Genomic DNA, 58,897 nt, shown 5'->3' with positions numbered 1-58,897 from the left:
ATTTGATCTCTGGTTCCTCTGCCTTTTCTAAAACCAGCTTGAACATCAGGAAGTTCACGGTTCACGTATTGCTGAAGCCTGGCTTGGAGAATTTTGAGCACTATTTTACTAGCATGTGAGATGAGTGCAATTGTGCAGTAGTTTGAGCATTCTTTGGCATTGCCTTTCTTTGGGATTGGAATGAAAACTGACCTTTTCCAGTCCTGTGGCCACTGCTGAGTTTTCCAAATTTGCTGGTATATTGAGTGCAGCACTTCCACAGCATCATCTTTCAGGATTTGAAATAGCTCCACTGGAATTTCATCACCTCCACTAGCTTTGTTCGTAATGATGCTTCCTAAGGCCCACTTGACTTCACATTCCAGGATGCCTGGCTCTAGGTCAGTGATCACACCATCGTGATTATCTGGGTCGTGAAGATCTTTTTTTGTACAGTTCTTCTGTGTATTCTTGCCACCTCTTCTTAATATCTTCTGCTTCTGTTAGGTCCATACCATTTCTGTCCTTTATTGAGCCCATCTTTGCATGAAATGTTCCCTTGGTATCTCTAATTTTCTTGAAGAGATCTCTAGTCTTTCCCATTCTGTTGTTTTCCTCTATTTCTTTGCATTGATCGCTGAAGAAGGCTTTCTTACCTCTTCTTGCTATTCTTTGGAACTCTGCATTCAGATGTTTTATATCTTTCCTTTGCTCCTTTGCTTTTCGCTTCTCTTCTTTTCACAGCTATTTGTAAGGCCTCCCCAGACAGCCATTTTGCTTTTTTGCATTTCTTTTCCATGGGGCTGGTCTTGATCCCTGTCTCCTGTACAATGTCATGAACCTCATTCCACAGTTCATCAGGCACTCTATCTATCAGCTCTAGGCCCTTAAATCTATTTCTCACTTCCACTGTATAATCATAAGGGATTTGATTTAGGTCATACCTGAATGGTCTAGTGGTTTTCTCTACTTTCTTCAATTTAAGTCTGAATTTGGCAATAAGGAGTTCATGGTCTGAGCCACAGTCAGCTCCTGGTCTTGTTTTTGCTGACTGTATAGAGCTTCTCCATCTTTGGCTGCAAAGAATATAATCAATCTGATTTCGGTGTTGACCATTTGTCTTGGCTTTAATAGAAAAGACCTGGCTCAAAAAAGCAAATAGAGGTTTTAAAAGTAGCATGAATCAGATATTAGACGACGAAGGGTATTATAAAGCCTCTACTACCAGAGAAAACCCTTACAGCTTTCAAGTGCTCTTTTAAGTGTTTTCATAAAACCAGAACAATATAAAAGCTGGCCTCTTAGGTTACGGGGTATTGTTTTATTGTTTCCTAAACTGTAGTTTTAGAGACATTTGTATCGTCTTAGAATTCCCAGTTCTCGAGCCTTACATCTGACAATTCGGAAGAACCATGCGCAGATTGAGGTCCGGTTCAAGTGCAAACACTAGGAAGCGGGAAGAAGTGGGAGGAGGCATAGGTGGGAGGGATCTGCGTTTGGGGCGGTGCTAAAGCGCGGGGCGGTGCAGGCTGGCGGAACCCGCGCGAGCGAGGTCGGTTTTGCTAGGGGCCTAGTCCGGTGTAGAACGCGGAGCTTTTGCATCCCAGCTGGTTCCGGCTCGGGAAAATGGCGGTGGCTGGGGCGGCGTCCCGCGAGCAGCTGGTGGGCTGGTGCACCGAGCAGTTGCGGAAAAGTTTCGGCCTGGATGTCAGTGAGGAGATCATACAGTAAGACCGGTTCGGGTCCGAGGCGGGAAGGAGCTCTGGGATGTATACTGACTAAGCAAACGGGGAATCGGAAAAAGGACTAAAAAGTTGAGAATGAAGAAATTTAATAAAAGGGCTGCTGTCTATCTCCGAGCGCCGAATTTTGACCTCCGGCTTTATAGTTTAGCTTCTGGAATAGGGTGTCATGCTCCACAATCGGCTGGTGGGGCCTTCTTTTCCCAGGAAAACGCCAAATCCCTAATAATTAGACCTATAAGTCTAATTATCCTTCCTTATACATTTTGGAGAGAAGGGGCAAGCCAAGTTGTCTTTTCAGAAATTCCTTGCTCTGAACATTTTATCAGTAGTTTACCCAGTCCTGCTTGTGTCAAATAGGGCCTGAAATTTAAATAAGGGTGGCGTGGTGCTGTGCAAAGATACCTCCTGACTTGGGAATCCCTGGTTCTATTTTCTATGGTCATTCACCAGTTTTGGAACCTTAGGCAACTTAGCTTCCAATTTTGTACCTTAGTTTCCTCATCTGTAAAATGAATAATTAGCACTGATTATCTTTAACAATTTATGATTCTTGTGAAGTGGAAGTAGTGATTTGATTTAATATCTGCTTGCAATTGATTTCTTTTTTTTCGTTACTGCATACCAAGTGCTGGGACAGCAAAGATGGTTGATGAGTTATGAGGTGAAGGAAGTGCAGGGTATTGGGGAGCATTGGAAAAAGGAGTCTGATTAAGGTTTGAGAAACTCGTAAGATTAATTGCAAGCGATGAATTGAGAACTAAAAGATAGGTAGGTGTCAGTGTAGAGTTCAAGAGTAGGGAAAAATTTCTACAAAAAGTGGACTTAAGAACCTAGAAGTGTTTCTTGATTTGGCTCCTTGCTCATTGATGCTGAAACTTAAATTGCAGCTGTAGGCCTGTTGTAGAAAGTTAGGTGAATTTCTGAGTTTGGGAGAAAATAGGCTTGTTGGCAATGAGCGAGTTAAGAGAGCCTATTTTAAAGGATAATTTTGAACATGGTAATAGATTATCAAAAAATCCCAGTTAAGTGAATATTGTATCTCTTATATGTGGAATTCTAAAAAGGAACATCAATGACTTTTATTTACAAAACAGAAACAGACTCCCAGACATAGAAGACTAAACTTATGGTTACCAGAGGGAAAGGGGGAGGGGATAAATCAGGAGTGTGGAATTAACAAATACATATCACTATATATGAAATAGTTGAACAACAATTTACTACATAGCACAGAGAACTACATTAAATATCTTGTAATAACTTAGAAAAGAATCTGAAAAAAATGTACATATCTAAATCACTTTGCTGTACATCTGAAACTAATACAAAATTGTAAATCAACTATATGTCAGTTTTTTAAAATTTTAAATATTTAAAGATATTTTTTAAGATTAAAAAAAAGAAAACCAATCCAGCCAAATTGTATGGCTTGGCTTTACCCTTCTTTGAAGGCAAGATCAAGCTAAGTCATTTTCAGACATTTTTTCAAGCAGTAGAATGCTGTCAAATGAAATAATGGAGCTTTGTAATATATCAAACAGAAAAAAGTATCAGTTAAAAGAAAAAAAGATTGAGGCTATTTTTGATGAATCAGCAATGGAGTTTGGATAGTTGTAGGCTTCTCAGTCTCAGAATCCAGTTGTATTGTGTTGCTTATACAGTATTAGGAAAATTCTAATTCTCATAGATTGTGGTTTAATAGCTCATTTTGCAGCCTTAGATTTTCCTCAGTTAAACTTATCCACACAGTTGAAAGAGGAGTAATCAGAAATTTCTGTTTTAAAGTTGCAGCACTAACTATGGCTGTATACTTGCTTGTAGTTTAAAATATTTATAAATATAAGTTAGATAAGAATTGACCAAAACATAAAACAAGCACTAAAACTACCTGTAATTTAGCACTATTGGAACCACTTCTAGGTTTTCACTAGCTATAGCACAACAAGCTATGATGCCATGATGAAAGCATTTCCTGTATAGATGTGCGGTGCCTTGTCTTGCCTGATATTTAATTTAGAATTACCCAGATATACTATAATAGTGTGCTAACTTGAACAGTTTGACACAAGTGGCCTGAATTTTTTAAAAAGACAGCATAAAGCTGTTACCTTCCTAATCAGTGATTCATATATGGAACATTAAGGTCTATACACAGAATTAGCAAAATAAACCTTGTTCCACAGTCTGCTTTAGTTTTGGTTGGATCTGTTTTGTTAAGATTTGATGTTTAATACATTTGGATGTATGTTGGTCTTTATTATTCTTTGTTAAATATTTAAAATGACATTTATTCAATTGTTTCTAAAACTCTTTAAATAATTCCCTAATGCCTTGCATATTCCAGAGTTAAATGATACTTTGAGGTTCTTTGCAGCTATCTGAATTCTTGATACCAATTAATCTTTTAATGGGGCCTAGTAAGTTTGGGGATCAAGTTGATTAAACCTTAAAATTCATTAAAAACAGTTGTCTATTTTGTAAAAATTTGTATTTGATTAGAAGATGCTCTTAAGGATGCCCAAAGGCACAAGTTTGTTCTCTTATAGATTCTGACTCTGCAAATCAACCACCACATTAGGTAAATAACCTAGTACATTTATTACCAAGGATGGGACAATTACATGATTTTTATTTTAAATTCAAAGAATATAGCATTATTGTAATAATTTTCTTGTATCTCATACCAGTATGTCTGTATTACAGTTTCTTCAGATCATGCAATGCTGTCATGGTTTGATACCTGAATTTTTTCACTTCTCTAATGATGTAATATAGTCACTGTAGAAAACTAAAAAAAATCAGCAAAGGGTAAAGGAGGTAACCAAGATTACCATAATACCATAACCCAGAGGTAACTCTATTTCTCTCTTAGTGTTTTTTCCTATGCATATTGTAATACATTTCTAAAATATATTCATTGTAAAGGAATAAAGAAAATAAAAACAAACCCAACTGTTTTTAATCATCTCTCTTAGTGGTAATCATTTTAATGTGTAACCTTAGAAGGGTTTCTACAAAAAAGAAGCCTTTTTTCTGCACACAAGTGTATGGATATATACATTTCCTTTTATAGCAATTGAGATCATATACCATATGGGTTGTCCTACTATTTCACTTTATATGAGAGCATTTTTTTCTCAGGTAATAGTAATTATTCAGGGAATTCCCTGGGGATCCAGTAGTTCAGACTCCCAAGATTTCACTGCTGAGGGCACAGTTTAATCCCTGGTTAGGGAATTAAGATCCCCCAAGCCTGGTGGCATGGTAAAAAAAAAAAAAAAGTAAACAAGTTAATAATTAAAAAAATAATAATTATTCAAACATTTCACTTTTAGTGACCGCATATTAGATTTTGTAAAGTCCAAAAACCTGAATTCATTTGCCCCTTCCATTAATGAAGGCTTAAATAGCCTCCAGTTTTTTGCTAACTCAAATAATGATATAGTTAACATTTTTGCATAAATTCCTCGTATTTCTTTTTTTTTTTTCCTCATTTCTTAGAGAGTTCTGTAAATGGAATTACTGGATTGTTTTTAAGGCACTTTCAGTATATTGTCTGATTGGTTTATAGAAAAGTACTGACTTGTACTCCTACCCCTTTTAGATTTCACTTTTAGAAACCCTTCATCCTATTTTCTTAAAGTAGATCTGCTCATTCTGATATGATGCTAATCTCTCGGGGTTTTTTTTGCTAATCTTAATTTATAATTTTTAAGAATGTTAAATCAGTAACTGGTTAGCTTGTAGTATATATTCATATTTTTAGCAAAAAAAAGAGATTTTAGGTTTTACAGTATAAAAATTAAGTACTTTGTGTTGTTCCTAGGAAAATACAATGACTGCAGATGTGTAGTTATGGAAAGTATTCTTACGTTTTTTAAAAAATAGCAGTGGTTTTTAACAGTTTATTGAGATGTAATTTTTGTTTAATAGAGTCACTTGTTCAAATGTAAAATTTGATCAGTTTTACAAGTATATGTAGCTTTGTAACCATTCCTCAATCAAGATATAGGTAGTTCTTGCTTTGTGCGGTAGTATGGAACCATAAAAATGACCATGCAGGCTTAGACCCTGCAAAGTGATCTTAATAAAAATAAAAAAAAAAAGGACAATATTTTTGTTATTCTATGACCTTCAAAAATGTTTGTCAAAATGTTAAAAATTCTGCTGCTATCAGAGTAATTTAAAAAATAATAAATACTTATTTCATACACTTAATTTTATGTTGGAGTCTGGTTGATTAACAATGCTATGTTAGTTTCAGGTATATAGCAAAGTAATTTAGTTATATATATATGTGTGTGTGTGTGTGTGTATCCTTTTTCAAGTTATTTTCCCAGTTAAGTTAGAAAGTATTTCTGTGTTTAGGAAAGTCCCACAAGCATAGCTTCAAAACACTGATTTGATTCTAGAAATAAAATTTGTTAGTTTCAGGTGTACAGCAAGTGATTCAGTTACACCTGTATATTCTTTTTCAAGTTATTTTCCCATTTAGATTAAAAAGTATTTCTATGTTAAGGACAGCCCCACTAGCCTATTTTCAAAATACTGATTTGATTCTAGAAATATAAGAAGATAACATGAAAGTTAGACTATGAACTAGTTGGCATCAGTCTTTGTCCTAATCAAATTTATATCCCTAGCATCTAACCTTGAACTTGGCTCAAAATAAACACTCTAATGGATTAATAAATGTTTTTTACTACCTTGATCTCTGTTATGATTATTGAAAAACATAGTATAAACTAACTTTGTTTTAACAACTTATTTCTTTGCTTTTTGAGGTATGTTTTGTCAATTGAGAGTGCTGAAGAGATACGAGAATATGTTACTGACCTCCTTCAGGGAAATGAGGGCAAAAAAGGTCAATTTATAGAAGAGCTTGTAACCAAATGGCAAAAGAATGATCAGGAGTTGACTTCTGATGCTCTGCAGCAGTCCTTCAAGAAAGATGGTAGGTTAAGTTGATGTGATTAACTTAAAGGTTGAAATATTGGTAAATTGGCTGGTTTATAGGACCGCATATGTTCTATCACCCTATATTCCCTCACAGCTAACTTAAGCAGAATCATGCTACATGTTTTTAGTTCAGTTCTCTTGTTGTGTAGTTGCTAAGTCATGTCCAACTCTTTGGCAACCCCATGGACTATAGCCCTCCAGGCTTCTCTGTCCATGGAATTCTCCATGCAAGGATACTGGAATGGGTTGTCATTTTCTCTTCCAAGGGGTCTTTCTCACCCAGGGATCACACCCGAGTCTCCTGCATTATTAGCAGGTTGATTCTTTACCACTGAGCCACCTGGGAAGCCCAAGTTCAGTTCTACTTGATCTGTAATGAATATTGTTTTAGTTCAGACTTTTTCAACTTAGAAAATATCACAAAAACACTTGTTTGTAGAAACAGTTGTAGCTTCAGAATAACTTGAAAAATTTAAAACATGGATTAAAGAAAACCTTAGTACAATAATGTAAGTAAATGTTGACCGGTTTCAGTATGAGTAGCATTTACAAGTAACTAATAAGTTAAACAGTACTAAAGATGAGCACCAAACTAAATAAGTCATTATTATTATACAGTCTAAAATGTCAGATTTTAATTTAACTTCTGTGTTTTTGGCTGTACTACATGACTTGCGGTGCCTTGGTCCCCCCACCAGGGCTTGAGCCCTGGCCCTTGGCAGTGAAAACTTGGGAGTCTAACCCCTGGGAAACCAGGGAATTCTATTTAATTTAACTTCTTTTTAAAAAAATTTTTATACTCTTTTTTTTTTAATTGGAAGATGATTGCTTTACAATGTTGTGTTGGTTTCTGCCATGCAATGTAAATCAGCCATAAGTATAATTTATCTTCTTAATGTTACCCATGATAAAGACTACTGTCTTTATCATTGACTGTAATCTTGAAAAATGATAGTTTGAATTTAATTTAATTGTGATTTGAGAGGAAGAGATAATTTAAAAACCTGCCTGACTTCTTGACTCTAAATATTAAGCATTGCCTTCCCTTTATTAGCTGTTAACTTACCAATGAATCCTACTATTTCCAGTCTATCTATGTACATATATATATACACATACACACATATATGTTTTTTTCTTCTTCTTTAAATAAATGTTAGATGGCCAGAGATCAGGAGACCAGCTGAAGAGGAGTAGGCGGAAAGGGAGAAACAAACAGGAAGCGCCTGCATTTACTGAACCTGATACAACCACAGAGGTCAAAACACCTTTTGATTTGGCCAAGGTGAGTGCTCAGAAAATGAGGCTTTTTCTGGCTCTATGGAAAAGATGAAACACCTGATACATTTCAGAAAGCAAGGGATATACATTGGTCTAGAATGGCAACTTGCAACAAGTGCATGAATTTTAAAGAGTGATGATGATAGCATATTCCTTTCTATATGGTAGTTTGGTGTTTTTTTTTGCAGCTTGATTAAATTAGTATTATAAGGACATCTTTTAGAGAGTATAAATAGATAGCTTTGATAGAAAATATTTAAGGAAATGCACCAGGGCTTCAATTTCAACATTTTTTGTGGGTTTGTACTGAAAGGATTTGAACTCTGGCTGTTTTAAGATGTTCCTATTTTAGAACATTCACTTCTACCACCACTGTCATTGTTATTTAGCATTTAGAGCTCTTTCATAGTCTCTCTTGGCTCCCAAAGTAGCCCCATGAGGTAAGCAGAAATACTTATATTCAGGGTAGTTAGTTATGCTAAGATGGAAGAGTGCAAGTGAAGTCGCTCAGTCGTGTCCGACTCTTTGCGACCCCATGGACTGTAGCCTACCATGCTCCTCCATCCATGGAATTTTCCAGGCAAGAGTACTGGAGTAGGTTGCCATTTCCTTCTCCAGAGGATCTTCCCAACCCAGGGATCTAACCTGCGTTTTCTGCATTGTAGTCAGACGCTTTACCATCTGAGCCCCCAGGGAAGTAAAAGTAGTGATCAAAAAATTCATTTGTGGTGACTGTGCAACAACATGTGGAGACAGGTTTCCAAAATAATGTGAACTTAAAAAAAAAAATTGTCTTAAGCCTTTTGTTAATTGAAATAAAATGAGCAAAGACTGTCATAAGCAAAAGAAAAAATATAAATGACCAATAAACATGAAAAATGTTTATCCTTACCAGCAATTAAGTGACCAGTTTGTCCCCTTAGTGGCCTGGACTCTGCTGGTTTTAGCACTGAAAAGTCCTGTAGTCTGAGATTTCCCCTGAGTCCTGGGCCAACAAGGATGGTTGGTTATGCTACTAGTAATCAAATAAATACACGTTAAATCCCCTGAGATACTACCTATCAAATTGTCAAAGTTTTTGTTTTTGACCACACCACTCAGGTGTGAGATCTTAGCTCCCCAACCAGGAATTGAACCCATGCCCCCTGTGTGGGAGCTTGGAGTCTTCACTACTAGGCCGCCAGGGAAGTCCCTATAAGTTATTATTGAATAGAACTGAAGTTTTTCTCTCCTGACTGCTTTCATTGTCATTAATTATTTGATGTTATTTGTGATGTCTTTGTACCCTTAGGCACAAGACAACAGCAGCTCCTTGAAGAAGAAGACAAAGTTTGTCAGTTTATATACGAAAGAGGGACAGGACAAGCTTGCAGTCCTGATTCCAGGTCGCCACCCTTGTGATTGTCTGGGCCAGAAGCACAAACTGATCAACAACTGTCTGGTCTGTGGGCGGATTGTCTGTGAGCAAGAGGGTTCTGGCCCCTGCTTATTTTGTGGTTCTCTGGTAAATTGTTTCTCTCCTGTTTTACTATGCTTTGGTTTTGGTTTTTTACTATGCTTTTGACTTTATTACACCCCTGGTAAGTTCTCTTTTTCTTAGTAAATTTCTTCCCTAAGGTGTCCAGTAAATTAAAAAAAATTTTTTTTTAATTGAAGTACAGTTAATTTACATTGCTGTGCTACCAGTAAATTCTTATAACACGAACTTTAGTCAAAACTCAAGGTGATACGCTAGAATAAGGCCTATTTGTGAGAAGGACTTTGATCGCATACATTGTGAGGAATCCAAGTCTTGTGTCAGGTTAAATTCAATTCAAGAAAACTTTAGGGCCTGAAACATTAAAAATTTTTGTCAGGTCTCAGATGTGGCTCATATTTCTAGAGATGCAGAGTCACTGTGACATAATCCTCAGGTCTTTATAGCTTGTTTTTCCAGAACACCTTCTTTTTATAATGCTTCATTATCTGAGTGAGTCATCTCAAAAGTGTAGCCGTAATTACAGACACCTGAGTGAGTTGTCTAGAAGGCTTGTTCTACCACTTGAGCTGACTGGCAGAAACAGTGGCATTGCTATTAGTGAAAGCATATTTTGTGTTGCTTTGTTTTCCCTTGTCTTGTGGGGCCTTTAACTTTTCAATATACTCAGATAATAAGTTGATTGACAGTGGATGACCTGAAAAATGTAGTATCTAATATCAAAAATGTTCAGAAAACAACAGCAAATATCCTCCCATGTGGGGCTTCTTTTCGCTAGAGAAATACCCGACAGCTGCTGGCCGGAACTCCATGTGCCTCTCAGGCAACTGCTAGCAAGTACAGTGCTTTCTGTTAGGTCCCGTGGATCCTTCTGTTCAAGAAACAAAGTAACGTAAAGCAGATTGGCCTTGAAGTCTTGCAGTTTTATTAATTAAGCTTAGTATGAAATTGTTTTTAAGTAAACTCCTTTTTTGAAGTAAAATACTTTCTTGTAGTGATTTTATAATATAATTTTTTCTTTGCTTAATATGTTTATTACTTTACAAGTAGGTAATGTTTGAAAGCAAAGAAACAAAATACATGCAAAAGCTAGACTAGTTTTCACTGTGGGCACTGTATTTTGCTGCTTCTTTTGACTCTCTTTTTAATAAGACGCTTGCGGGGCTTCCCTGGTGGTCCTGTGGTTAAGACTCTGTGCTTCCATTGCCACATGGCGCAACTAAAAATAAATAAATAAGAAACTTGCTTATAATTTCACTCGTAAGACTTGAATTTTATGATTAGAAATGAAAGACTTTTTAAAAAATGTATTTTTCTGTATTCTTGGTGGCAAATTTTTGTCTTTTGAAAGTAGGTTAGCCTTTTTTCTTTAAATAGTCATTTAGGGACACTTGCAGTGAGATCAGTTTTTTGTATGGTTCATAAAAGAAGGAAGAAATGGAAAGAGACTAGGGTGAAACTCATTTGGATATATATTTTTTGGCATATTTGTCTTGATTAAAAAACACTGACAGTCTTATTTTATTGCTGTATCTAACGTGTAATTTGAGGTTACTTTTTAAGTATATCAAGCACACAGTATCTTTTAACTATTGGATCATGTGTTTTGTCTCTTTATCAGGTATGTACTCATGAAGAACGAGATATTTTACAGCGTGACTCAAACAAGAGCCAGAAACTACTGAAGAAGCTCATGTCAGGTAGGCAGTAATCTTTCAATTGGATCACTGTGGTGATGGACCTGCGATTATTGTGTCTGTGATTATTTCTCTTACTTGTATCCTGGTATGTAAGATAGCAGTTTATTTACTCATTTATTCTCTAAGCATTTTTTAAAAAATATTCTTATTAAAACCACCTAACATTGAGCAGGAGAAGGCAATGGCACCCCACTCCAGTACTCTTGCCTGGAAAATCCCATGGACAGAGGAGCCTGGTGGGCTGCAGTCCATGGGGTCACACAGAGTTGGACACGACTGAGCGACTTCACTTGCCCTTTTCACTTTCATGCATTGGAGAAGGAAATGGCAACCCACTCCAGTGTTCTTGCATGGAGAATCCCAGGGACAGGGGAGCCTGGTGGGCTGCTGTCTATGGGGTTGCACAGAGTTGGACACGACTGAAGCGACTTAGCAGCAACATTGAGCAAAAAATATATATATAATAGTAATAATAATACTATTGGCTTATAACCCAAAGAATATACTAAGAATTAACTGAATAAATTAATAAATGGGAGAGAAGGGACTGCTCTTACAGAATTCCAATTAATAAAATGAAGGAATTATGGGAACTGAAAATCGTCATTTCTACATCACAATAGTAATAATTGCTACAAGCAGGATCCACTAATGGATGCTGAAATTATTGGATGAAAGTTTAAGAATTGGAGATGTACATGATCGTGAAAGAAAAGGAAAGACTGAAAAACCGTCACAATTTGAAAAGAGACTAAGGAGAAAGGACAACTAATTGCAGTGTAGGATCTTGAATTGGATCCCTAAACAGAAAAATAATATCAGTGGAAAAGATACTAAAATCCAAGTAAAGTCTGTAATTCAGTTAATGATACTGTACCAAAGTTAATTTCTTACTTTTGATAATTGTACTATGATTATGTAAGATAAGGTACTAACATTAAAGGAAGTTGAGTTAAAGTTATACAGGAATTCTCCATTTTTTGCAACTCTTCACAGTTTTTTATAATTGAACAAAGCATAACAAAAATAGTTAAAGGGAAAACAATCTACTCAGCCCTTTCCATTTGCGCAGATATTTCGTTCCTGCTTTGTTTCATAGTTGTTTTTTAAATATAGGTAGATTAGTTGGTATTGCTGCTACTAAGTTGCTTCAGTCGTGTCCAACTCTGTGTGACCCATAGACGGCAGCCCATCAGGCTCCCCCGTCCCTTGGATTATCCAGGCAAGAACACTGGAGTGGGTTGCCATTTTCTTCTCCAATGCATGAAAGTGAAAAGTGAAAGTGAAGTCGCTCAGTCATGTCTGACTCTTAGCCACCCCATGGACGGCAGCCCACCAGGCTCCTCCATCCATGGGATTTTCCAGGCAAGAGTACTGGAGTGGGGTGCCATTGCCTTCTTCGTGGTTGGTATTATGGAGTAGTAATCATAGTGTATACAGAATTTTATGTTTTCCTTTTTTAACTAATATTTTGTAATTGTTTATGTTGCCATTCATACTTGTAATTTGTAGTGCCTAAAAATAGTCACTAAATGTATTTATTATAATTTGATTATTTATTTTTCCATTACTGGATACTCTTTCCAAATTATAAATGATAACACAAATGGTCCACTTTATTAATACTGTGTCTTTTGATTTATTTTCTTGGGATAAATTCCTAGGAATGGGATTACTGAGTCAAAGAATATGATCATTTTTGACACTTAAGACATATTTGCCATATTCTTTTATCAAAATACTGTGCTGCTGCTGCTAAGTCACCAGGCTCTGCCATCCCTGGGATTCTCCAGGCAAGAACACTGGAGTGGATTGCCATTTCCTTCTCCAATGCATGAAAGTGAAAAGTGAAAGTGAAGTCACTCAGTTGGGTCCGACTCTTCGAGACCCCATGGATGGCAGCCTACCAAGCTCCTCCGTCCATGGGATTTTCCAGGCAAGAGTACTGGAGTGGGGTGCCATTGCCTTTTCCAATACTGTGCTGCTGCTGCTTCTGCTAAGTCACTTCAGTCGTGTCCGACTCTGCGACCCCACAGACGGCAGCCCACCAGCCTCCCCCGTCCCTGGGATTCTCCAGGCAAAAACACTGGAGTGGGTTGCCATTTCCTTCTCCAGTGCATGAAAGTGAAAAGTGAAAGTGACGTTGCTCAGTTGGGTCCGACTCTTAGCGACCCCATGGACTGTAGCCCACCAGGCCCCTCTGTCCATGGGATTTGCCAGGCAAGAGTGCTAGTCTGCAACAATTAGTATTTTACCCCCAAACCTATCACTATTGGGTTTTGACATTTCATATTATTTTACTTTTATTGTCATCATTTTTAAAATTATTATTAATGAGGTTGAACATGTCTCCATACTTTTTTCATTAGCATTTCTCTAGGGTCATTATTGGAGAAGGCAATGGCACCCCACTCAAGTGTTCTTGCCTGGAGAATCCCAGGGACAGGGGAGCCTGGTGGGCTGCCGTCTATGGGGTTGCACAGAGTCAGACACGACTGAAGCAACTTAGCAGCAGCAGCAGGGTCATTATTACGAAACAAGTGGTTCTCAGTGCCTTTTTTCTTTGGCTGCTTTGAGTCTTCATTGCAGCATGGGCTTTCTCTAGTTGTGGTGGGTGGGGGCTACTCTCTAGTTCTGGTGCTTGGGCTTCTAATTGTGGTGGCTTCTCTTGTTGCAGAGTGTGGGCTTCAATAGTTATGGCACATGGGCTTAGTTGCCCCATGGCATGTAGGATCTTCCTGGACCAGGGATCAAACCCTTATCCCCTGTATTACGAGGTGGATTCCCAACCACTGGGCCATCAGGGAAGCCCCAGTTCTTTTCTGATATTCAGAACACAAGAATCAATCTCTCTCTCTTTTTTTTTTTTTTTAATTTTAAAAGAAGATTTGACAGGACTTTAAATAGGCCTAGAGTTTTAGGTAAAGAGAAAGCCTTCATTATAGCCTAGTTGCTTTCCTAACACATTTTAGATCTTGATTCTATCATAATTTATGGCTATCCTTTCTGATATATAGATTTATGGTTTGTTGTCACCAGGGAGATAACACATGGACCAAGGAATGGATGGTGGGCTTTAGAGTTAGACCTAAGGTTAAATCTTGTTTCCACCTTTTAATTTTAACTTAACCGAACTTGGTGAATTTATTAATGTTTCTGAACTTCAGTTTCTTTGTCCATAAAATAAAAATAATAAAAACTGTCTTACAAGGCTATTGTGAGAATTAAGTAATATAATATGTAATTTTATAGTCATCATCATTGCTTTAACATCTGATAAGTTCTCATTATTGATTGCTGTTCCTTTCCTGAAATTTCTTCTCTTTTTTCCCTTTGTTATTTAGTTTTTAACTTTGATATATAGAAGTAGTTTAAAGATGATATTCAGCCCTACTCAATGAAGTTTTTCATTAGTAAGGCATTTTTATGTTGTTTGATTAAACAGTCTGTTACCTTTAGTAATCCACATTCCCATAAGGAAAGGAAAGAAGTGGATCCTTAACATTGATTGAGAACTTTCTGTGTTTCAAGTGCTGCTTGATGCCTGAGGAAGTAAAGCCTGGCCTGTGGTACCTGTTTGTTTTCCATTAAAATGAAGGCTATCATTAGAGACACAGCCATACCTTCTGATATTTTTTTCTTTGCTGCACATGATACAGCTAATTTGTATGATACGCTGACACCATTTGATTTCCTTATTGAACTTCAGGGACAGAGAATTCTGGGAAAGTGGACATCTCTACCAAGGACCTTCTTCCTCATCAAGAATTGCGATTTAAATCTGGTCTGGAGAAGGCTATCAAGCATAAAGACAAGCTGCTAGAGTTTGACAGAACTAGGTATGATGTGATTAGAATTAAAAAGGCTAAGAAATAAGAGTAGTCCATTATTTTGGCACTTTACCTACAGCAAAAGAAGAACAAACACTCTGTGTAGGAGGTCAAATGCTTGTTTTTGAATCATGTTTAACTAAGATAGGCTCACACCAAGAGGACCTAACCTGCAACATGTTTTGTTTCTTGTCAAATGCTAGTGTACCCCCTGGAAAGTTGATTTGGATGGAATTCCACACTTGTTTCACTTGAAGCCATTCATTAATTCAGTCAACATATGCTGGATACTCCATAAGAAGCTGTCTCTGGGAGAGTTAATACCATGTCATGGGGACACATGTCTTACTCTCCCTTTTTCCTTTGACACTAAATTTATTTTGTGGTTTAATAATGTCCCTAAATTGAGCTTTATACTCCTGTGCTTTTATCATTTAGCCCTCTCACCTTTCTTTAGGAGACAGGTTTATGGATTAGTTCGTTCTAATTTTTTTTCTTCTTTTGAGCAAAATATGTGTTGAAACCCAATTAATGGTAAAAAAAAAAAAAAATGTTTGAAGAGAACGTGAACGCTCACTTCTCAAGTAGCCATGTGGGAATCCTTAGAAAGACCCTGAATCTCTTAATGTGGCAACTGAATATGTCTGTTCCTGGCATTATAATCCTTTGGTTATATGCACCTACTACTTTGAAATCATTCGCTAGGAATATATGAGACATACTTTGAAAGCTATTCCCTAAGTAAGCCCATCACAAGATTTTTAAATATCACTTTTACCCTTACTCAGTGAAATTTATCATTAGAAATAGAGCACATCTTTGATAAACAGAAACTGGAAAAGAGTCTCTCCCTATTGATGCCAGTGTGTTTCCAAGGGCACCAATTTCATTATGTAAGTTTGTGTATAGGACCACTCTCAGTCTGTTTTAAAACTTTTATAATTCCAGCCAAGTCCTGGAAAATTGAAATCAGAATCTGATTTTCAGTATTTCCCTATGCCTGTGTATATCACTAATTAGTAATTATTCCTTTGAGACTGATTTTGTGATTTGGGAGTAGTCACTTCTTTGAGGCCCAGGTTTATTATCTATAGAAGGAGAGAGTTGGGTCACCAGGATTCCCTCTAGTTCTTAATTTCTTTGTTGGTATGATCTTAGAAATAAGCCTGATTGTCTTATCTTGGAACTTGGTCCTTGTATATTAAGTGAGGGACTGGGGATGAGGTTGTGGAGGAGGTGGTGGAAACTGATGTGTCGTAGTAATGCAGTCATAAGATATCCTAAGAATAAGCTCCAGGACTGAGAGTCCAGGATAGAAGTCCAGTTTCTAAGCGAAGTGGCAGCAACTGGGTCTAGCAGGAATAGTCTAGGTCCAGATTGTAGAAAGACGAGGTTATTGAGTAAGCTGCCAAGACATGAACTCAGAGGCAGCAAAATGACCCATAGGCCCAGTTATAAGGTGAGGGCTGGACTAACAGGAAAATAGGAGGACAGTGGATATGGTGCTGTGTCTTTTTCTGCCCGAGGGTGAGATTCGTTCTAAGAGCTGAGCCTGCAGTGGGAATAAGGTATGTACAGAAGCTGGAAATCAGAGCTTGACCTGGTTTGGGAACATTCTGGAGCATCTACATTTGAAATAATAACCTTCAGGACAGCATTTCAGAGTGAGCTACTTGTAACAGCTTCCCAATAGTCAAATCCCTGTTTGTTAACAGGTGACCTAATTGCCATGTGTTCTTTTTCTTTCCTTAGCATTCGAAGGACCCAAGTCATTGATGATGAGTCAGATTACTTTGCTAGTGATTCTAACCAGTGGTTGTCCAAAATTGAGCGGGAGGCCATACAGAAGCGAGAGGAGGAGCTGAGAGAATTTCGACATGCCTCTCGGCTCTCTAAGAAGATCACCATTGATTTTGCAGGCAGGAAAATTGTGGAAGACGAAGATCCTTTAGCTGAATATCACAGCAAGTAAGTGGGCAAAACCAGAAAGGTCTGAGAGAATTGGGGGGTTTTAACTGTAAAGAATTTGCCCTCCCCCCAGCCCTGCCCTTTAACGGGTTTGTTATTTTTGTTAATTTTTAAAGTAATATATTCATTTGGAGTAGAAACATGGACGAGGAACTAAGAAAATTTTGAAAATGGGCAGTGAGGGTAACTTTTCCTATTAGATAACTACTGTGGTTTTATAAAAAGTTGTTTTTAAAGCAATGAGGTGCAGTTTGGGCACAGGAATAGATAAATGAGATGTAATAGAATCCAGAAAACACACTGTATGTCTGCATTGTGTGTGTATGGGTGTATGTTTATAGTTACATAAAACTTTTCTGAACAGTAAGAAAAGGATTAAATAAATGAAGGGCCACCAGCTTTGAAAAAAAATCTGCATTAGATCTCTTACCTCAAAAAAAAAGTCTCTACTTCAAAGTATGCTGTGATAATAAGTTTGACTAAAGAGTTAAATGCAAGAGAATTCCCTAGTGGTCTAGTGGTTAGGACTCTAAGCTTTTACTGCTGGGAGTCCCAGTTTGACTCCTGGTCAGGGAACTAAGATCACATAAGCCCTATAGTGTCACCTCCCCCCACACCAAAAAAAAGTTGAATACAAAAGAAATAAAAAGGATCAGAAGGAAATAAAATAGTAGAAATTTATAATATAGTTAATGTCTTGGTATAATAAAGCTCTTTCTAAGCAAGATACAAAACCCAAAAGTCAAAAAGACTAAGATATTTTAAATAATGTAAATAAGTACAAGACTGAGAGAAAGCATTTTAAAGTTTTAACAGTTCAAAAAAGCAATACTCATACTATATAAAGACCTGCAAATTAAAAAGATACATCCGATGGAAAAATGGGCAAAGGCTAAGAACAGATAATTTACAGGTGAGGAAATGAAAATAACCAATAAACATTTGAAAAGATGCTCAGCTTCTTATTAGGGAAATGCAAGCTTTGAAACATAATGTATCATTAAGTTGCCTGAAATTTAAAATTTATCATATTGTATAATCTGTGACCAATAATATAAATATGTTCTCTTACTGTGGAGGGGAATAGTAAAATATTCAAGTCTCATCACCAAGCATGGACCCTAATAGAAACTCTAGGTTTTGGAGATAATGATGTATCAGTGTAGGTTGATCAGTTGTGACAAATGTATTACTCCAGTGAGGGATAGTTGCTAATGGGAGAGGCTGTGTGTGTGTGTGGGGGGGGGGGGGGGGGGGGGGGGAGGGCGGGCGGGTAGGGGGCGGTGGGGGATCAGAAGGTAAATGGGAAATCTCTGAATCTTCCGATCAGCTTTGCTTTCATCCTAAAGCTGCTGTAAAAAGTAAAGTTTATTAAATAAAACCTGCATCATGGTCAGTTTCAGGTTATCAATATGAAGGCACTGAATATAGAGTTGAGAAAAGATGAATGTTAACTCTAGCGTAGCACTGAAAAGAAAGTGTGGATATCTCATTCCACATGTTTTGGAAATGGCGTACATATCTCTGTCTCTCCTCTCTCTCTCTTACACACACGTGTGCACACACACAGAAAACTGGATACAGGCGAACACAGTAATGCTCTGCTTGACCCAGTCCTTGACCTTTCTCTTAGATTTGTGGCAGATCCATCACAGATTTTTCCTAAACAGAGGTTATTCTCTCCTTAAGGCAAATTCTACCACTAACTTCAGTAAATTTGTTTTCAACTATTGCATGTATGATACACAGATATAAGGAAAAAATTATTTCTGGGTGATGGGTATAGGAGTTTTTCATTTTATATTAATTTGTGTTTTCTTGTTTTCCATAATATGCATGGATTGCTTTTATAACAAAAATCATTTTTATGTTCAATAAAAAGTGATACAGCCTTTTAGAAGTAAAATTGGACACTATCTCAAAATTCAAATTGTGCATAGCTTTTGACTTTTTGACACTAGATACCAAGATGCTAGTTTCTTCGTCTGTTTATTAACAACAACAAAAAATAGTTGCCATTCTGATACATAAAAAATGGTAGTTCATCATAATTTTTATTCACTTTTCCCCCCGTTTGGTCGTATTGTAGTAAGTGTGAGCATTCTAAAATGTATTGAGTAGCAATTTGTATTTTTTCTTCAATAGATTCTGGAGTTCTAGATGTCCTTAACCAGTGTACTGTGTCTTAAATCTGTTTCCCTCCTTTAGATTTCACCATCCCTGTCCTATTTTAGACTCACTTCTTACCTCAAATTCTTGTACTTTTTGTTTTGTTTTATCTTAGCTTCATGTCTTTGTTTCTGCTCTTTCCTTGCTTTGGAAATCCTTCCTCCCAACTTTGCCTTTCAAATATCTGCCTCCCCTTTGAACCTGCTTGGTACAACACATGGGATGATAAGTAGCAACTACCAGATGGATTGTATCTGTCTCATAGTAATAATTACATCCTCTCATGTTTAGTTTATCATTATTTTAGTTGTCTTAAACCTGCCACTTAGAGTCAAAGCTTCCTGAAGGCAGGAAAGCCCTGATCTCTTCCTCTTTTAAGGTGCCTTGTGTGTAAGAAGTTCCTAACAAATACCTCTTTAATTGTATTCAAGGTCAGGTTCAGCCTTCCCTGCTAGTAGAACCTTTTCATTATGTTGTCCTTTAGAATTACCATCATCCACAAAGGTTTGTCAAGCAGGGACATGGTAGTACAGCAGCAAGTAATGAGGAGCTGTAGAGCAGAGTAAGATACAGTTCCTGCAGGACCTGTGATCATTTACTAACCAGCAGGACTAGTTCCATAATCTTTAACTGAAATCATCACATTCTTTTATAGGTTGAGAGCCAAATATTCATAGAAAACACCATAGACAAAGGATAACATGGGGTATATTTGGTGACTATTTAAATAGTAAGTGCTGCAGGACTTCAGAGAAAGGAATAAGTACTTTTGTGCTGGGTGGGTGGAGGGACTGCTTAGAAATTCTGAGCCATGAAGCCATGAGGCAAGCATGGAGGAATGGGAAGGGACTGTTGAGCAGGCAGAAGAAAAATTGAAGGTGTTGAGAAATAGTCTTCCCTAGAATACTCTTCTGTGGGTCAGACTGTTTCCAGGCAAGTTTTCTAATCTTGGCGTTTTTAATAATGTTGTTAAAAAGATGAGTGATTATAATGTGTGCTACCTGTTTTCTTAGTGTTCTGAAACTTTTACTAATTCCTCTTCCTTAGGGTTCTTGGAGTGAAGAGAAAAGAAGGGGAAATTAGTAGGGGGATCAGGGAAGGTCATCCATGGATCCCTCTTTGAATTTCAAATTCTGTTACTAGTGAAGAGTCGTGTGTGTGCCAACTAAGCATATTCTGAGCATAGGACATTGCCAATTATTGCATCCTTTGGTTTGTTATCACAGACTAGATGAGGCAATACATGCCATTGCCAATGGAACCTTGAACCAACCACTGACCAAATTGGATAGATCTTCTGAAGAGCCTTTGGGACTTCTGGTGAATCCCAACCTGTACCAGCCCCCTCCCCAGGTTAGTGGACCTTTGCTCTAACTGATGGTGAGAAAAGTTTGGGCCAGATATTTCTTCTTTCAAGTGTGCCTGTTTCATAGGCTGTAGACACCAATCTGCTCTCTTAATACTCCTACACATCTTATTCTCTGACCCAGTTTGTCCAATTTTTTTTTGCAGCACTTGTGACAAGTTACCATTTGAGTATTACCCAAGAGAAGGTTTTGTTAAGGGCTTGAAGTTTAAGGGCTTCTCAGGCGGCACTAGTGGTGAAGAGCCTGCCTATGGCCTCAGTGCAGAGACCATGCGAGACATGTGGGTTGGAAAGATTCCCTGGAAGAGGGCATGGCAATCCACTCCAGGATTCTTGCCTAGAAAATCCCATGAACAGAGAAGCCTGACAGGCTACAGACCGTGGGGTTGCAAAGAGTCGGACACGATTATAGCAACTTAGCACACACACACGCATAGAGATTTAAAGAATACTCCCATGGTCCTTTTGTTAATGCTCTTTGTTTGTCTTTTATAGAATGTGGGTAGTCCCCTAGTGTTGTATTGTAAATTAATACATTAATTCACTTACTCATTGTTGTCATACATTTTGACATTAAGTACATTGAGCATCTAAAGTGTATAATCCCAGAAGTACGTGATCAACCAGACAACTGCTTTTGTCCTCAAAGAACTCATGGGCTAGTAGTGGAAAAGATTACATAGGCAGTTTTAATATTGATAAAGATATAAATAAGTACAGTGGAAACCCAGAGGAGGGAAAGACAGTTGAGAGGAATAAAAGAGGCTTTTATGGGGAAGCTGGCATTCATTAAAAGTAAGTGTCCAAGTAAATGGTGCTTGGGGATGGTGGGGAAAAAACAGTCCAGTCAGAATTAACCGTAGGAGCAAGGCATGGGAAACACACACACACACACAGTTGAACAGTGTAGGGGAGGACTGGGAGTGGTGGCCCTCTGCACAGTCAAAAATGTGTGTTTAAGTTATAGTTGGTCCTCCATAAAGTAGTTCCACATCCACAGTAGGTTCCACATCTACAACCAACTACGGGTCATGTAGTTCTGTAGTATTTATTATTGGAAAAAAAACCCCACACATAAGTGGACCCACATAGTTCAAACCTGTATCATTCAAGTATCAACTATATAGGGAATAGTGAATTTAGACTACAAATGTAGTATTCATAAAAGGAATTTTCATAGAAATAGAGTGCGGTTAAGTAGAGTCAGATCACTAGAGAGTTAAATGTTCAGCCAGAAAGTTTTCACATTTTTATTTCATAAATGTGAATCATAGAATGTTCTTAAGCAGAGAGATGCAATCAGAGCAGTGCTTTAGACAGTTTAGCTGGAGATCCTCATGCAGCACTGTACTCACCCAGGTTCTTTGCTTAATGCCCACATGCGTGCTCAGTTGTGTCTGGCTTTTTGCAACCCCGTGGACTGTAGCATGCCAGGCTCCTCTGTCCTTGGGATTTTCCAGGCAAAAAATACTGGAGCAGGTTGCCATTTCCTACTCCAGGGGATCTTCTCGACCTAGGGATCAAACCTGAGTCTCTTGCTACTGCTGCATTGCAGGTGGATTCTTTACCACTGTGCCACATGGGAAGCCCTTTTTGCTAAGTGCTGTGAAATTAAAAGGTAAAAACCCTTGAGGTTTTTAAGGACTTCAAGTTTAATGGGAAGACGTATTTGAATACAGAGAAGTTCAGTTCCTTAAGATAATTGCTAAAATAGACACATGTCATTAGGAAAGAGATCATAAACTCACAGGAGTCACAAAAGAAATGGTTTTGAGAAGAGACTTAAGGGATGAATAAGCAGACAGATTTGGGGAGGGACTTCTAGGTAGATGGTATAACATGTACAAAGGCTCTCAGCAGCTTGAAAGCACTGTAGGTTGGGAGAACCACAAGTAATTAAGTATTCTTAGAGATTAAACTGTACTATTAAGTGTGTTAGTTTCCCAGGGCAGCTGTAACAAAAGACCACAACTGGTTGGCTTAAGACAACAGAACTTCATTCTCTCACAGTTCTCAACACTGAAATCAAAGTGTTGGCAGGGCCCCACTTCCTCCACATGTTCTGTGGGAGAATGCTTCGTTGCTTCTTTGAGGTTCTGGTGGCCTTAGGCATCCCTTAGTTTATAGCTGCATCATTCTACTCTCTGCCTCTGCCTTTATGTGGACTTCTTCCCTGTATGTCTTTGTCTCCAGGTATTCTATCCTTTTTTTCCTCTCTCCTTTTGTAAGAGTATCAGTCACTGGATTTGGGGTTCACCCTAATCCAGTATGACTCTATCTTATCTTGATTACATCTGTTTGCAAATAAGGTCAATTTCACAAGTTCTGGGAGGACATAAATTTGAGAGGGATGCTACTCATTCCAGTATAGTCAGTCAGTTCAGTCGCTCAGTCGTGTCCAACTCTTTGTGACCCCATGCATCACAGCACTGTAGGCCTCCCTGTCCATCACCAACTCCCGGAGTTCACTGAGACTCACGTCCATCGAGTCAGTGATGCCATCCAGCCATCTCATCCTCTGTCGTCCCCTTCTCCTCCTGCCCCCAATCCCTCCCAGCATCAGAGACTTTTCCAATGAGTCAACTCTTTGCATGAGGTGGCCAAAGTACTGGAGTTTCAGCTTTAGCATCATTCCTTCCAAAGAAATCCCAGGGCTGATCTCCTTCAGAATGGACTGGTTGGATCTCCTTGCAGTCCAAGGGACTCTCAAGAGTCTTCTCCAACACCACAGTTCAAAAGCATCAATTCTTCGGCACTCAGCTTTCTTCACAGTCCAACTCTCACATCCATATATGACCACTGGAAAAACCATAGTAGGTAACATCATATCATGAAAGCCCTTATGTCTCAAGAGTTTGGTTTTATTCTGAAGTAGACAGGGAAGACAGTGGGCTTCCCTGGTGGCTCAGATGATAAAGAATCCTCCTGCCATGTGGGAGACCTGGGTTCAATTGGGAAGCTCCCCTGAAGGGAGGGTAAGGCAACCCACTCCAGTATTCTTGCCTGGAGAATCCCCATGGACCAAGGAGCCTGGCCGGCTGCAATCAATGGGGTCGCAAAGAGTTGAACACGACTGAGTGACTAAGCACACACACACAGACAGGGAAGAGTCTTTGAAGAATTTTAGCAGAAGACTGGCATGATGTGCATGCCTGTGTAGAGAGTGGACTGGAGGGAAAAGTCAGACAGAAGCAGGGAAATTGCTAGGACAGTTATTGAGCTAGTATAGTGTGAAGACGATGAGGGCCCAGGTTAGTGTTACTCAGGCAGTAGAGAGTTATTTAGAAGTTAAAAATGGAGATGAGATGAGTTAGCAGACTCTAAAATAGTATTATTAAAAGACAAGAAAGATTAATTTAGAACAGTAGCTGTGGGGTAGAAAAACAGGTAATATGAATTAGAACTGTAATAGAGATAGAAGCAGAGAATTTGGGCCTCAGGATTGTTCAAATACCAACATTTGTATGAAATCACTTATTTCCCCTGTAATGGATCAGTTGTGCTTCTGTGTTCCCACTTACGGACTTAAATCCCTGTGTAGTCATTACTCATATCTGCCCTGTGTTTTGGACAGTTATTTAAGTGTCTGTCTTCTACTAGGATTTTAAGTTCCTTGAAAGCAAGAACCTTATCTTTTTTTGTATTTTATATGTCTTCCTACTTTATATGTTTTCACATATACTTCATTAAGTACTCAATAAATGTTTGTGGTTTTTTGTTTTTTTTTTAGTTATGACACAATTAATTACAGTCATTTTACTGCAGAAAGATTCTTAGAGATTCATTTAATCCAACTCCATCATTTACAGTTGAGAAAACTGAAATCTTAGGGGTTAAATGATTGCCTTGAGCCTCTACCCTCCTAACATTTTTGTGTTCCCTATAAATTATTAAATGAAAGATTAATAAATTAATACAACTAACTGAGAACCTCATCATCCCAACAGAGCCCCTTTTTTTGTAAATAAATTTCAGAGCACTCAGTCTTCTTGCTCAGGAAGAAGTGTTAACCTTTGTCATTCTCTGACTGAACTACTGCCAAGACTCTTTAGCCTCCTATAATTATCCGTATCCTGTAATTTGGTATTCTTTTTACATGATGGGAGCCTTGTTTCAGTGTGCTCCATCCTCTCTTTTAGGGGACAAGTTGTTCATTGCAGTATAAGAGTATTAATAACTTCATACATCCAACAGTCAGAACCTCTGCCTCCTGAAAGCATCTGTTTGGCTTTATCATGGTAACAGTATGTGACCCAGTTCCTTAAGCATGTGAAGAACATGTGAACCAAAATGTTGAACCTTCATTTGGCTGATAGAACTGTATTTGGTAATTGTCCAGAATCCAGTATGGATCATTAATAAGTTTAAAGTGTTAATAATTTCAAATCAGTTATTTGGTCTGATAGTTGTGCTCTTGCTGAAATTAGGAAGCTATATTTGGAGAATTCAGCATTATCTAACTATCCTTCAAGATGGGACCATGTTATCATACCTGGGACTTCTACTGAATTTATACCTTCTCCATTTTTTTTGACTTTGTTTCAGACAAAGGTGGGGGTACATTTTTCTAAGAGAATGTTCCCAGTATGATTCATTATTATTAGAATTCATCTCATTTTGTATGCCTATTCCAGATTTTTCCCTTGTCAGACAATATTATGTGTTTGATTTCTTTCTTGCATAGTGGATAGACCAGATGGGAGCAGCCTCACAGAAGAAGGCTTTCCATCCAGCAGGATCAGGACTAGAGTTCTGCTCATCTCGGCATCAGTTGCGAATCCAGGACCAAGAATTTCAGGAAGGCTTTGATGGCGGCTGGTGCCTCTCTATGCATCAGCCTTGGGCTTCTCTGCTTGTCCGAGGGATTAAAAGGTAAGGACAGAAGTGAATTTTGACAGTGAAAGATTTTATGTAAATTTGATTTAGCTTTATGGATTGGGATTCTTCTTCCCAGCCTAGCAATGATTTATAATACCCTTCAGCACATAGAACTTTAAGCAGTGTATTCATGCATGGTGTGGACTTTTTTTTTTAATTAAATAGCTTAAAAGAAACTGAGTTTAGAAAGACGACAGGTCCTAGTTATAACAAAGAATTGAATGTAAGTTTTTTCTTCTTTGGAATGAAGTTTATTGAAAACTTCTTGCCTTTGCCTTTGTAATATAGCACTCAGCAACCTTAATGGTTTGATCCTATTGGAAATTCAGAGTTCTTATGCCTATTTATTAATTCTTAAAAGTCACTAGCCTAATTATGACTTTGTTTTTCTATCTATACGTCTATCTTTTAATATGAATAACCATATTGAGAAGCTGTTTTACCACAAATTCCTTTTCTAGAAAAAGTGGGGAGGAGTAGTGAGGATAGTAGAGGTATTGTAAAGTCGTACATGTGAGTAATGGTGATAGCTTACTCTTCCATGGTTTCATATATTTCCTCTGAGTTCAACTGTTCCCTTTGCTTTTGTAAATGTAAACAGAAAATTGATAAATACAGAAAATGAGCTAGAAAAAGAAAGATCATCTACAATTCCACCGCCTAGAAACAGCTATTTTATAATTTTTGAGTGTTTGTTTATATTCTTTATTCTTCCCAAATTGTTACATAGTGAGGTCATAATATGTATATATATGTTTATGGTTTTCTTCATTCACTTACTATTATATGTTCATTCTCCCTTGTTTTCCCAGTTTTATTGAGATATAATGGACATAAAACATCATCAGGGTGTACAACATAATGATTACATATATATATATTTTGCAAAATGATTACCATGATATGTTTGTCTTAAATCCATCACCTTGCATAGTTACAAATTTTTTTGTTTCTTGTGATGAGAACTTTTAAGACCTACTCTCTTAGCAACTTTCAAATATGCAATATAATATTATTAACTATAGTCACTGTGCTGTAGATTACATCCCCAGGATTTATCTTATAATTAAAAGTTTGTACATTGTGACTGCCTTCACTCAGTCTATCACTGTATTTATGAGTTTGCTTTTTTCAGAATCTACATGTAAAGTAAGATCGTAAAATATTTATCTTTCTCTGCCTGACTTAGCATAATTCTTCAAGGTTGGTCCATATTGTGGCAAGTCCAAGACTTGGTTTTCTTTTATGGATGAATAATTTTCATCCATCCATTGATGGACATTTACATTGTCTGCACGTTTTGGCTGTTATAAATAATACTGCAGTGAGTGTGAGGATACAAATACCTATTTTTTCCTTCTTGTTTTATCTGTTAGAATTTTATATCCCTAGCAGTGTCCTAACTCATCACAATAATAATGCCTTGTATTTAAATACAATTTTATACTTTTCAAAACAGTAGCTGTATTGAAGTAGCTTAGTCCAGTATTATTACAGTCTTAAACACTTAAGCAGCCAAAGGTAAAGTATTGGATAGACAAAAAAAATGTGTTTGGATTTTTCATAACATGTTATGAAAAACCCGAATGAGGACTTCCCTGGTGGTCTAGTGGTTAAGAGTCTACCTTGCAATGCAAGGGACGGGGGTTCCATCGCTGGTTAGATCCCACATGCTGTGAGGCAGCTAAGCCTGTGCACTGCAACTGGAAGGCCCATGAGCCACGACTGAAGAAGCCTGGACACTCTAGAGCCTGTGCTGCAAAACAAGAGAAGCCCGCACACTGCAACTAGAGATAAGCCCACATGCTGCCATGTAGACCCTGTGCACTGCACCAGAGATCCAGTGCAGCCAAAAAAAAAAAAAAAAACCCAAACAAACATTTTGACCAACTCAATAGCTTGCTCTGAATTGCAAAGCCTAGTCAGTGGCAGATATGGATCTAGAGTTCTGGTTTTCAAAGTGCTCTTTCCACTCTTACTTTGTAAGCTTCTGTCATTTCTCTGCTTTCTTGAAAGAAAATTATTATCAGAATTTAGGAGCAATCATTTCAACTTTAGTATTTTTCATGGTTAGCTGTGATTTGCCTCCTTGTGAAGGTGCATTACCATTTTTCTCCCTTCTTGAAAGTCCAGCTTTCCTGCTTTGTTTCCTAAATGTTCCATAATCCATGTATGTAGTGGCATTACAAGTCCATGTGAATCTGCTTCTGCTTTAGGGCACCTGGGCCCTCAGATGTCTGTTCTTCTCATTCCGCTCTCTGCAGTTGAGGTATCTTCCTTTCCCAAAGTAGAATACGAAACAGCTTGCTTTTTGCTGAGGGAATCAGAATGTTTATATTGCTCTCATCCTATTTTGGATCTGTGTTATCCACATTTTCTCACTGAAAAGAACAGGATGAACAGCATCCAACCCACAGTCACTAATACCACAGAAACAAAGTGGGTGGTTCTGCCACATTTGTGAGACTATTTTCCCAGTATCCCTTGGGATCCTTTGGAGTAGAGGGAAGAAATATATTGATACATTCTCCACTTACTGGGTATCTACCACGTGCCTGGTACTCTTCCAGTTCATCTATGTTAGAAAACTAAGGATAAGAGAATTTCTCTGTTTTCCATTATAAGACAAATATAATAGGGTTATATTATCAGGCTACTTTATTTTGTCTTGTAGAAACTAAAGGAGACACATCTTTTTGTAATCCTTAGAGAGTAGATAGCTGTAACATTCTCTTGATTGCATTTTGTTATTCCACTTAAAGATTCTTTCAAATTAGTTAACCAGTTGTTTAATTATCTACAAAGAATATAACCCTTTATAAAATACTTAGAAAATATAAATTAATGTGGTTGCAATTTAAAAATGATAGCATTTTTATCTAGTTAAACTCATTTTTAAATAGTAACTATGAAAGTATTATTCTTGAGGAGTTATGTGTGGGTGGGGATTTTTCTGTCAGGTTAGAGAACAATGAACAAATCTCTTATGACTCAAAGGCAAGGATTTTAATTTTGTGGTACAACTCGGATGCTTTGAAAACGGAAGATTTGGATTGTGGAGGTCCAAAGGCTGGTGAAAGCTTCATTTCTGAGTTACAGAGATAGGTAAAACATAGGAACTGAGAGAGATGATTTGTTCTAATGAAAGGGAAAACTAGGGAACAGGGTTCATATTCAAGTGAAAGGTATTATAGGAGAAATTTTTTTTTTTCTACCAGAAATAGCCCTCGTGGTGAGATATCATCTGTAGATCTCTTGGCTCACCTGGATAATTTGCTGTATGTTAATGAGATCCTCCTGGAGAATGAAATAGCAACCCATTCCGGTATTCTTATCTGGAGAAACCATGGACAGAGGACCCTGAGGGGCTGCAGCCCATAGGGTTGCAGAGTCGGACATGCCTGAGCAACTTAGCTCGAATGTGTGAGATCCTCTATGGGAGGAGGACTCTACAGTTATTAGCTAGATCATGGCAATAGTTTTTTAAGGCGGAAATGTCCATGTACCAGTCCTCCACATACTAGGAACCAAAGCATCACTATGTATTTTTAGTAGACACTAGCATTTAGATTCTTCCCACTAAATTTGTATTTGTTTAAGGGTGGAGGGAAGAAGTTGGTACACCCCTCACAGAGGAAGACTTTGGATAGCAGCCACAGCAAAAAGACCCTCTCCTCAAGAAGTCTCAGAACTCCAGACTACTTATCTCCTCCTCCGTGGGAAAGGTAACAGGCACATACTCTTCTAATTTCAGTCTTACTTTGTGGAGAGAAGTCATTGACGTTCATCCTCTTTCACTTCCTTCTTCCTGTGGTTTTTTGGGGGGTTTTTTTGGCTGAAAGGGACTTTAAACTTTGTGTGTGTGTGTGTGGCAAATCATGGACAGCTATTCAAAGCATTAAGTCCCCAAACAAGACAAAGAAAAATCTCAGTTCCTAGTGCCAGGAATCAACCAACTAGTCTTAATTTTTGACATTTTTTGTTATTATGAGAGTAAAATAACTACTATAAATTCTGGGATCTTTAGATTGGGAAGAACAATCACAAATAAGACCTTTTTTCATTGGGAGTGACTCAAATAGACATCTGCAATCAGATTTGGACAGATCAAAGTTAGTTGACTTCAGCAGTGAGTTTTGAGAATCACTGCAAACACTCTCAATTTATATCCTAAAAAATAGGATTTAAATTTCTGACCATTGGTTGTCTTGGTTTCCTTCCCTGATTCAATGCATATAGTAATTTTGAAGGTAAAATGAGAGAATAATTACAGAACCACCTTTAAAAGTTAAATCAAGCTTTAGGAATCAGAAGTGTATGTTTCCTTAAAAAGAACTTTTTGTTTTGACTGGTATGATTGGGTTCTTTAAAATTTGTATTCTGACATTCTTATGTTTTTTACTACTTTTTTATAGTTGCTCTCTTGAAACCTCCAATTTCTGGAACCCAGCACTACCAAACTCTAGTCTGATCCAGTTGAGTATAGTGGAATTGATGTGTTTGAAGTGAAGTTGTGGGGTCCCTGAACTTTCGTGGTTTGAGGTTTATTTTCCTATAGCTTAGGATGTGGATAGTGGACTAAGCCAGTTAACCAACTTTTTTGTTAAAATTCAAACAGTTATGATAGGTAACAAGCTTGATAGTTTTCCTTATGTCTACAAACAGATGAGAAAATGATTTATTCAGAATTGAAAACAGATTTGTGAGTTCCAGGGTCACAAAGAAGGAAATTTATATAATCCTTCTGTTACTCTTAATTTAGATGTGGAATTTCCCAATGACTATCCATCAGGCTGTCTTCTGGGCTGTGTGGACCTAATTGACTGCTTGTCCCAGAAGCAGTTTAAGGATCAGGTGAGTAAAGAATATTTCTTTTGGACAGATGCTTGATTTGCCAGGGTAGCTGTCCTGTAGATTCTTCAGCTCAGAGTATCCTGTATATGGTGAGCTAGAAACTGAATTTAGACAGGTGAGGAGAATCTCCTAAGGAGAAAATACTGGAGAGAGAAAAGACCACAGCAGAAGGAAACAAACAAACAAAAACATAGTGATGATGCTTTGCTTCCTACTATGTGGAGGACTGGTACATTTCTGCCTAAAAAGCTACTGCCACAATCTAATAAGTGTAGAGTCCTTTTCCTTAATAAAGCTTTCCTGTTCTTGGGGAAGAAACTGTTCATTATTACTTGAATTATTTCAGTTAGATGGTGGGAATGGTCGATTTTGTTATATACTCTGAAGCATTTGGTCCAGCCTAGAGAATTCATGAAAGGCATGTATGTTTGAACTCTGATTGCCTGGACCATGCCATCTTTGGGTATGTGTTTGTTTTTATATATGCATCTTGTATGTATTTTGATTGCTAAAGATTTCCAGGTGGCTCAGTGGTAAAGAATGTGCCTGCCAATGCAGGAAATGCATGTTCAGTCCCTGGGTTGGCAAGATCCCCTGGAGAAGGAAATGGCAACCCATTCTAGTATTTTGCCTGAGAAATCCTCTGACAGAGGAGCCTGGGGTTGCCAAGTCGGACACGACTGAGCAGAAAGCGCAGAGTACAGTTTTGAACAGCAGAGGGAGCTGAAGGACTTTAGCTTAATTGGAAAACTTTAGAAATTTAGAGCCTTATGTTAAGACTCAGACTAGCAGGAATCCAAAATAGGAAAGTCCCATCCTTAAAGAGTCTTACCTAAAAGTATGGTTTTCCTGTTTTTTGAAACAGTTACGTTATGCAGTAGGGGTTCCACCACTGTACCTAAGAATATATTCTTCACCTTAATTTTTTCAGTTAATTATTTGTTTTTCAGAAACTCTTAATTGCCTTTCATTATTAATTAAGTGTCTGCTTAGAAAAAAGAAGAAAAACCAATGACTTTCCTGGTGGTCCAGTGGCTGAGACTCCAAATTCCCAATGTGGAAAGCACGTGTTTGATCCCTGGTCAGGGAACTATACCCCACGTGCCACAGCTAAGACCCAGGGCAGCCAAGTAAATTAAAAAAACAAAAAACGGTTCCCATCTGTCTCATTTTTTCTATTCCTTCCTCACAGGCTTTAGCCAAGAGTTATTATCCCTCTAGTTTTCTGTATTTCAGTTTCTTGTGGATTGCCTCCTCAGCCCTTTTCTGATTACTTTGTGTTTGTGAGTATAATGCTTTCATTCGGTATGAATTTTGACACCGGCCCTTTTGTTTCGCCCTTAGTACCTGATCTAGACCTAGGCAAAACTGCAGATGCATGAAGGAGGTTTGTTTTCCACACCCTTGTGCCTATCTTGGTTCTATCTATGGACTTTTTGCCCATTTTTTCAGTGTCTTCTTTCTTCTCCTCTCCTCCCTTTTTCCTTTTTTTCATTCTAAAAATAATAATTGTAAAAATTCTTTATGTTGATGTAGACTTTACAGTTTTAGAGATTGATGAAGAGCTTCATATCACTTGATATATCATATTTCCTTTGTAGGATTGCTGCATTCTCAAAGAGAACACAGGAGCATCTGGCCCTGTGTGTGGTAGGTTTTGGCCAGGGCCCTTCCTGTATTATCTCATTTGTTGATCAGGCAGACCACCACTTGATTCAAGGTCAAATGAATTCAGTTTCTAGGCAGTTAACCAATCTTCTTTCTGCCACAAATTTGTGTTGAGAAGGGTAGGAGGCTGTAATCCTAGTCTGTAGAGTACCACAAGGTTTATAGAAATTAGAAACTCAGTTAACAGAATAAATCTTGTTGGTTTCTCAAGAATTTCTCTACTTTGGTCAGCATGGTACCCCTCCTTGAGCTTATTTTCTATCTTTTATCCTGAGGATGATGAGGGCAGCACCCAGAAGTACATGCTCCATGTGTTCCCAGCTGGAGGTCCTGGCAACTCTTTATGAATTTTCCTGATGTGTATGACATTAGAGTATCCCCAAATGCCAAAAGCCACGAGACTTCCATCAAACAGGAGCCCCATACCTGTTTTCCCTATGGTCAGCTTTGCTGTGGCTTTTCCCCATTGGTTTTTTTTTTTTTTCCTTCTGTTTCTGAGCTCCAAAATCACTGCAGATGGTGATTGCAGCCATGAAATTAAAAGACGCTTACTCCTTGGAAGGAAAGTTATGACCAACCTAGATAGCATATTCAAAAGCAGAGACATTACTTTGCCAACAAAGGTTCGTCTAGTCCAGGCTATGGTTTTTCCTGTGGTCATGTATGGATGTGAGAGTTGGACTGTGAAGAAGGCTGAGCGCCGAAGAATTGATGCTTTTGAACTGTGGTGTTGGAGAAGACTCTTGAGAGTCCCTTGGACTGCAAGGAGATCCAACCAGTCCATTCTGAAGGAGATCAGCCCTGGGATTTCTTTGGAAGGAATGATGCTAAAGCTGAAACTCCAGTACTTTGTCCACCTCATGGGAAGAGTTGACTCATTGGAAAAGACTCTGATGCTGGGAGGGATTGGGGGCAGGAAGAGAAGGGGACGACAAAGAATGAGATGGCTGGATGGCATCACTGACTTGATGGACGTGAGTCCAAGTGAACTCCGGGAGATGGTGATGGACAGGGAGGCCTGGCGTGCTGCGATTCATGGGGTCGCAAAGAGTCGGACACGACTGAGCGACTGATCTGATCTGATCTCTTTCTGAGAGTAGCACATGAAAGTAGCCAGAATTGATAATAGCTCTTTTAGGGGATTATTTATTGGATAAGGCCCTTACCACTTTGAAATGTTGTAGCTTTGGTATTTGGCTGTCTTTTGGAAAATGTCCCAAGCACCTTTGGTTATCCACCTGTCTCTGTTTGAGTTAGGGTTCTGTGATGTAAGAATTGTGATTGCCTAGTCTGTTTTACTAATGTTATTCTCATTTTTTTCAAGAATGAGTTGAGAGTTTAGGAATAATAGCTCTAGATTAGCATTTCCCAAACCATTCTATGGCATAGGTGTTCCCTGGGGAAAAAGTGGGGAAGGAGTAAGGGGTTTCTGTGGATGCATAGAAAATTTATGTGGATTTGGAAAAATTTTTTGAATTTAATAAATTTGTTTGTTTAGTGCAGAATTTCTCAGAGCCCTTAATGTGCTAGTGTCCATTATGAGTCTCTGAAGTAATTCTCTGATTTATTTGATCAATATAGTATACAGTGTTCTCATAGCTTTTTGACCACAACCCCACCCCCTGCCACCCCCCCCCGTATTTACATACCAGTATCTTGTGGTATATATAGTTAGCAAGTGCTGGTCTAAATACATTTGAGTTTTTTTTGGTCCTCATAGATCAGCTCACTGAGGGACAATAATCCAGGAAACAGTTTCTTGACCTTGTCTTCTTTCTGCATCTTCATGCTTATTCCTCATCACCAAGCTGAATTGCATTTTCTTTGAAAACCTGTGTAGACATTGTAATTTTTATTTCAACCGAAACTAATCTCTTTTGTGATTTGGGACCATATTTTACTTCTCCATCTTGTTCCTAAATTTTTCCGTCCCCAAAGGAAGTCAGTAATTTACTTCCTGAGCTTTCATTCTTGGCCTTTCTTTGATAAGTAAAAGTACACTATTTTGGGCATAGTATGATTATTTAGTTCCTTAAAAGAAATGACAGAAAAGGTTTTATTGGTGGTTGTTTAAAATCAAGTGCACTACACTATAAAAATATGTGCATATGTCGGAGAGTGTTTTGCTTATGTTCTCCTCTAGGAGTTTTATAGTTTCTGGTCTTACATTTAGATCTTTAATCCATTTTGAGTTTATTTTTGTGTATGGTGTTAGAAAGTGTTCTAGTTTCATTCTTTTCCTGGCTTCCCTGGTGGCTCAGAGGTTAAAACGTCTGCCTCCAATGCGGGAGACCCAGGTTGGATCCCTGGGTTCAACCCCTGGGTTGGGAAGATCCCCTGGAGAAGGAAATGGCAACCCACTCCAGTATTCTTGCCTGGAGAATCCCATGGACGGAGGAGCTTGGTAGGCTACAGTCCACGGGGTCGCAAAGAGTCAGACTCAACTGAGTGACTTCACTTTCACTTTCACTTCATTCTTTTACAAGTGGTTGACCAGTTTTCCCAGCACCACTTGTTAAAGAGATTGTCTTTTCTCCATTGTATATTCTTGCCTCCTTTGTCAAAGATAAGGTGTCCATGGGTGCGTGGATTTATCTCTGGGCTTTCTACTTTGTTCCATTGATCTGTATTTCTGTCTTTGTGCCAGTACCATACTGTCTTGATGACTGTGGCTTTGTAGTAGAGCCTGAAGTCAGACAGGTTGATTCCTCCAGTTCCATTCTTCTTTCTCAAGATTGCTTTGGCCATTCAAAGTTTTTTGTATTTCCATACAAATTGTGAAATTATTTGTTCTAGCTCTGTGAAAAATACCGTTGGTAGCTTGATAGGGATTGCATTGAATCTATAGATTGCTTTGGGTAGTATACTCATTTTCACTATATTGATTTCTTCCAATCCATGAACATGGTATATTTCTCCATCTGTTAGTGTCCTCTTTGATTTCTTTCACCACTGTTTTATAGTTTTCTATATATAGGTCTTTAGTTTCTTTAGGAAGGTATATTCCTAAGTATTTTATTCTTTTCGTTGCAGTGGTGAATGGAATTATTTCCTTAATTTCTGTTTCTATTTTCTCATTATTAGTGTATAGGAATGCAAGGGATTTCTGTGTGTTGATTTTATATCCTGCAACTTTATTATATTCATTGATTAGCTCTAGTAATTTTCTGGTGGAGTCTTTAAGGTTTTCACAACAGGATCCTCTATGACCCACCTCCCAGAATATTGGAAATAAAAGCAAAAATAAACAAATGGGACCTAATTAAAATTAAAAGCTTCTGCACAACAAAGGAAACTATAAGCAAGGTGAAAAGACAGCCTTCAGAATGGGAGAAAATAATAGCAAATGAAGCAACTGACGAACAACTAATCTCAAAAATATATAAGCAACTCCTGCAGCTCAATTCCAGAAAAATAAACAACCCATTCAAAAAATGGGCCAAAGAACTAAATAGACATTTCTTCAAAAAGACATACAGATGGCTAACAAACACATGAAAAGATGCTCAACATCACTCATTATCAGAGAAATGCAAATCAAAACCACAATGAGGTACCACTTCATGCCAGTCAGAATGGCTGCGATCCAAAAGTCTACAAGCAATAAATGCTGGAGAGGGTGTGGAGAAAAGGGAACCCTCTTACACTGTTGGTGGGAATGCAAACTAGTACAGCCACTATGGAGAACAGTGTGGAGATTCCTTAAAAAACTGGAAATAGAACTGCCTTATGATCCAGCAATCCCACTGCTGGGCATACATACTGAGGAAACCAGAATTGAAAGAGACACGTGTACCCCAATGTTCATCGCAGCACTGTTTATAATAGCCAGGACATGGAAGCAGCCTAGATGTCCCTCAGCTGATGAATGGATAAGAAAGCAGTGGTACATATACACAATGGAGTATTACTCAGCCATTAAAAAGAATACATTTGAATCAGTTCTAATGAGGTGGATGAAACTGGATCCTATTATACAGAGTGAAGTAAGCCAGAAAGAAAAACAGCAATACAGTATACTAACACATATATATGGAATTTAGAAAGATGGTAACGATAACCCTGTATGCGAGACAGCAAAAGAGACACAGATATATAGAACAGTCTTTTGGACTCTGGGAGAGGGAGAGGGTGGGATGATTTGGGAGAATGGCATTGAAACATGTACAATATCTTGTAAGAAACGAATCGCCAGTCCAGGTTCAATTCAGGATACAGGATGCTTGGGGCTGGTGCACTGGGACAACCCAGAGGGATGGTACGGGGTGGGAGGGGGGTTGGGGGTTCAGGATGGGTAACACGTGTACACCTGTGGCAGATTCATGTTGATGTATGGCAAAACTAATACAATATTGTAATTAGCCTCCAAATAAAATAAATAATTTAATTTAAAAATTTTAAATTAAATTTAATATTACATTAATATTAAATAAATTATTTAAGTATAAATCAACATTAAATTAATCATTTAATTTAAATATTAAATTAACATTAATATTATTTAAATAATTTAATTTAAATATTTAAAAAATATATATGTGTGTGCTTAAAATGCTTTCCCCTGAGCTAAGAACTCGTCTTCCTTTTATCTTCTAAAAGTAGTATGGCTGGCATGGCTGATTTGTGCCAGGAAAAAATCCTGCTAGACTGTCGGTTGTCCTGAGTAATGGCCACGGATCAACCTAAACAAGTTAGGAGCAATGCAGAAAAGGCTGTAGCCTCAACTCAGGAAAGAAAGGTAGGTGAGAGCAGTCTAGTGAAGACTTCTTCTGTATTCCCCTGGAAACAGCCCGTGCCTTGCCAGGGTTTTATCTGCCAGCAGCAGATGTAAGCTCTCAAAAACAGCAGGGAGGATGTTGACTGCAGCAGTGCGTCAAGGCTGTGGTTTGTAACCTCAATAGTAAGGCAGTTAAAACCTTTTTTTTTCTTTTTTAACAAAGACATTTTGATTGCCAAATCCATAACCATTAGCAGCTGTGGTTTGAACAGTTCTCTAGACCTAACAAGTTTTCAAACAGAAAGTTGAGTTGGAGGCTTTTGTTTCTCTGTGTCTGTGTTGTGTTTGTGATATTTATATCTCTGCCTTCAATAGAAAATCTGATTTGTCTGAAATCTCCGAGGTCATTGATTATTCTACTTCTGTACTGAATCCATTCCTCTCCTGCTAGCTTACTGATTTTTCAGTCCATTTGATCTTAAGGCTTTTGTAAGAGCCAAGATCCTGTATTTAAAGAGTTAATGCTGGACCAGTTCTGCTGGGTTCCTATAAATTGACATCAGCAATGTAAGTACTGTTTTCCAGTGGGGAAGAGAGTCTTACTTGTTCCATTTTCTGTAAGAGTATGCATATGATACAGATCTTCAGGAAGATTGCATCTATCACTTCATGTGTGGAAACCATCAGCTTCTATCACCAAAGGATTGTCTGTAAGACTTGAGAGGTGAGAAATTAAATAGTAGTCAATATTCAAACCAGGCATTGGCATTGAAAAATGCAGAATCCTCAAATTCCCTTTTAAATTATGTAAAAGTGTTTTCTCTGTTTTACTAAGAAAACCTGCCAGTTCATAGGCCTAGAATGTATGGTTTCTAAGGCATCTTGAGGGCTGCCTCTGAGCCCCAACAAAAAGGGGAACTGTGTCTGCAACGACTAGCCCAGTCAGCCCTAGGCAATTTTTTAAGATCTCAACTCACTTGAGGGAGACAGGGAATGTATTTTCAGAGTTCTCATGAAGACTAGAACATTTCCTTGAGTTTCTAGGTCAGAACAGACTGTCTTTTGAGTTGTTTGCAACCTGGGTATCAAGTGCCCACTTGATGAGGTGAGGACAACCATATACATTTTAAAATATTCCAGGAAGCATTATGCTTCCTGTTGTACTTATCCTGAAGAGAAGAAGGGAATATGAACACTTTTCTGTGCATTTATATGAATTCTTTAATGTGTATCTTTTCATTTGAAAATGAACATATAATTCTTAAGATTTTCTTTATTATTTATACATTAATCAATGCTTGACTGCCTTTGTTTTCGGCATTAAGAGAAACAAAAAGGTGAATCAGCCATGGGTTCTGTTCTCAGAATGTTTGAAAGACCACCAGGTAGATAAGATATATCTACAACCAGATTTGTAAACAACCAAATAACAAAATAGAAAACAAAGATAACTGTCTTAAGAGAAATAAAGACTGCTTCTGAGGAATTTAAAGGAGAACGAGGTTGCTTCCAGCTGGGAGGAGGACTTCATTAGGAATGTGGCTTCTTTTTAGTTTTCCCCATGGGGACTCGGTATTTCTTCAGGATAAACTCTGAGAGGTAGAACTTAGAGTCTGAGGTACATACATTTAAAAGTTGTTACAAACTGCTAAGTTACCATTCTTTTTTCTTTTAAGTTACCACTCTTAAAGAAAAATCTAATTTAAAATTCTGCCAATGGTGTGAGTCTTTCCTATACCAATACCCTAACCAAAACTGATTATTAATAGTCAATTTAATGTCTGCTAATAAAGTGGGTGAAAAACGTACTTTGTTATTTTCATTCAATTTTCCTGACCATTTGGTGACATTTTTGGTAAAGAATCCATGTTCAATGCTGGAGACCTGAGTTTGATTCCTGGGTTGGGAAGATCCCCTGAAGAAGGACATGGCACCCCACTCTTTATTCTTGCCTGGTGAATCCCTGTGGACAGAGGAGCCTGGTGGGCTGCAGTCCGTGGGGCTGCAAAGAGTCAGACACGACTGAGCGGTTAAACACAAGCATACAGTCATCTTTTCAAATATTTACTGGCCATTTATATATTTATTTTTATTGAAGAATAGTTGATTTGTGATGTATTAATTTTGGCTGTATAGCAGAGTGACTCAGTTAACACATGTATTTATTCTTTTTAATATTATTTTTCAATATGGCTTATGCCAGAATCTTAAATATAGTTTGCTTTGCTATACATTAGGACGTTGTTTATCCATTCTATATGTAATAGTTTGTGTCTACTAACCCCAAACTTCCAGTCCATACCCCCTCCATCCTCCTTCCCCTTTGGCAACCACAAGTATGTCTGTGTGTCTGTTTTGTAGATAGGTTAATTTGTGGCATATTTTAAGTTCCACAAGTAATCCCTGGTAGCTCAGTCGGTAGAGAATCTACCTGCAGTGCAGGAGCCCCGGGTTTGATCCCTGGGTCAGGAAGATCCCCTGGAGAAGGAAATAACAAACCACCCCTGTATCCTTTCCTGGAGAATCCCATGGACAGAGGAGCCTTGTAGGGTTGCAGAGAATCAGGCATGACTGAGTGACTGACTTTGGTGTGGTGGTGGTGGTTTAGGCATTAAGTTGTGTCCGACTCTTACGACTCCATGGTCTATAGCTTGCCAGGCTCCTCTGTCCATGGGATTCTCCAGGCAAGAATACTGGAGTGGGTTGCCATTTCCTTCTCCAGAGTGACTCACTTTAGGTTCCACATATAAGTGATATCATACAGTATTTGTATTTCTCTTTCTGACTACTTAGTACAATAATCTCTTGTTGCATCCATGTTGCTGCAATTGGCATTATTTTACTCTTTATGGCTGAGTAGTATTCCATTGTATATGTATATACAATTATATATAATTTGTGTGTGTATATATATAGTACATCTTCTTTATTCACTCATCTGTCGATGGACACTTAGGTTGTTTCCACGTTTTGGCTATTGTGAACAGTGCTGCTATGAACATAGGGTGCATTTATCTTTTTGAATTATTGTTTTGTCTGGATGTATGCCCAGGAGTGGTATTGCTGGATCATCTGATAATTCTGTTTTTAGTTTTCAGGGGAACCTCTCTAGTGTTTTGAATAGTGGCGGCACCAGCTTAGTTCCCACCAACAATGTAGCAGGATTCTCTTTTCTCCACACTTTATCCAGCGTTTGTTATTTGCAGACTGTAGTCTACAGTAGTCAGAATGATGGCCATTCTGACCAGTGTAAGGTTGTGGCCCATTACAGTTTTGACTTGCATTTCTCTAATAATTAGCAATATTGAACATTTTAGGATTTTGGCTTTTGAATTAGCCTTGAAGCGTAGTAATAATAAAAACTATGACTTTTTGATTAGTTATTATGTGCCCAACCTATTATGTTATTTTTTAATCCTCATAACAACTTGATACCGAACAAAGTATCATTACCCCTCTTTTAGAGATGAGAGAATTTAAGACTCAAGGTTAAAATAACTTGTGTACTGTCAATCAGTAAATGGTAGAATTGGAGTTTCTGTTTAAGTTTTCCTACTTACAGGTAGAAAAGTATATTCTAAGGAGAGAATAATGTGAGGTGAGAAGTCATGAGCCTGTATGGAGAATAATAGCAGACCAGTTTGTTGAATGGAAACGTATGCTGTGGTCAGATGGTAGATAACTTTGAGGATAGGCTGCAGAGGTTAGACTTTTCTCTCTAGTCAGTTGTGGGATGGGGAGGGATGTTTTGAAAATCACTGGAGCCAGAAAATGAATATGGCAGCAATGTGGAAGATGAATTGTGAAGAGACTGAAGGTAAGAAGTCTAGTGAGAAGGCTCTTGTCATCCAGGTTGGATATATTTTTAAAATCTGTTCTAGAGACTTTCCTGGCAGTCCAGTGGTTAAGACTTTGCATTCCAGTGCAAGGGTGTAGTACAGGTTTGATCCCTGGTCAGGGAACTAAGATCCCATATGCCTCTCGGACAAAAAACATAAAACAGAAACAGTATTGTAACAAATTCAATAAAGACTTTTAAAAATGGTCCACATCCAAAAAAAGAAAAAAATTCTTTAAAAAAAATTCTGTTCTAGGAAATGCCTGTGGAATTAGACAGAAGGGGTGGGGACAAATGCAAGGTTTTATGCAGGTAAAATCAGTAACTTAATATGACACCTTCATTTTACCTGTATGTAAACTCTGACTTCCCTGGCGGCTCAGTGGTAAAGAGTCCACCTGCCAATGCAAGAAATGCAAATTCAATTCTTGGGTTGGGAGGATCCCCCAGAGAAAGAAATGGCAGTCCACTCCAGTATTCTTACTGAGAAATCCAATCGCTGGAGAAGCCTGGTGGGCTACAGTCCATGGGGTCTCAAGAGTCAGACATGACTTGCAACTGAACAGCAACACTACCACCACCACCCAGGCTTAGAGAGAAAGCAGTCTGTTTGATCTAGAAGGAATCTGCTGTAACTTTACAATCTTGCTGTCTTTCTTCAGTCTGTTGAAAGGCTTCTTAATTTGTCGAGTATACTGTATGAATCAAGGGGCAAATTATCTTCTAATTTAAGATTTTATTGCTCAAAATATTATATAATCACACATTCAACAAGCATTTATTGACCACTGTGTCATGTGCAGGCACTGTGCACATTAAGAATCCAGAGTTTTAATAAGATATTCCATCTTCTCTTGATCTTTTAAGTCTGCTGGAAGAGACTGTGACAAGAAAACCCAACCATGATAATGATCATATGTCCAAAGGAATACATAAAGGAGGAAATCTAACTCCTAACTCACCTTGACTTGGAGGCAGGTGGGGAGGGTTAAGAAATCTAAAAAAGGTGATCCTTGAAGAGAGCAGAATTTATATCTTCTTCAACGTACCATCCTATATCTTCATGCTTATGTCCATCATGAGAGTTCTGTTCAATCTTTGAAAGAGCAAAGAGTTCTTTGTTCATTACCTCCTGTAGAGTCTTTCCTGACCTCAGCCTATTTCCTCCCTGACAGGGTTAATTGCATCTTTCTCTGGGCTCCTGTGTTCATATTTCTATTTACATCTTTAACCTTTTTTTTTCTCCTATAATTATATATTCACATGTAGTTCCTTTAGATCACTATTTGTGTCTAACCTTGTTATCTCCAGTGCCCTTGCATATAGCCTGGTGTATGGTAGGTGTTCACTTAAAGTGATAACAATAAATTGAGGGGCAGGTAATTGAGGGGTTGGTAAATGAGAAGCCTTAAATGCCATGTGAGGGAATTTAGTATTCTGAAGACACTTTAGAAAAATTGTTTTGACAGAAGTGGGAAGGAATGGACCAGATGGGGCAAGCTGAAAACAAGTAGATAATTTAGGAAATTATCATGATTTTCCAGGTGGAGGCATGATGGAGGCCAGCAGCAAAGCTCCAGCTGCCAAGTTGGAAAAAAAAGGACCAGATGATTGGAATGTTTAGAAGATAAAGTCTATAGGACTTGGTGATTTGATTGGCTGTGAAGGGTGAGAGAAAGAAGTCCAGGTTAGATTTTGGTTTCTAGCTGTGGTGAGGGGTAAATGGTAGTTCCATTAGTCTGCATGGGTTATACATGAGAAGTGAAGTTGCTAAGTCGTGTATGACTGTTTGTGATCCCATTGACTCTAGCCTGCCAGGCACCTTCATTCATGGCATTTTCCAGGCAAGAGTACTGGAGTGGGTTGCCATTTCCTTCTCCAGGGGATCTTCCCTACCCAGGGATTGAACCCAGGTCTCCAGCATTGCAGGCAGACGCTTTAACCTCTGAGCCACCAGGGAAGTGTACAGAAGAAAAGAATTTTCTTTTAAGGAAAATGACTTTTTATTTATTTAATTTTTATGATTTATTTTGGCTGTGCTGGGTTTTTGTTGCAGTGCCAGGGCTTTTCTAGAGTGCATGGGCTTAGCTGCCTTATGTGAGATCTTAGTTCCCAGATTAGGAATTGAACCCAGGCCCACTGCATTGGGAGCATGAAGTCTTGTCCACTGAACCACCAAGGAAGTCCCTGAAAAATGACTTTTTAAAATAAAGGAGCTGTAGCAAAGGAAACCTATATTGTAGCCATGAAGGAGAGAGGTTCTGTAGTATGTGATCTGTGCACATAATACAAAAATCAGTAGTACAAAAATTTAGAGCCGTACAAAATCACTTTTTCTGTGATTTTTCATTTGGATTGTTTAAAATATTTTAATCTGTTTTGTTCTAAAAGACAAAACTCCCTTTATTTGATAAAGGGGTATTGTTGCTGTTAATAACACTATATTACTTGATAATGATCTTACCTTGATATGTCAACTCATGTCAAAGGATTCTGTGAACTCTGCCTCAGTAATTGTTCTCAGTTGAGTCAGACCAGCCATTGGGAGATAAAAATATAAAGTCGGCAGAGCCCTTAAAACAAGAGGAGTCCTAGCATTCTGAGATATTAGGGTAGATTTGAATGGTTAAGGGCCTTACAATGTAGTATCTTTGCATGCGTGCTCAGTCATGTCTGACTCTTTGTGACCCCACAGACTGTAGCCTGCCAGGCTCCTCTGTCTATGGGATTTCATGCCTTCATCCATGATATTTTCCAGGCAAGAATACTGGAGTGGGTTGCCATTTCCTCCTCCTGGGTCAGGGGATCTTCCTGACCCAGGGATTGAACCTTGGCAGGTGGATTCTTTACTACTTAGCCACTTGGGATTAAGAGCAATTTTCTTTTGGTTCTTACTAGTTAGAGTGAAAGCCTGCTCTATGAAAATTAAGACCAACAATAATTGTTACGAATGGATGATTTTCATTTTGGTCTTGAAGAATCAGGGCAGAAAAGCTATGAGGTTAATTTTAGAGAAAACATAAGTCCTTCTGTTCTCTTGTGTGTAGAGGTTCCAATATAGATAGGATTCACAAGGGCACAGAAAGTCACACTGGGAATTTCAACGGCAACCCACTCCAGTATTCTTGCCTGGAGAATCCCATGGACAGAGGGACCTGGCGGGCTTCAGTCTATGGGGTTGCAAAGAGTTGGACACAACTTAGTGACCAAACAACAAACAAGGAAGGGACCAGGATACCAGTGCTGTGTGGCCTTAGCCAGATCATCCTCCACAAGTGTCTGAAAAACTCCAAGCTGACTATCACCTATCCTTATTCCTCCCAATTGGCGCAAATATGAATGGTCTCTGTGGCATTGAGCTGGAACCCCTTGTATTTGGTATTAGGCACATGATTTGCATTGGGTACTGGTACATGAGTTCAGCTGTCCCACTTAGGGACAGTTGGCATGATCTTTATCCAACTCCAGTCAAATATGCAGTAGTCATCTTATCAAAGTATCATGATCAATATGTTAACTCTGATGTGAGAAAACGCTTATCCTCCAGTACAGTGGGGCCCAGGGTACTACTTATCCTGTGAACACCTTGAATTGCTTTGAAGGAAAATGAGAACAACTTTTTTTTTTTTTTTTTTTTAATGAGGGCTGTTTATCAGAGAACACAGTTGCTTTCAGGATATACTTCTTTGGATCTGTTGTGCTTGTGGTCTTTTTATCAGACTCATTTCCTTCTCTCTTTCTGAGTATTATCACCTCAATCTTCTTGGAGTTGGCTTTCAGCTAACTAGATTTCAGAGCCTGATTTCATGTCCTATCTAGTTCCCCAAAGTTCAAACCAAGAAAACCTCCAGCAAACATACGTTCTTTGTCAATGAGTTTCTTCTTAACTGTTTCCTTTAGCTGTTAGTCCTTGGAGACAGGTGTAAGATTTACATGTGGGTCATCTGGGGGTTTGTTGGGAAGAGTGACACCGTGTAGGACTTTCTGATCATTTCAGTACAAGGATTAAATGGAGGCTTGTGGAATTGGTGAAAATGCCCACTTGGCTCTGAGACTGTAGTGGTTGCCAAGAGTCACTAAACTTTTTTTTTTTTTCCCTCTTATGAAAATGGCAAGAGAAATGTTTTCTAGATGGCTGGTCAACAGTTTCCCTCTGGAGAGGAGAAGAAAACGGCTGTTTAGTAGTTAATTACCTGTTATGTTAGCTATGAAACTTATGAGGCATGAAAGAAGAGTAAGCCTACCTCCCCCGCTCCTAAGGCTGGAAGCCAGGTGATAGGAGTCATGTTGGTGAAGGCAGGAACAGCAGCAGTGTCCTGAGGAGCCTGTTACTGAATGTAAATGGTTGCTTTGAATTGCTTGGTCTTATAACCCTCATTCCGTAGCCTGTCTATTGCACTATCTCAATGACCCTTAATCTAATACCCTCTCTAAATTGGATATGACATTGAGAGTTTATTTACGTTCTTCACAAATATGAACCTTCTTTTTCTTAATTTGCTCTTTCTCTAGGTCAGCTGCATTTTAGTCTTTTGACTCTCAAACCAAAACTCTCTTTCTTGCAAGTCTCTGACTTTTTGGTGTTTAATGTGGTCTATTAGTGTCCCAGACTCAGTTTCAGAGATTATACATTTCTGCAGGTACAGGGTCTGCCAAGTTGGCTTTGCTTTAATGCATTTTACCATAAAAAATAATCCCTTCTTCCAACACATAGGCCTTACTTTTCTTTATTCCCGTAGGCTTCTTTGCTCTTTAGCTCTGTTTCTTGTAAGCCTCCTGAAGTTTAGTAATAGAACTTGGGAACAGGAATATTCACATGAAACTTGGACTTAGATTTAATTGGGAAAGTTAATTTTGGTGTTTATCTTTATTAGAAGGCATGAATGGGTCCAGAGAACCACTTGTTCTATAATTTCATTTATCCATCATTTTCCCCATTATTTGGCATTTTCTGACTTTGTTAATATATGTCAGGGTAGTTTTTATTAAACATAGGGCCTTACTGGATACTTCCCAAGACACAAAAGTTCTAATTTAGCTTGAGGAATAACAGATTATAAACTAATACTTGCTTTTAGCCAGAGTTTAGTCCTAAGAGTGTACAGTTCCCAGCATGTATGTATTTAACATGGTTAAGATAACCTAAAAGCACAGGTTGGCAAATTTTTTTGTTTTTTTTCATCCAACAAATATTTATTAATTGCCTACCATGTGCCAGGCATGATTCCAGGTGCCAAGGAGTAAGTAAAACAAGGATCCTTGCCTTCTTGGAGCTTTTATCCTAGTAAGGAAAGTCCAAATTTAAAAAATTTAAATAAGTGAATTGGCAGTGGTTTAGTCACTAAATCATGTCCAACTCTTGTGACTTCATGAACTGTAGCCCTCCAGGCCCCTTTGTCCATGGGATTTTCCAGGCAAGAATACTGGAGTAGGTTGCCATTTATGATGGTAAGTGCTGTAGAGAAAAAATAAAGAGATGGGGGCTAAGAATGCCAGAAGACCCACTACGAAGTTGACATTTAAACAAAGTTCTGAAGAAAGAAAGAAGAAACCAGGTAGATACCGAGCAGGGAAAGCATCCCAGAAAGAGGGGTAAGCTAGCACAGACGTCCAGAGGCAGGAACAAGGAACCCTGTACAGCTGGAGTGGAAAGTAGGGGAGAGTAGTAGGAGAAGGCATCAGAGAGGAAGCGGGGGCCAGATTGTCTGGGCACCTGTTGGTCATAGTGGGGACCTGTACGTCATAGTCAGGACTTAGTCTTTTATTCTGACTGAGACGAAAAGCCTTTGGAGAGTTTTAAACTTTGGAGTAACTTGATCCGATATATTGAATATGTTTAAGAAATAGCGCAGACTGCTGTGATGTGAATAGACAAGGGAAAGGTTAAGGGCAGAAACAGACAGGTGGATGAGGAGGCTGTCAAATCCAGGGAGACATTGTGGCAGCCTGGACCAGGGCAGTAGCAGTGGGCGTCTTAGGAAATGGTGGAATATTGGGTATCTTTCGAAAGTGGAGTTAACAGGATTCACTGAGGGTTGGTTATGGGGTTCTTGACCTGAACAACTGGAAAGATTAGCCGTTTTAAAGGGAGATGAATGAGAGAGGAGCAGGTTTGGAAAGAAAATCTAGGACCTTGATTTTTTTAAAAAAATTTATTTTTATTGTGGTAAATATACATAATATAAACTTAACCATTTTTAACCATACAGTTCAGAGGTGTTAAGTATATTCACAGTGTTGTACAGCCATCCATGTCTAGAACTTTTCATCATCTCAGACAGGAACTCCGTACTCATTAAACAGTAATTCCTCTGTACTCCACACCCCCCCACCCCAGCCCCTAGTAACCTCTATTGTACTTTCTTTCTCTATGAGTTTATCTTTTTTTTTTTTTTTGGCTGTGCAGCTCAGCTTGCAGGATCTTAGTTCCCTGATCAGGGATTGAACCCCGGGCCCTAGCAGTGAAAGCACCAAGTCCTAACCACTGGACTTCAGGGAACTTCCAAACTTGTCTATTCTAAGCACCTCACATAAGTAGACTTAGAATATTTGTCCTTTTGTGTATGGTTTATTTTACTTAGCATAATTTTTCTAGGTTCATTCATGGTGTAGCATGTATCAGAATTCCATTCGTTCTAAAGGCTGAATAGTATTCCATTGTATGTATATGCCATATTTTGTTTAATCTGTCTATTGTTAGACATTTGGATTGTGGAAACTACTGACTATTGTCAGTAATGCTGCTTTGAACATTGGTGTACAAATATCTGAATCCCTGCTTTCAATTCTTTAGAGTATACCTAGAAGTAGAATTTATTTGGCAGCATGGAAATGAAAGATGACCTTCAGAAGAACTGTTCTGGTGGAATGATGGAAGAAAAGCCTCTTCATAGTGACTTCAAGAAAAAACAGAGGAATTTGAGGCAAAATGTATAGATAATCTTTTAATGAATTTTGTTGTGAGGGGAACCTGAAAATGGGGCAGTAGCTGAAGGAGAATGTGGGATCTGGGGAGTTTTTGTTTTATGACAGACATTATAGAAAATGTGTTTGTTAACGGGATTGATCCAGTAGAGAGAGAACATTTATTGATGCGGAAGAAAGAGGAGTGAAATGGCTTGTCGTTTTGGAAAAGCAGAGCTGTAAAGTCCTGACAGGTTTGTCCTCTGCCTCAGCTCTCTCTCAGACACAGAGAAGAGCGAGCAGGAAAAGCGAAGAGATGTGAATTGTGACTGTTGCTACTTTGGCATCTGTAGAATTAGGTTTAAAGATCTTGATGGCAGCCTCTGGTTTTATTTGTGCCAAAGCACCTCAACAGTAACAGCTGGGCCCCATCCAAAGGATAAGGAAAAAAGAAAGTTTCTCCTTCCATCTTCATTTTTTTTAATGCATTTTATATATTTATTGACTGCTCTGGGCCTTGGTTGCTGTGCGAGGATTTTCTCTAGTTGCAGCGAGGAGGGGCTACTCTAGTTGCCTTGCATGGGCTTCACATCATGGTCACTTCTCTTGTTGTGGCGCATAGACTCTAGGGCACACGGTCTAAGTAATTGTGGCTCAGTGGCTTAGTTGCCCCATAACATGTGGAATCTTCCCACACCAGGAATTGAACCTGTGTCCCCTGCATAAGCAGGCGGATTCTTAACCTCTGGACCACCAGGGAAATCCCGACATTTGTATTTTCTTCCTTATTTCACTGAAACCTCCATTTTTACTTTAGAGCCTTAGATCTTTACAGGATACATCTTAGCAGGTAAATAAGAGTAGAAAATAATTTCACGGTTTCTCATTACCAGGAGAAAGGCTGCTTTGGTAATGAAGTCTGACCCATGGCCATAGTCAGCTTTAGAGTCGTATTTATCGAACATACTAAACACAAGACATCCCAAGATAGGAAATGTTGAAATACCAAGTCAGTTGCACATTGCTGGAGAGCACTTTTCTGCCAACACCCACTTGTTCCTTAAGTTGTTATTGTGTGGCCGATATTCTTACTCTAGTTTCTGTGTCTGTCTTTGCAGAAGGAATAAAAGTCCTAAGTATTCACACAGATACGTTTTGTGATAGGAGCGCCAAAGGAAGCTTCTAAATTATTTTCAGAATTGCTCTACCGTTACCTTTTCACCCTAAGTGAGTCTGGAATGCATCCAGCAAAACAACTTTGGCATGTTCATACCTTTCAGAATGAATCATCTTCCTTCCCTTTAGTGAGAGAAGGGCCCTGTTGATCATTTCTGGCAGAATTTCCACAAATGTTCTATTTTTCTTAAACCTTCCAGTGTTTGACTTGAGCTGAATCTGGAGGTGGGTGCCTGATGTTCCTACAGGAGACCTCTGAATCTCCCAATTCACAGTTGCCTATATTGAAAGATTAGTCAGTTTTGATTCTCTGGAAAGACGTCAGACATCTTTTTTTAAGAAGTTGTTTCCATTATAGGAAGTCACAAATGGTGGGCAAAAAAGACTGTTTAAGAATACTGTGGTAAAGCTCGGGGGAAAGTGGAAGGTTTGTTCTTGCTTGCTGAGCATTATTGTCTTTACCTGGCTATGTAATGGAGAGTATTACCATCAGAATGTTGAGGTGGATTCTGGGACATCCTTTGATGACCTGGAAATTCAGTTTGTCCCAACTGGCCTGAACTTTTAATTTTTATATTTTGCAGTATCCAGACATAAGTCAAGAAGAATCTGATTCTCCATTTGTTTTCATCTGCACAAATCCCCAGGAAATGATTGTGAAGTTTCCTATTAAAGGAAATCCAAAAATCTGTAAGTCACAAGCTTCGATGGTCTATTTTTTTTTCTTTTTATCTTGAATCTCACTTGTTTAGCTTAAAATTTTTTTCTCTTTTTATCCTGTTCCATATCATCTCAAATACTTGAAGAATTAGAAAAATTCTATTTATCATATTCCTGAAACTAACACAACACTGTTAATCAACTGTTTAATATTAAAGTTACTGTTAATTAAAAAAATTCTTTTTGTCAATAACTTTAGTGTTAGGTTAACTACAGTATAGCCTTCCTGAAGCATACCTTGATCCACAATTATTGGTATATGAGTGAATCACTCTAAACTTCCAGTTAGGACCCCATTACCTTTAAAATACTACTTGTAAGCCAAAAGAGTACATTTGCCCCACTGTACTGTTCTTATCCGTTGTTCCTCAGTATTCAATCCAAGAATAAGACTTAACTTTTTGGAGGTACCACTTCCCACTATTGCTTTGATTACTGGTCCCAGAGGTCTGCTCTAGCCCTCTTGCTTTTCATCCTCTTTTTGAAACCTCTTGATGGTTTTCTTTTCTGTAATGTTTGCTTTTATGTGTTTGTGATTATGGTACCCTTTGCATGTTCACTCTTTAGGAAGTGCTTATGACTTTATTCTTTCCACTTCCACCCCATCTTCAACTCCCAACTTCTCTGTTTAGTCATACACCAGGTTCTTCTGTTTCCAAGCAATCTCAAGAAATGCAGAATGGTGTTCTCTCTTTCTTACTTACTTTTAAACACAGCATGAACAGCTCTCCCATTTGCTTGCTTATGTCAGTTACTGTTCTGTGCCTTTGTGACATTGCTTTCCCATTGTGTGAATTGGCTGCTCCTAGGGCATGCATTGTTGTCAGCTGTGCACAGGGATACCTGACCTTGTGCCTCAGTTCAGTTCAGTTCAGTCGCTCAGTCGTGTCCAACTCTTTGCGACCCCATGAACCACAGCACGCCAGGCCTCCCTGTCCAGCACCAACTCCCGGAGTTTACCCAAACTCATATCCATTGAGTCGGTGATGCCATTCAACCATCTCATCCTCTGTCGTCCCCTTCTCCTCCTGCCTTCAATCCTTCCCATCATCAGGGTCTTTTCAAATGAGTCAGCTCTTTGCATAAAGTGGCCAAAGTATTGGAGTTTCAGCTTCAACATCAGTCCTTCCAATGAACACCCAGGACTGATCTCCTTTAGGATGAGCTGGTTGGATCTCCTTGCAGTCCAAGGGACTCTCAAGAGTCTTCAACACTGCATTTCAAAAGCACCAATTTTTCGGCGCTCAGTTTTCTTTATAGTCCAACTCTCACATCCATACATGACTACTGGAAAAACTTTGTGCCTGGGGACCAACTATTTTATAAATCTGTTCTATGGAGAAGTAATTCTCAGAGGGTAGTATAAATAAAAATCACCTACAGAGCTGTTAAAACACAGATTCCTGGGCCCTCTCTCAAGTATTAGTAATGCTCTTGGTTAGCTGACTACACAATGGATAATACTGCTTTGGGGCACAAAATGAAATGCTTGGAGTATGAATTTATATGAATGTATATTCACTCCAAAATTCAGGCAACTCTGATGATTTATGAAATACATTCTTGAGATTTCCTGCAAGTCAGAAAATCTGAACATAAGTTGCCGTTGACTTACACAGATTATTTACTACATACTTTACCTGCACTGTTAGCCAAACGGCCCTGGAAATTCTTTTTCTTTCTTCTTAACTATTTAGGATTTAAATCTTCCTTTTTTTCTCCTTTTTAAGTTGTGAAATTATACCCCTTCCTACTCTACTCTGTTCTTGCCTTCCCGTAGGCCCTGAGGGCAACACTGGTGGTCAGCCTTCTCCCCCAGACCCACTGCTGTTTGATCTTTAGTTCCAGTTACCTTTTCAGAGCTTCCTCCCTATCTTGGTTCTCATCTGCTGCTTATAAACTCTTGTGAGAAAATGTTCTGTGGAAACAGAGTTTATATATTTCTCTGAAATGTTATACTTCAGCACTTTCTCATCTCAGAGACTCACCTTCAGCACATATATGACCTTGGTTTTTATCCTCAAGGTTTAATAGGGGTTGGAGTGAGTGGTAATCTTAAGAGAAAGCTTTTCCCTGTTGCTTCTATTGGTTAAAAGCTTTAAAAAAGCCAAAATGGGCTGTGTGCTTCAGGGACAGCAGGGCTGGAAAAAACTCTGAGACTGCAGCTTTTCCCATGGTAGACCAGGCAAGGTAAAACATGGGTCAGAAACAGTAGGTGAAGGGGGTGAGTGGGGTGTGGGGCAAGAATAGAATGACCAATCCCCGTGTTTCAGAAAAAAATTTTCTGTTGAGAGGGAGCAAGCCGGAGGATTTAGTCTGGTGTAAAGTTTTCATTCCCTCCAAGTCTTCATTCCTTGATCCTTCATTCATCTTTACTATCTTTAAAAAGCTTAACACTTTGTCTGAACTTCCTTCCCTTAGGCCATAGAGGCCCACCTCCAGTAGTTCACAGCTGGAAAAGTCCTTAATCCCACTGCCATAGGGAAAAATACATACTTGGCTCTTAATTTGGAATGCTTCACATTTTCTTCTTAGCATATTGTTACATGAAGTGGTTAACTTCCATGGTATTAATAATATTAGTAGTCCAGTTACAATTCTGTGCCTTAAATATTTTTTCTTGTGTGATAGCTTAGGAATTTAGCCACTCTTCATAGATTAGTTCTATGAGAAATTTATCTTAAGTTGCAAACTTCTGACTTGCAAATAAACTTCTACAATATAACTTATTTACATGTTGTATTGTGTGTGTGTGTGTGTGTGTGTGTATGGTTTAAATTAAAAGCATATATTTTTATTTATTTATTTGGACATGTAAACTTGAGTTTGCTTGACCTGAGGATAATTGTGCTTCTTGAAGTTAAAATAATTCACAAAACAGTGCACAATATGAAATCACTTGGCTATGTGTCTGCTCAAATTAAGAAATGCAAAACAGTTAAGTATAGTAGAATATGTAGGTTGAATGCTCAAAGAGATGAAGGAAATTTTTTACTTTAAATGAACTACATGCTTTAAATTCATGCAAATTCTGCCTTATATCATATGCAAAGCTTGTGAAAAATCCCTATGAGAGTTCTATCGATTGATGGCAAATAGTTTTTTCCCTTTTAACTTCTCCCCCATCTGCTGCATATGCATTTGATTTTCTTTTAGGCACCATGATTGAGGATGTGGTTTAACACTGAAATGCTGTGCGTACTAAATGTAAAAATATTGGGGAAATACAGAAACTAAGCATTATCACTCTGCTTTTAAGAGAGTATACTCTATATTACTGTAGTTAACTGTCCAGATCCCAAATCTTAAAAAAACAGGCTAACCTAGAACTCAGAGTTCAGAGGGCATCCACAATAACTGCTTCTCTGTGCAAGGAGCCCCAGGTCCTGGCCTTCGTTGCCCAGCTGACCTAAGGATTGCCACCACTGGCAGTCACTATGTTAGGAATGCAACGAAGTTTTTAGTTGGAAGGAGCTCACAGATTGCTGGCACATGTATGGTTTTCTTAGATTAGCCTAGGGGATGAAAAGGGGATGAAACACTTCTGAATCCCTGGGAGTGCCCTGGAAATCCTTCTTCCTTTCTATCTCCTTTCTCCTATCAGTTTTCCATTTTATGACATCATCATTGAAGCCAGAGATTAGTTTGCCTACCATTGAGTGCTTTCCTCCAATGGGTTGATCTTATCTGAGCTGTTCTCACTTGAGGGCTTTCACAATCAGACTGGAGTTTTATGAAAACAGTATTTGGAATATTCTTATACAGGAAAGCCTTGAGAATATGAAGAAAGTAATGTCTCTCTCTTTTTTTTAATATGAGGAGCCTGAAATAGTTAAAAGTCTTGCCTAGAGATGCTGGTAAATTTAGCAAATTAAAAGTACAACTGAGATCATAACTATGAAACACAACTCCCAAGCCTTAGCATAAATAATACAACTACTGTTAATTTTTCAGAGACGTCTGAACTTATGAAGCACTTGAATGTATTTTATTTCAATCAATTGCTTTGATTAAATGATTCAGTGTATATAAAATACTTGGTATGGCGCTTCGTATTCAGAAAAGCACTTAGTATTGGCTGTAATCCTCTCAGCAACTTTGTAAGTTAGTAGAAATTTTTTCTTCTTTCATTTTATAGTTGAGTGAACAGGTTTACAGAAGTTGTATTTTGCTCAGGTCTTTCTACCTCTAGATTTCCTGCTTTTCTCACTTTTATCACATTGCCTCAGAAACAAAGTATTCCCATTTACATTTCATTTTTAGGCCAAAGTATCATAGAGCTGCAAAGGGCCTTCAGTGCTGTGTAGTCCAGTTTCCTCACAGTATTGAAAAAGTTGAGGACAAGAGTGACTAGGTGACTTCCTCAAGGTCATACAGATAGGTAGTCTGAGGACTAAAACTGGGACCTGCGTCTTCTAACTTACTCAGTGCAGAGAACTAGAAGTCTGGAGTCCTAGATGGAATTCTAAATTCTGTCCTAACTTGTTCTAAAAAGTTCAGTGAGAGGCAGTACTTCTTCGTACCTCTGGGTACCACCACCCTTACAATGAGGACTCTTATGTTTATCTGATATCTGCTATTTTTGGTTACTTAGTAGTTCCCAAACCTTTACAGTAAGGTTCTGAAATTTGCAGTGCCTGTTTTCTTTAATTCATTTATTGAGCACCTACCATTTGGCAGTCACTATGGTAGTCTTAGGGATACAAAGGCAAATTTGCCTCATAACAGGGCTTTTTGCCAGATTGCTGGCACATGTTTGGATTTCCAGCAAGGCAGCCTGGGGGATGAAAGAACTCCTAAGTCCCTGGGAATACTCTATGTTTCTAAAGCCTAAATTAAAATCAGCATCATTGTGATTGTTGTGGACATCATTTAGGGTCTCATTAAATGATGGTTTCTAAGGAAGCCCAGAAAAGGAAGTAATGTTATTCCAAAGGCAGGTGTAGCCCTGGACAGATGAGGAAGAAGAGAAAAATTAAGAAAACAGGGAGGAAACTTGTTAAATTGAAGTAATTTTTTTTTTTTTCACACTCTCTTTGTGCAGTAGTCAGGACATGAATTCTTATCTTGGTTGGACAAATGAGGATACTGAAGTCCAGACAGATCAGATGACTTGTTTGTATCAGACAAAGAAGGACTGGAACCTGGGTCCCTTGACTTCTTGTCCAGTGCTTGCTCTCTTGCACCTGATTACTGCGGCAAATGAAAAGGATAGAGTGCAAGGGGCTGGGGTTGTGGGTATAGGGCTGTAGTACACCCAGCTGCTTTTGTTTTGGTGTTTGTTTGTTTACTGCCAAGGCTGAACTGAACTATTTCTCTTTCCAGCATCAGCATCTCTTTTGAGTTAAATAAGACTTTTTGTGGGAGAAAGTCACCTGCCAGCTCTGTTCTCAGGCCAGACAGACAGGAACTCGGTTAAGTTCTTCCTGAGATGGATATTTCTTAAGGCAGCTACCACTGAACTGACCTTTATCCTGGTAGATCTGACATGTCAGAGGTCGGAGACCACATCTGTGGAATACCTCTCATTAGGGTCACCTGGGACAGGAATGTTGCTTGTTTTCTAACTTTAACACTTAGAGGAGTCATACAGCCCATGACCTTTGCCCTTCTTAGCTGGTGATAGGGCCCCTTTGTCAGAAAAGCATTCATGTGGATTCTACCTCACTGTTTCAAGTCACTCCCCCTATTAAGTCTGAGGCAGCAAAGGAGTGAATTGAATTGCTTTTCTCACTGTGAGGGAGATTCATGCATTATGCTCAGCCAGTTAACAGGTCAGAGGAATGAGTTTCCCACTGTGTGAAATGTCTTCCTTTATCATTATGTTTGTATTCTTTAAAAACTTGCCTTAGTATCAGACACTCCGGAAAACGTGTCCTCCCCCCCCCCCCCCCCCACCCAGTAACTACAGAATTAGAAATACTAACTCCTTCGATTCTTGCTGTGAATGCTCATTGTGTTGGTGTGCAGATGCTTGTGTGTCCCTGGACAGTGTTCCCACTGCTTCCTCATTCTTACAGAATGAAACTCTGAAGTTTGAAAGTGTCTGAGTCCTGGAGCAAGATAATTGAATGTGACAGGAACACAGTAACCAGAAGACCTGAGAGGCCATGAAAGATTTGCATTGCAAATACAAAAAATAAATAACGAGGCTTCTTTTTCTCCCTTACAGGGAAACTGGATTCCAAAATCCATCAAGGAGCAAAGAAGGGGTTAATGAAGCAGAATAAAGCTGGCTGACCCAGGAAAAAAGGAACTCTACAGCATAGTGGAGTTCTGTGTACTAAAATTTCTGTCCACTGGTCTTTTGAAATTGAAGCAGTAGCAATCTAAGGACTTGGCATCAGGCTTTAAACTTTCTCTCAGAATTTAAACTCTTATCAAAATCTGTATATTTTTCTTAACGAGATTCTTACTGTATGTAGTGGGTCAAAAATCTTTGGATACATTATTTATAAAAACTTATTTTAAAAATTCTCAATCTTTGACATTTTTCTTAGAATGATACAGAAGAAAATGGACCAAGTTGGAAATTTCCTCTCTGAGGCTTGGATTTATTTTAGTTAGGGAAATTCTTAACCTAGGTTAACAATATTTTAAGGGACAACTTGAATTTTAAAGTTTTTTTTTCCCCCAAAGTGATAACTTGGTGGAGTGTTAGGATGTTTGAGGAATTCTGGGTTTAATACAAACAAGTGATGGGAACAAAAAGTCCCCAAACTTAACAGGTTTGCTGCTCTAGTCCCGCATCTCTTCAAATGAATAGTGTTCAAAAACTGAGTACTTTGTTGGCAGATTTTTGGGGGGCAGGCGGGGCTGGGGTGGGGGTGTAACCTGAAGAGGTGCTGCCACTTTGTTCTTTGGTTTGAGACATTCGGACATGAGAGGATCAGGCTGGGACGAGATGGAGCCACCTGGTAAAGCAGCATGAAACGGCGCTGTTTATTTTGTTGGTATTGCAAGAGTATCATTTGGCTAGAGCAGTTAGAAACAAACAAAAATCAAATCCGTTCAGTAAATACATCTAGATAACCCCAAAATGCTGAAACCAAGCCCTTTAAGGCATCCATACCCCAGGAAGCTATGAGTTTTGAAAAAATAGGTTGGTTTGAAATGAGACTTTTTACTAGTCATTCTGGTCCCACTTAGTGAAGTACTTTTTTTTCTGAGGCTGTTCAGAAGAGCTGTCAGAATCTCAGTTGCTGGCATCCTCAGGAAATTCATGGTCTTCAGTGTGTATGTTCTGCTTTTTATAAAGCAGCACTACCACACTGGGGAAGTTGGATTCCCTCCAGCAGTTGTGTGCATGACTTAAAAAAGAGAGCACAAGGGAGAGGAAAAAAAAGTGCCCTGTGTTATGAAAAAGATTAATTTCCCCTTTCTTTAATCCTTCATATTCAGCATTTATTTGCATTGAAATTCCTCCACTTATGTATTGATGTTCACTCAACTGTGAACCCTGCTTGTTGCATGGCTCTGGGCATTGGTTTTGTGGGGGACTGATCACCCTGGATTCCCAGCGAAAACCCACCAGATTCTTGTTCTGGTGATACAGACATGCTGTATTCTTTTTTTTTTTTCTGTTCAACTTGTGTAGAGAAAGTGGAAAGGACACTAATGGCACTTCTTTAGGGGGAAAAAAGTCTCTCTCTGGCCTTCTACAGACCCTAGTACTATTAATGAAGCCACAGTAGGTTCACTATGCAGTTACTAGTTTACCAAGCAGTAACAACTTGAATTCTGTGCTGGAATTGTCTGGTTTTTTGTTTGTTTGTTTGTTTTAATACCAAAATAAAATTGAAAGGCAGGAAGTGAAGAGCCCAGGGAGCAAAAAAAAGGTTTCTCTTTATGCCTTTTTATTTGAACGACAGCCTGAGCACAGAGGAGTATGGATTGATTTTTTCCACCTGGATAGATTGTGCGTGCATGCCTAAAGAAAAACATCAGGAGATGCAAGAGTTCAGGTTATGCAACCATTTTGTGTGCTGTGATAAGAGAGTTTACAAGAACTTCATAAGTTTGAGAACCCAACCTCAGCATCCAGAATACGCAGCTGGAGCCACAGGAGTAAACGGTGGAGTAACTTGGAAACTTCTCCTTTTCATGGTCAGCCTGTGAAAGCCTCCCTTCAGTTCACATGGTGGTGGTATAAGGTCTCTCTTTTATTTGTGGAGACACCCGGGAGGAAGTGTGGGAGAGACTTGGGGGTAGATGGCCCTCAGTTGCTCGGTGATGAATAGCATAATTTACAGTCTAGTGGAAATTCTTAGCAGCCTGAGTACAAACTCGCCCAGGAATAGCCTGTCAGTACTTTACAACACTTTGCACTGACCCTGTTACTCTGGAACAGCTTGGCCTGAGGGAAGGTCCACATTTCTGAGCTGGTTTTCTTCTACAGGTTAAAGATCTTACTCTCTTTTGGATGGTTGGGTTCAATGGCTGTCAGTTTGTGCAGTTACTAAAGGATTCAGCTTTTTTGTTTTTGTTTTTCTAGGCAGGACACAGTCTCAATTATATAAGCTCAAAGTAGGATATATATAAAACTGGAGACTTTCCTCTGTCAGGATTTAGAAGGCTTTGGCCATGCAGACAGATGTTTAGAATGGAGTGGGGGCTGGGAGGTGGGGGTGGGATGATGGTTTGCTTGCTATGGCTAATCTAGAGAAAGAAAGCTAGGTGTCCTCCCTCCTTTTTTTTTTTTTTTTTAAAGCCGGAAGTTTACAGAAACCCTTTTTTTCCTTAGGGAGTAGGTGTAAAAATTTCAGACTTTAAAGATCGCTTTTATAAATAATTATAAAGTTATGGCTTTTTATGAGTTATAGCCCCTAATCTCTTTCCATTTTAACTACTGTCTCTACTAAAGCCCGTTTATGTGGATTTCATTTCATTTGCTAAATTTGTGTGTGTGTGTGTGTTAATGCCTTTGCTAGAGCTCCTAGCCAAGACTGAGACAGTATTGGGGTTGTTCTCTTGCCCAGTTAGAAAAGGCCAGTAAAAAAGCAAGCATCTATTAAACTAGAGAAATCAGCTAACTTCAGTTTATTAGGCCTGGGGGGAGGATAGAAAATCCTGTGGTGAAGGTTGTTTTTTTTTTTTTTCCCTTGAGATTCAACTAGCAAGTGCACATCTGCTGTTGTCAGCTTCTGTGAATGTGTTTGGAGGGAGGTGATCCATATCACAGGCTCCAGCAGCATCAAGGGATCTAGCATGCAGAGGGCTTTCTACTTCTCTCAGGTAGAGAAGAAAGAACATGGCCACAGTGCCACCCTCTCACACGAAGAAACTTGCGTAAATGTGTGTCCATTCATGTTTGTACACATAATGTGGATTAATTCATGGGGTGAAACTTCATAGACTGATCAGATTTCTGTTGCAACAATGTAGAGTCTAGAACAAAAACCTAGTAAATATTGTACCTTGACTCGGAGCCTGGTAGATAAGGTGAGGTGGAGATGGTGACTGAGAAGGTGGAGATATGTCACAGGAAGGGAGTGAGATGTTGGATCAAGGGGTAAAAAATGTCAGTACGGAAGATCTGAGAAGCGTCTAGAGCTGTACTGTCTAATATAGTAGCTACATGTGATTATTTAAGTGAAATGAAGAATTCAGTTCTTCAGTCACAGTACCATATTTCAAGTGTTCACATAGCTACATGTAGCTAATGACTTC

General features: G+C 38.6%; 1 protein-coding gene across 2 annotated transcripts; it reads left to right on the top strand.

The window, feature by feature from the left end:
• The first annotated feature begins 1,436 nt into the window (after positions 1 to 1,436).
• On the top strand, positions 1,437 to 55,709 carry TRIP4 (thyroid hormone receptor interactor 4). Of its 2 annotated transcripts, XM_055537668.1 has the most exons (13): positions 1,437 to 1,706; positions 6,509 to 6,678; positions 7,844 to 7,968; positions 9,256 to 9,468; positions 11,063 to 11,141; positions 14,851 to 14,980; positions 16,724 to 16,939; positions 20,335 to 20,461; positions 25,159 to 25,346; positions 28,953 to 29,077; positions 30,115 to 30,206; positions 49,093 to 49,198; positions 55,401 to 55,709. In XM_055537668.1, the coding sequence occupies exons 1-13, from the start codon at positions 1,606 to 1,608 to the stop codon at positions 55,466 to 55,468; spliced, it is 1,740 nt and encodes a 579-aa protein (XP_055393643.1). In that variant the 5' UTR covers positions 1,437 to 1,605; the 3' UTR covers positions 55,469 to 55,709. The 2 variants fall into 2 exon arrangements, with proteins under 2 accessions (XP_055393643.1, XP_055393644.1); XM_055537669.1 differs by lacking the exons at positions 1,437 to 1,706; positions 6,509 to 6,678; positions 7,844 to 7,968; positions 9,256 to 9,468 and adding an exon at positions 9,549 to 10,328.
• Positions 55,710 to 58,897: the final 3,188 nt, after the last annotated feature.

The sequence above is a fragment of the Bubalus kerabau genome, chromosome 10 (assembly GCF_029407905.1).
Source record: "Bubalus kerabau isolate K-KA32 ecotype Philippines breed swamp buffalo chromosome 10, PCC_UOA_SB_1v2, whole genome shotgun sequence".
NCBI lineage: Eukaryota > Metazoa > Chordata > Mammalia > Artiodactyla > Bovidae > Bubalus > Bubalus kerabau.
This window is presented reverse-complemented; position numbering and strand designations above follow the sequence as displayed.

Excerpts from the sequence above, each read along its gene's own strand:
- TRIP4 (XM_055537668.1), top strand. The coding sequence starts at position 1,606 with ATGGCGGTGGCTGGGGCGGCGTCCCGCGAGCAGCTGGTGGGCTGGTGC. Across the intron at positions 9,469-11,062 it reads GCTTATTTTGTGGTTCTCTG|GTATGTACTCATGAAGAACG; the intron begins GTAAATTGTTTC and ends TCTCTTTATCAG. Across the intron at positions 25,347-28,952 it reads CTTGTCCGAGGGATTAAAAG|GGTGGAGGGAAGAAGTTGGT; the intron begins GTAAGGACAGAA and ends TATTTGTTTAAG.